The sequence below is a fragment of the Geotrypetes seraphini genome, chromosome 15, assembly GCF_902459505.1.
Source record: "Geotrypetes seraphini chromosome 15, aGeoSer1.1, whole genome shotgun sequence".
NCBI classification, from domain to species: Eukaryota; Metazoa; Chordata; class Amphibia; order Gymnophiona; family Dermophiidae; genus Geotrypetes; species Geotrypetes seraphini.
The window spans coordinates 39,681,986-39,732,555 of NC_047098.1; the positions used below are offsets into that span (position 1 = coordinate 39,681,986).

At 44.3% G+C, this 50,570-nt stretch overlaps 1 protein-coding gene across 1 annotated transcript; it reads right to left on the bottom strand.

The window, feature by feature from the left end:
* Window positions 1-22,859: 22,859 nt before the first annotated feature.
* LOC117349250 (multidrug and toxin extrusion protein 2-like) lies at window positions 22,860-45,692 on the bottom strand. Its single transcript, XM_033922463.1, has 10 exons — window positions 45,673-45,692; window positions 43,637-43,750; window positions 43,476-43,543; window positions 38,168-38,276; window positions 35,963-36,038; window positions 34,039-34,108; window positions 29,860-29,992; window positions 28,450-28,544; window positions 25,922-26,015; window positions 22,860-23,020 (listed from the first exon to the last, which is right to left on the bottom strand). Exons 2-10 carry the CDS (start codon window positions 43,689-43,691, stop codon window positions 22,860-22,862), a joined length of 861 nt encoding a protein of 286 aa, XP_033778354.1. The 5' UTR covers window positions 43,692-43,750; window positions 45,673-45,692.
* Between the last annotated feature and the right edge of the window lie 4,878 nt (window positions 45,693-50,570).

Genomic DNA, 50,570 nt, shown 5'->3' on the forward strand with positions numbered 1-50,570 from the left:
TCAAACTGTTACAGACTGTGTTTCTGCTCTAAGAAACCAGATTGCAATATATAGAAAGTGGTTCTGAGAACATTTCACTTTCAAACCTAAAATCTCTTCAGATCGGCTCCAAACGTTTACAGACTGTTTCTGCTCTAAGAAACAAGATTGCATTACATAGAAAGTGGTTCTGAGAACATTTCTTTCAAAACTAGAAAAGATTCTGATAGACCTCAAACTGTTACAGACTGTGTTTCTGCTCTAAGAAACAAGATTGCATTACATAGAAAGTTGTTCTGAGAATATTTCACTTTCAAACCTAAAATCTCTTCACATCGGCTCCAAAATTTTACAGACTGTTTCTGCTCTAATTAAGGAGATTGCATTACATAGAAAGTGATTCTGAGAATATTTCACTTTCAAACCTAAAATCTCTTCAGATCGGCTCCAAAATTTTAAAGACTGTTTCTGCTCTAATTAAGGAGATTGCATTACATAGAAAGTGGTTCTCAGAACATTTCACTTTCAAAACTAAAATCTCTTCAGATCGGCTCCATACTTTTACAGACTGTGTTTCTGCTAAGAAACAAGATTGCATTACATAGAAAGTGGTTCTCAAAACATTGCACTTTCAAACCTAAAATCTCTTCAGATCGGCTCCAAAATTTTACAGACTGTTTCTGCTCTAATAAAGGAGATTGCATTACATAGAAAGTGGTTCTCAGAACATTTCACTTTCAAACCTAAAATCTCTTCAGATCGGCTCCAAAATTTTACAGACTGTTTCTGCTCTAATAAAGGAGATTGCATTACATAGAAAGTGGTTCTGAGAACATTTAACTTTCAAACCTAAAATCTCTTCAGTTCGGCTCCAAAATTTTACAGACTGTTTCTGCTCTAATATAGGAGATTGCATTACATAGAAAGTGGTTCTCAAAACATTGCACTTTCAAACCTAAAATCTCTTCAGATCGGCTCCAAAATTTTAAAGACTGTTTCTGCTCTAATAAAGGAGACTGCATTACATAGAAAGTGGTTCTCAGAACATTTCACTTTCAAACCAAAAATCTCTTCTGATAGACCTCAAACTGTTACAGACTGTTTCTGCTCTAAGAAACAAGATTGCATTTCATAGAAAGTGGTTCTCAGAACATTTCACTTTCAAACCTAAAATCTCTTCAGTTCGGCTCCTAAATTTTACAGACTGTTTCTGCTCTAATAAAGGAGACTGCATTACATAGAAAGTGGTTCTCAGAACATTTCTTTCAAAACTAGAAAAGATTCTGATAGACCTCAAACTGTTACAGACTGTGTTTTTTGCTCTAAGAAACCAGATTGAATTACATAGAACGTGGTTCTCAGAACATTTCACTTTCAAACCTAAAATCTCTTCAGATCGGCTCCAAACTTTTATACATTGTGTTTTTGCTCTAAGAAACCAGATTGAATTACATAGAAAGTGGTTCGGACAACATTTCACTTTCAAACCATAAATCTCTTCTGATAAGACCTCAAACTGTTACAGACTGTGTTTCTGCTCTAAGAACCCAGATTGCATTACATAGAAAGTGGTAATGAGAAAATTTCACTTTCAAACCTAAAATCTCTAACAGCGGGACCTGGAGTGACCCGCCTCTCTATACTCTTTACCCCCTTTCCCACATTCCTTTCACCTATCTCAATAAGACAAGACACTTTGTTGGTACAACCTGGCCGCAGCCCTGTTTATTGAATATTAAACATATTCATATAACCTTTTAACATAAATGAGCATATATAAATAACAGCCATAAATAACACATTAACAACAACCCATAACAATGGTATCACCATTGTGACCTTGATCCCGAGCTACCATTGGATGTAATTGGCCCCCGACCCCGCCATCTAAGCAAGGGTCCGAGGGGTGGCATGTCCCACACATGCCCCATTATCCAGGGTCATCCGACCTACCAGGCACAGCTCCCAGCCGGCCCACCGCTCATCCCTTGATGAGCCCATTAACCAGTAGCTCGGGATACCCCCCCCCAAAACAAAATTTAACAGGAACAGAGCTGTGGCTAGGAGCCCAACACTCGCTCACAACAGGAGGCGAAGTCGTCTAACAGCAAATCACTGCCTATCTCCGACAAGTGCACCCGATCCCTGTAGAACAGCCCCGAGCAAGACACATCCACCCAATCGTGTCTTATCTGAATACCCCCCCACGCCTCGACCCATCGACCCACTTGTCGATTAACTTTAGCTAGTCCTCTAGTCCACCGCCGAGACGCCAACCGGCTCGGCCGAGGAATGATATCCGACCAACCAGCCGCGCCTCCGGGAACCAACCCTGAGCCACCCCCAAATCCCCAATGACTGGAGGCGGGCCAACGGCGCGCAGCCGTTCGGCGCGCGGCGAAGGCGAGCGGCAAAGGCGCTCGCCTTAGCGAGAGCGCCTTTGCGAAGAGCCTTAAGAAGGGCCTCATCTTAACCAATCACACTCTTCCTCCTTTCTTCTCACACCCATACACTTTCTTACACTCTCAGCCGGATAGTTAATCCTTACTCAAATCTCTCAGCCCTTATATATATATATATAAAAAAAAAAAAAAAAAAAAAAACCCTTCTGACATTCTAATATCTCTATCTTCAACCTTCTCAATACATATTCTCTGACATCTCATCCTTTCTCTTTACAGAACTACACGAGGTACCAAAGCTACCATCAAGATTGACACTCCAGCATCCAGAGGGACCCAGGGGACGGTCGAGGTCTGTACACAGATGGCAGAGGGCAACATGGTTCAGAGGGCAGAGGTCTCAGTGCAGACCGAGACCTTCCCCACCCTCTCAATGAGCACTACAGTCTCTACGCAGACAGAAGAGCTGGGAACACTAGGCAATGATATCTTGCAGGAACTACTGAGCCTCAGAGAGGAGGTAGCGCGCCTGAGGAGCATAAAGGATGACGAGGCCTTCATCGACGACGCCATCCTGGAACTGTCACACATCACAGGGAGAACCCACGACAGGTCCATCCTCGACACACCCAAACACACAGCACTGAGCACAACGAGTGGAGTCCAGGAGATGATTAGAGATGCTGGCCCCTGGCAACTGGTAACCTCCTCTACGGGCAAGCGAAACAAACCCACCTCATTCTCACTCTCTTCTCCTTCTTTTTCTCTTCAACAGGATAATCGTCCATCAATACCACAGTTAACTCTACAAAATAGATATCAGATCTTACAGGACGAAAGCACCGAGGAAATAGCAGAAGAGACTCATGAAGATACCCAGCCGACAACATCTAATCAAGAGCACATAGACCGGCCCCCTCGGAAGGATCGAAGAGTGGTAGTTATTGGTGACTCCATGCTAAGGGGCACCGAGGGACCGATTTGCAGGCCTAATTTGCAGGCACGAGAGGTCTGCTGTCTCCCTGGAGCCAGGATCCAGGATATTACCACTAACCTAGACAAAATTTTAAAACCTAATGATCATTTTCCCATGTTTCTCATTCATGTAGGCACTAACGACACTGCTAGGAATACCACAGAGAACATCCCCAGAGATTTTGGAGCGCTGGGAAAGAAGTTGAAGCAGATAGGAGCCCAAGTGGTCTTTTCATCAATCCTTCCAGTGAGAGACAAAGGCAGAGCCAGAGAAGAGCGTATTCGAAGAACTAACGAATGGCTACGAGAGTGGTGCATAGAAATGAACTTTGGATTCCTTAACCACGGCGAGACACTACAGGGACTACAAGGACCAGACGGACTCCACCTAACCAGAAGAGGTAGAAACGTATTTGGACATCGACTGGCCCTACTACTCCATAGGGCTTTAAACTAGGTAAGTTGGGGGAGGGTACATACTTATATCCCAGAGCAGTAAGAAATCACCCTGAGGAGGCAAATCGCACTCATACTACCAAGTCTAAGGTAAGTACCAATGATACCCACAATAGATCAGGGAGAAATATCACTGAGTTTTCGGGAGCCACACTGTCAAATAAGGAAAACTCTTCACAGATATGGAGGGCTATGTATGTTAATGCACACAGCTTGGGCAATAAGATTCTAGAATTAGAGACTGAAATAGCAAACGCCGATCTTGACGTGATAGCGATATCTGAAACCTGGTTCACGGAATCGCATGGATGGGATATGATTATACCAGGGTACAACATACTTCGATGCGACCGAGTGGGTAAATTGGGAGGAGGAGTAGCATTATACACTAAGGAAAATATCAAAACCACCAAGTCTAGACGAGTCTAGATGGTGGAGATCTCAAAATCCTGCCAGTGTTTCTGAGCTGCCACCAGCTGCAGAGCTTGAAGAGCCGGACTGGAGGAAAAGATTTTCAGTTGGCAGGGCTTTGGGAAACCAATCAACTTAGGTACAGGCAGTCCCTGAGTTACAGATGACTGACTTGTATGACTCGTACTTAAGAACGTGGTTGCAGCTTCATTTGAATTCACTGAGCAGTATTTCCAGTGGCATAGACTCCTACGCTTTAGCAGAATAGGAATGATGCATGGCCACATTATGAACAATGTGTGGTTGGACATGCTGTACCTTAGAGGGAACACCAGTACCAGACAGTTGGCCCTTTTGTCAGCTGGGAGCAGAGGTAAGCAGCAAGAAATTTAAAATCTACAATTTCTGAGTTACATACAAATCCGTCTTAAGAACAACTTTAAAAACGTAACCCAGAGACTGCCTGTATTTATATTTGGCATTTGGAAAGAGGCATGGTAGGAAGAAAATTTAGTGCCCACACACTTTGGGTTCAGGGCCATTCTCACTCCCCCACCTATCTCTTACCTCACTTTGAACTATACACCCCCACAAGGACAACCAGAAATCGCAACCTCTTTGCCTATCTGAAGATTACTGATTGCAAATACAGGACCTTTCTGGACAGAACTTTTAAGTTTCAAGCTGGCTAGTTTCAAGCCAGGTCGACATACGGCGTTTTTCGGAAAGAAATTAAGACTGCTCTGTTAAATAGATTTATTTCCTAGTCAGACAACTTTTTAAAAACTATTACTCAATATGTTGATACTGCGTATTCTCACTAATTGTATTCACTGACTGTTCAGTGACATCTTCACCATTTGTATTTTGAAATTCGCTGGCTATCCAGCCCCCTTCACTGTAACATGTTAATATTATATTTCTTACTAATTTGTACTCTGTAATCACTGACTGCTCAGTGACATCCTCCCTATTTGTACGCTGTAATTCGCTGATTGCACATCTCTCTTCACTGTGAACCGCCTAGAAGTCGCAAGATAGTCGCAGTATAGAAAAAATAAAGTTATTATTATTATTAGTTCCCACAGCCTACAGATTTCAACACTGGTGGCTTCCTCACTGTTTTGGTTTTCTCTGTTTACATAGGTTTGCTTACTCTTCCTTAAAACAAATCTATGGATAGACAGACAAGCGGACTGACCCTCAGTATGAGGTGCCATTGCTTGTCGTGAAACATATCTAACAAGGGATTGTAAGCAGTCGTCAATGGTTCAATCTTTTTCAGATCTAATGTTTGTGCATTTGTCACTATTCAAATATTTGCAAAATCAAGCACTATTCATGAGTGAATTTATTAAGCCAGAAGGGGTCTGCTGTATTAGATTTCAGGCACACTTTTGACACCGTCACGCATACAAGGATTAAAAATAAACTGAGGTAGTGCACTAAGTTGGAAACTGGTCCAGCGATAGACAATAAGAGGGTAGATGCAAAGAAAATTCACTTGGAGGAAAGAAGGGTACTATGGTAGCGCCTGTGGTAGGCTTACCTTGGCAGTTTGGAAACTGTCAAATGCTTGAAGGGCCTCTTCAGTTCTTTTATTTATTTATTCACATCTGATCTCATCCAATCATACAAGGCAGAGATATAAACAAACCACAAACACACACAAACACCTTGTTTCACAATTTTTTATATTTTCTCCCTTTCTACAGTTCTCTCTATCCTCTTTATTCCTGTATTAATTCTAATCATTTCTATAGTGCTAAAAGAGACATAGAATGCTGTACACCAAGGGGTGTCCAACTTTTTGGCTTCCCTGGGCTGCACTGGAAGAAAGAAATTTGTCTGGGGCTGCAAAAACACTAGCTGATGAGGTCGAGGTCCCAAATTTGCAATCACTAATATAGAAGATGTATGTATCTAATAATAAGCCTTCATTGAAGCAGTAATACTTACCTTGACCGAGCGATCCTCCACGTGCACCGCTGACCGTAAGCCTGGTTCTCCCATTCATGTCTATAACAGCTACAGTGAGCCTCTTCAGAGATGAGCCTCATCAGAGCGGAGATGCTGAAGCAGTTGTCAGCATTGCACATGAAGAATCGCTTAGTCAGGGTAAGTATTACTGCTTTTTTTGTTGTTGTTCCTCTCCACGGTGTCCCTTTTTTTTGGGGGGGGGGTAATTCTTTACTTTAAACACACACATAAATAGGGTACAAAAAATAGTGCAACAGTGCGCTCAACACATGTACCCCCAAAACAACAAAAACATCATAGGCAACAGTGTGTGGCATATTGAGAACCCCTCACCCAAAACACCCCCACTCCCCCACCCTGTCCCTCCCTATACCACCCTGTCCCCCCACAGAGATATCCCCAAACCATCAGAAGTACCATCCCCCTACCTACAGAAAAAGAAGAAAGAAGCCTAAAAACAAGAATAGAAGCGTAAAGAGAAGCCAGGGCTCCCGCAACCCCCAGCTCCCCTCAATGTAGATGCAAACTAAGGGACAGATGCAGCACTTCCCTCCACTTCTATAAACCTACCCCATATGTCCTCAAATTGTTGCCATCGCCCTGTGAGCAAAGCAGAGAGCCTATATTTCTCACAAACCCATCCCAATTTGTCCATCATCGGCAAGGAGGGCACTGTTGGACTCTTCCCTTTAAAATTGTTTTTGATATTTTTTACTTTTTTTTTTTTAGTAATATCTCCTTTAAAAATAGATACATAATTGGCCTTTTCTCTGACATTGGCATGTACTGAGGAAGCTTACCATCACATAGTCTGGCATCATGTCGTGCAAGGACTTGAATGCTAGCATCAGGACCTTGAAGCCACAATATTTGGCTACAGGCAAATGAACCAATGATAGAGCCTGAGAGACAGGGTCACGGGCATGGAGGTTTTTTAGAAGTCTGATTGCCACATTTTGTACACACTGGAGACGTTGTATGCTCTTTGCCGTGAGACTGTTGATTAGGGTGCAGGAGAGGACTAAGGCATATGAGTAGTTGGGTGAAGTCAGACTCAGAAAAGTAGTTCCTTATTTTCCAGAGTTGTTGCAGGTAGATGAGGAAGATGCCACCTATGAGACAGGTTGGAGTCAAGAAGTATTCCTAAACTGCGCGCTTGGTCTTTTGCAGTTATGGTAGTCAAGTCCCAGTGTAGCGAGGGATGGGCATGGTTGCAGTGTTCTTTGCGGATCCAAAGGAGTTCCATTTTGGAGGTTGTAATTTGTTGACGGACTTTTTGATTTCCGAGAGGCAGTTTAGGAGTTTCACGATCTGGACATCACAGTTTTCTCCTAGCAGTAGGATTCATCTGCGAAGGGGTGAATCCTGCAAACAATGTGTACAGTGCTGCATATGTCTAGTAGTGCTATAGAAATGATAAGTAGTAGTAGTACTGTCCTCCTCTGAGCCCATAGATGGGAGAGGGAGATTATGGTGGTAGGCGGGGCCAGATTAAGGCCAACTGATGCTCTAAGCACAGCCCAACAATGGAGCCCCTTGGTCATTCCATTGCTGAACTGACAAGACATTAAGACTCAAAATGTGCTGAGAAATTTCATTATTGTGCAAAGCAAAATATCACCAAGGATGGGAAGGCACAATGGCACAATGCAGCAAAGCAAAATATCAGATATATTTAATAATGATTAAAAAATCTGAAAATCATGTTGGTTAATGTGTGTGGCAGAGGGTAAAGAGCAGTAAAATGTAACCTTTTTAAATAAGTGTTGTAATACCCTGTCCCAATGCCATGTATTAACATCTTTAAACAACCAAGGAAAACATCAGCTGATTGTCATGTTTGTTAAAAAGGAATGAGGGATACCAGTGACAGTGCACTACAGCGAGCCGAGACTATTACATACATGTAAAGTAGAAACGAAGATCTGGAAGGAGGGAAGCTGAACTGCCCATGACCATAGCATGAAGAGGCTCCAAGGCTTGCTCAGCAGCTATGTCCAGCAACTGTGGGAATTGCAGGTGGCCCCTCTCTGGGATGATGTGAAAGAGACCTTTTCCTTCATGGGATCTTTGGTAAGGGGGAGAGATAGCCATGTGTTTTGGTAGCTCTCTGCGCTAAAAACTGCTAAAGCAGTTTAATAGAAGAGGGGGTAAATGTATAGCCCTTGAAGGAGACTGCTCCAACTTTGTTGGCTGGGCTGAGAACTTTTCAGTGGCCCCTCGTAAAGTCTGAAAGTCCAAAGATATCAAAACAGTGTATGTTCAGGGTCAGTGGGTATGATATTCCCGGCCATCTAAAATAGCACATAGGCTGCTATCCCCTGCTGAATATCAGCAGATAGCTGGCAATCTCATGCAGAATATCCAGCTTAGCCTGTTACCTCCAGTATCCAGTGGTTCCAAAGCCCCCCTTCACCCATAAAAATGCAAGGAGGTTGCTGGTGTAGCAGTGATTTTCTACCACTGTCCACGGCCTCCTTAGTGTTGTTCCTTTGCCGCGGTCTGCCTCACCCTCAACGCAACTTCCTGTTTCTGCTTAGAAGGACCGAGGTGGCTGCGGGTAGTGTTAGTGTCACTGACACGCCGGCAACCTCCTTGCATTTTTACAGGTGGGGAAGACATTCAAGCCCATGGGGTCTCCCTGGAGCAGCTAATTTTTTTAAAATGAAGGGAAGGATAGTGGGTGGGGGAGGGTGGGTGGGTGGGGGAGTGGACCAAGGGATGGTGAAGAAGAAGGGAGAGAATGCTAGATAGGAGAGCATTTGGTGGATGGAGAAACTGGGGGAGAGACAGGGGGGAGAGGAAGTTGGGAGGGCACATGGATGGAAGGGAGGGTGAGAGAAAGGGAGGAATGGTGCACATGAACTTCCCTACATGAGCAGCATATATTGATTCACTATTTTTGTTCAGTTTCTTTCATAAGCTCTTTTGAGCAGGGACCGTCTGTGTGCATCTAGTAGGTGTGGATGGAGAGGACGAGAAGAGAAGCGAGGGAAGAGATGATGCATATAGATGGAATGGAAAAGTAGATAGATTTGAGAAAGAAACAGAAAATGCATAAGGCCTTTAAAACCGAGTTAAGAGCAAAGATAGAGGGAAAAAGATGATCAAAAAATAAAATCACCAGATAAAGCTTGAAAAATTGTTTTTATTTTCAATTTAGTGATTAAAATATGTCAAATTTTGAAAATTTATATATATCATATCTGTTGGGTTTATCTTTTGGACTGTTCAGGAAGAAATGCATTTCTATTTCTCTTGTGTTGTACTATATGCAGAGTCTGGCATCTTAGGGTTTCATTTTAGTTTATGGATCTGTATTTTTAAAGGGTTTATTCTTTTTTTCTGCAAGTGTGACTGTCAAAGTCCCAGATATTTGTCAGCTCTTTTGTACTCAAAAGGCCCCAGCTTAAAAATTAGTGAAGACCACTAGCTTAAACCATAAAATTCTGCCTGCTACTGGCCCTACTTCTGAACTACTAGTGTTGCCATGATAACCCATTCCAGTGCATCCTGTGCTGTATTACTGGGTGGCAAGTCAAATGCGTGCAAGATAAAAGCGCGCGGACAATTGCGCCAAGACAATTGAGCGCAAGACAATTGAGCACAGCCACAATTGTGGCACTCAATTGTGTCACGCTCAGTTGTCTTGCGCTCAATTTTCTTCGCGCAATTGTCCACGCGCTTTTGTCTTGCGCGCATTTGACTATGAACCGCTGGCTGGACAGCCAACCTAGCTTCTGAATCTTTAAAGTACCCATTTGTTCCATGAAGACCCAACAGAACCCCAAGGCTGGCTCCTGTCTTGTATGGCTTCTGTCCAAACATGTAAAAATAGGATTTGCACAGCATAAAGTGGGAAGGGCTACCCTAGGAGATAACGTTCCATAATGGTCCTGGGAACATAAATCTTTGTACTGGCATGCACCTTATAGCCTGTAAGAGTTGAACTTATGAAGTATGTATAAGTCCCTGTATACACCACCATTAAATCCAATAATTATTTTTTGCTCCTTCCACGGTTGTTTATAAACCACACAACCTCAATGAAAACCATTGTTCACATTTACTCCTCTCTCTACTGCCCCCTCCCTACCTTCCCCCCTCCTCACCTCTAACGCCCCTTTTCATGCTGGATGATTAGAGGGTATGAGATGCCATTCAAGCTATGGGGTAATCCTAAGTAAGCCCCCACACATGCACAAAACCACCTCAGGCCCTACTCCAATCTCTACTCTAGTTAGTCCAAGGACTAGAGTGCAGAACAGAAGCGGCACAGGTCGAGGTGAGTGCTAATTTCAAGTCTTCTACTAAATCTAGTCCAAATATGAACTTTCTTTCTGTACTGAACATATAAGGCCCAGGTCCACCAAAATTTAGCCACCTCGCTTGCTCTAGATGGTGGAGATCCCAAAATCCTGCCAGTTGAAGACCAGCAGTGTTTCTGAGCTGCCACCAGCTGCAGAGCTTGAAGAGTATTGGCTGCCGGACTGGAGGAAAAGATTTTCAGTTGGCAGGGCTTTGGGAAACCAATCAACTTAGGTACAGGCAGTCCCTGAGTTACAGATGACTGACTTGTATGACTCGTACTTAAGAACGTGGTTGCGGCTTCATTTGAATCCACTGCCCATCCTCACTCCCCCATCAGTTGTCTAGTAAGCCATTGGATACAATACAAAAATCTGTGATGCACATATCCCAAAGCTAACATATTCAACCAGTGGCATACCTAGCATATATGACACCCAGAGATGATTATTTTTTAACATCCCGCCACTCTATAAAGAACATGATTTTGGGTAATAATCCACAAGTCGCACATGAGTGTACCTAGGAAAAGGCAGCATTTTACACACTGCAGCGAGCACTAGAACATCAATAATACACCCAAGCCAGATTAGAACAGATCAACCTTGCACAATCAATGCTAATAAAAAAACATGTCTTTCATACACACAGAACACAGAAACACCCTCGCCCAATATGGAATAAGAAATCACAAACTAAAAATAGAAATATATAGACAAAAGTTAAACTGAACCACCAAAAAGCCAGACTCTGCATACAATGCAACACCATAGAAACAGTGATTCATGCACCCTAATATTGTACAAAATATAAAGACAGCAGATGTATATTTAAGAAAAGAGAAATAACAAATCACATTACAAATTAACAAATAAAAATAAAACAAAAAATGGAAAATAAGATAATACCATTTTATTGGACTAATACATTTTTCAATTAGCTTTCAGAGGTCCAAATCTCTTTCCTTAGGTCAGTAAAGTATACTGCTGTTACAGTATCCTGTCCTGACCTGAACAAGGGGGATTTGGTCTCTGAAAGCTAGTCAAAATTGCATTAAAATTAGTCCAATAAAAGGATCACCTCATTTCTGTTTCTGTTTATAATCGTTTAACAAAGCTACAATAGTACATCCATTTTTAGCAGTGTTCCCCCTGCTGTTCTCTTCATTTTCTTGGCCTCTCCTCTTCAGCAGGCAGGATCTGGGTTCTCTACCTGTCACACTGCTCATGGAACTTTCTCTAGCCTTCACTTCAGTGAGTGGTGCCTATTAGGGTTCCACACCTGCCCCAGTGCTCTGATCTTTTTATCGGCCTCTCCTTCACTTCAGCAGGTGGGGCCCATGCCCCTGCTACTGTGGCACACAACCACCACCAACCTTAGTGGGTATACCTAAAAAAAAAAGTGAGAAAATTAAGAATAGTGCAAAACACGGCCGTCCGCTTAATATTCGGACTAAAGAAAAGCGATCACATTAGATCAGATTTATTTCCTAGTCAGACAACTTTTTAAAAAACTATTAATATGTTGATACTGCGTATTCTCACTAATTGTATTCAGTGACTTCTTCACCATTTGTATTCTGAAATTCGCTGGCTATCCAGCCCCCTTCACTGTAACATGTTAATATTATATTTCTTACTAATTTGTACTCTGTAATCACTGACTGCTCAGTGACATCCTCCCTATTTGTACGCTGTAATTCGCTGATTGCACATCTCTCTTCACTGTGAACCGCCTAGAAGTCGCAAGATTATGGCAGTATAGAAAAAATAAAGATTATTATTATTAGTTCCCACAGCCTACAGATTTCAACACTGGTGGCTTCCTCACTGTTTTGGTTTTCTCTGTTTACATAGGTTTGCTTACTCTTCCTTAAAACAAATCTATGGATAGACAGACAAGCGGACTGACCCTCAGTATGTGGTGCCATTGCTTGCCGTGAAACATATCTAACAAGGGATTGTAAGCAGTAGCACCAGTCGTCAAAGGTTCAATCTTTTTCAGATCTAATGTTTGAGAATTTGTCACTATTCAAATATTTGCAAAATCAAGCACTATTCATGAGTGAATTTATTAAGCCAGAAGGGGTTCTGAACTGAAGGCTAGAGAAAGTTGCATGAGCAGTGTGACAGGTAGAGAACCCAGGTCCTGCCTGCTGAAGAGGAGAGGCCAAGAAAATGAAGAGAACAGCAGGGGGAACACTGCTAAAAATGGATGTAGCTGTGTTAAACGTTTATAAACAGAAACAGAAATGAGGTGATCCTTTTATTGGACTAATTTTAATGCAATTTTGACTAGCTTTCAGAGATCAAATCCCCCTTGTTCAGGTCAGGACAGGATACTGTAACAGCAGTATACTTTACTGACCTAAGGAAAGAGATTTGGACCTCTGAAAGCTAATTGAAAAATGTATTAGTCCAATAAAATGTTATTATCTTATTTTCCATTTTTTGTTTTATTTTTATTTGTTAATTTGTAATGTGATTTGTTATTTCTCTTTTCTCAAATATACATCTGCTGTCTTTATATTTTGTACAATATTAGGGTGCATGAATCACTGTTTCTGTGGTGTTGCATTGTATGCAGAGTCTGGCTTCTTGGTGGTTCAGTTTAACTTTTGTCTATATATTTCTATTTTTAGTTTGTGATTTCTTATTCCATATTGGGCGAGGGTGTTTCTGTGTTCTGTGTGTATGAAAGATATGTTTTTTTGTTAGCATTGATTGTGCAAGGTTGATCTGTTCTAATCTGGCTTGGGTTTGTTTTACATTGGGTGCATTATTGATGTTCTAGTGCTCGCTGCAGTGTGTAAGATGCTGCCTTTTCCTAGGTACACTCATGTGCGACTTGTGGATTATTACCCAAAATCATGTTCTTTATAGAGTGGCGGGATGTTAAAAAATAATCATCTCTGGGTGTCATATATGCTAGGTATGCCACTGGTTGAATATGTTAGCTTTGGGATATGTGCATCACAGATTTTTGTATTGTGTCCAATGGCTTACCAGACAACTGATGGGGGAGTGAGGATGGGCAGTGGCCCTGAACCCAAAGTGTGTGGGCACTAAATTTTCTTCCTACCATGCCTCCTTTCCAAATGCCAAATATAAATACAGGCAGTCTCTGGGTTACGTTTTTAAAGTTGTTCTTAAGACGGATTTGTATGTAACTCAGAAATTGTAGATTTTAAATTTCTTGCTGCTTACCTCTGCTCCCAGCTGACAAAAGGGCCAACTGTCTGGTACTGGTGTTCCCTCTTAAGGTACAGCATGTCCAACCACACATTGTTCATAATGTAGCCATGCATCATTCCTAATCTGCTAAAGCGTAGGAGTCTATGCTCAGTGAATTCAAATGAAGCCGCAACCACGTTCTTAAGTACGAGTCATACAAGTAACTCAGGGACTGTCTGTATCTAAATTGATTGGTTTCCCAAAGCCCTGCCAACTGAAAATCTTTTCCTCCAGTCCGGCAGCCAATACTCTTGAGCTCTGCAGCTGGTGGCAGCTCAGAAACACTGCTGGTCTTCAACTGGCAGGATTTTGGGATCTCCACCATCTAGAGCAAGAGAGGTGGCTAAATTTTGGTGGACCTGGGCCTTATGTGTTCAGTACAGAAAGAAAGTGCATATTTGGACTAGATTTAGTAGAAGACTTGAAATTAGCACTCACCTCGACCTGTGCCGCTTCTGTTCTGCACTCTAGTCCTTGGACTAACTAGAGTAGAGATTGGAGTAGGGCCTGAGGTGGTTTTGTGCATGTGTGGGGACTTACTTAGGATTACCCCATAGCATACCCTCAAATCATCCAGCATGAAAAGGGGCGTTAGAGGTGGGGGGGGAAAGGTAGGGAGGGGGAAATAGAGAGAGGAGTAAATGTGAACAATGTTTTTCATTGAGGTTGTGTGGTTTATAAACAACTGTGGAAGGAGTAAAAAATTATTATTGGATTTAATGGTGGTGTATACAGGGACTTATACATACTTCATAAGTTCAACTCTTACAGGCTATAAGGTGCATGCCAGTACAAAGATTTATGTTCCCAGGACCATTATGGAACGTTATCTCCTAGGGTAGCCCTTCCCACTTTATGCTGTGCAAATCCTATTTTTACATGTTTGGACAGAAGCCATACAAGACAGGAGCCAGCCTTGGGGTTCTGTTGGGTCTTCATGGAACAAATGGGTACTTTAAAGATTCAGAAGCTAGGTTGGCTGTCCAGCCAGCGGTTCATAGTCAAATGCGCGCAAGACAAAAGCGCGTGGACAATTGCGCGAAGAAAATTGAGCGCAAGACAACTGAGCGTGACACAATTGAGTGCCACAATTGTGGCTGTGCTCAATTGTCTTGCGCTCAATTGTCTTGGCGCAATTGTCCGCGCGCTTTTATCTTGCACGCATTTGACTTGCCACCCAGTAATACAGCACAGGATGCACTGGAATGGGTTATCATGGCAACACTAGTAGTTCAGAAGTAGGGCCAGTAGCAGGCAGAATTTTATGGTTTAAGCTCCAGGAACCTATCCAAACCCTTCTTGAACCCCTGTACAGAGTTCTGGCCTATCACTTCCTCCGGAAGCGCGTTCCATGTGTCCACCACCCTCTGCGTAAAAAAGAACTTTCTAGCATTTGTTCTAAACCTGTCCCCTTTCAATTTCTCTGAGTGACCCCTAGTGCTTGTGGCTCCCCTCAGTTTGAAGAATCTGTCCTTATTTACTCTCTCTATGCCCTTAAGGATTTTGAAGGTTTCTATCATGTCCCCTCTAAGTCTCCTCTTCTCCAGGGAGAACAGCCCCAGCATTTTTAACCTGTCAGCGTATGGAAAATTTTCCATACCTTTTATCAGCTTAGTCGCCCTCCTCTGCACTCCCTCGAGTACCGCCATGTCCTTCTTGAGGTACGGCGACCAGTATTGAACACAGTACTCCAGGTGCGGGCGCACCATTGCGCGATACAGCGGCATGATGACTTCCTTCGTCCGGGTTGTGATACCCTTTTTGATGATGCCCAGCATTCTGTTTGTTTTCTTTGAGGCTGTCGCACATTGCGCCGATGGTTTCAGTGATGAGTCGACCATCACCCCCAAGTCCCTTTCCAGGTTACTCACCCCTAGCAGTGTTCCCCCCATTTTGTAGTTGAACATCGGGTTCTTTTTCCCTACATGCATGACCTTGCATTTCTCCACGTTAAAACTCATTTGCCACTTTTTTGCCCAGTCTTCCAGTCTCGTTAGGTCCTTTTGTAGGTCTTCACAGTCTTCCGTGTTTCTAACCCTGCTGCAGAGTTTGGTGTCATCAGCAAATTTGATAACCTCACATTTTGTCCCCGTTTCCAGATCGTTAATAAATATATTGAATAGTAGAGGTCCCAGCACTGACCCCTGCGGAACTCCGCTCGTGACCCATTGCCAATCTGAGTATTGGCCCTTGACTCCAACCCTCTGTTTCCTGCCCGCTAGCCAGTGTTTGATCCAACGGTAGATATCCCCTTGCACCCCGTGGTTCCACAGTTTTTTAAGTAGCCGTTCATGTGGTACCTTGTCGAAGGCTTTTTGGAAGTCAAGGTAAATGATGTCTATGGATTCACCCTTATCCATCTGACTGTTTATTCCCTCAAAGAAGTACAGCAAGTTCGTGAGGCATGACCTTCCCTTGCAGAAGCCATGCTGGCTCGCCTTCAGTTGTCCATTGTTTTCTATGTGTTCGCAGATTGTGTCCTTTACCATTGCTTCCAGCATCTTTCCAGGAACCGAGGTCAAGCTCACAGGCCTGTAGTTTCCCGGGTCACCCCTTGATCCCTTCTTAAAGATGGGCGTGACATTTGCTATTTTCCAGTCCTCTGGGATCTCCCCAGTTTTTAGGGAGAGGTTACATATTTGGCGAAGTGTCTCTGCTATTTCGTTTCTCAGTTCTTTTAGTACCCTTGGGTGGATGCCGTCCGGGCCTGGTGATTTGTCGCTCTTTAGTCTGTCTATCTGTCTCAGGACATCCTCTTTGCTTACCTCTAGTTGTACCAGCCTTTCGTCGTGTTCTCCGTTTATAATCACCTCGGGTTCTGGGATATTGGATGTGTCCTCTCTGGTGAAGACTGACGAGAAGAATTTGTTTAACCTTTCAGCTATCTCTTTTTCCTCCTTTATCGCTCCTTTCCTGTCTCCGTCGTCCAGTGGTCCCACTTCCTCTCTGGCTGGTTGTTTCCCTTTCACATACCTGAAGAAGGGTTTGAAGTTTCTTGCTTCTCCTGCCAGTCTTTCCTCATATTCTCTCTTTGCCTTCCTGACCTCTCGATGACATTCTTTCTGGTGTCTTTTCTGCTCTTCCTTGTTTTCTTTTGTTGGATCCTTTTTCCATTTCTTGAAGAATGATTTCTTGTCACTTATCGCCTTTTTAACTGCAGATGTTATCCATGCTGGGTTTCTAGTTCGATTTTTTTTGCACCCTTTCCTAAACCTTGGGACGCACAGGTCTTGTGCCTCGAGCACTGTGCCTTTAAGCAGTGTCCAGGCTTCCTTTACGGTCTTCACCTTCCCTGAGTTGCTGTTGAGCTTTTTTCCTACCATTTTCCTCATGTCCTTGTAGTTTCCCTTTCTGAAGTTGAGTGCTGTCGTTTTGGTTCTTTTCACCTTTGATGTTCCCATGTTTAATTTGTACAAGAGAAATAGAAATGCATTTCTTCCTGAACAGTTCAAAAGATAAACCCAACAGATATGGTATTTATAAATTTTCAAAATTTGACATATTTTAATCACTAAATTGAAAATAAAAACAATTTTTCAAGCTTTATCTGGTGATTTTATTTTTTGATCATCTTGTTCCCTCTATCTTTGCTCTTAACTCGGTTTCCAAGGCCTTATGCATTTTCTGTTTCTTTCTCAAATCTATCTACTTTTCCATTCCATGCATCATCTCTTCCCTCGCTTCTCTTCTCGTCCTCTCCATCCACACCTACTAGATGCACACAGCGCTATATACATTAAACACACAGACGGTCCCTGCTCAAAAGAGCTTATGAAAGAAACTGAACAAAAATCAATATATGCTGCTCATGTAGGGAAGTTCATGTGCACCACCCTCCCTTCCATCCACGTGCCCTCCCAACTTCCTCTCCCCCCTGTCTCTCCCCCAGTTTCTCCATCCACCAAATGCTCTCCTATCCAGCATTCTCTCCCTTCTTCTTCACCATCCCTTGGTCCACTATATACCCTCCCCCACCCTCTATCCTTCCCTTCATTTTAAAAAATTAGCTGCTCCAGGGAGACCCCATGGGCTTGAATGTCTTCCCCACCTGTAAAAATGCAAGGAGGTTGCCGGCGTGTCAGTGACACTAACACTACCCGCAGCCACCTCAGTCCTTCTAAGCAGAAACAGGAAGTTGCGTTGAGGGTGAGGCAGACCGCGGCAAAGGAACAACACTAAGGAGGCCGTGGACAGTGCTAGAGAATCACTGCTACACCAGCAACCTCCTTGCATTTTTATGGGTGAAGGGGGGCTTTGGAACCACTGGATACTGGAGGTAACAGGCTAAGCTGGATATTCTGCATGAGATTGCCAGCTATCTGCTGATATTCAGCAGGGGATAGCAGCCTATGTGCTATTTTAGCGATCATTCCTAAAAAGGAGCCTGGTAAATATCATTTGATCCATAATTTATCCAGGCCTGTGGGGCACTCTGTGAACGAAGGCATTCCTCGCGACCTCTGTTCGGTTCGATATGCTTCTTTTGACAGTGCGTTACAGTTGGTGCGCATTGCAGGCCGTGGAGCCTTGTTAGCCAAAGTTGACATTGAATCGGCCTTCCGGTTGCTACCGGTTCATCCGTCCTCCTATCCTTTACTGGGGTTTCGGTTTGAAGGTGCATTTTATTTTGATAAGTGTCTGCCGATGGGTTGCTCGATATCCTGTGCCTTTTTCGAGTTATTTAGTTCGTTCCTCCATTGGGTTACTGTGCGGCGAGCGGGGAAGGTGTCGGTAGTTCACTATTTAGATGATTTTCTTTTCGTGGGGGGGGCAGGTTCGGATGATTGTGAACTGCTAAAGTCTACGTTTGAGCGCCTAGCTTGGGGTGCCATTAGCTACGTTTACGTGCTAAAGTCTACGTTTGGGGTGCCATTAGCTGCTGATAAATCTGAGGGGCCTACTTCCTCTCTCACCTTTTTGGGCATTGAGATCGACTCGCTGTCCATGGTGACTCGGCTTCCTCAGTGCAAGGTACGTCAGTTGCTGTCTTTGATCACCTTGGTACGGGGTACTCGAAAGCCTACTCTGCGGGTTGTTCAGTTTTTGTTGGGGTCCCTTAATTTTGCTTGTCGGGTCCTGCCAATGGGACGGGCCTTTTCCCGTCGTTTGGCGGCGGCGACGTCGGGTGTTTGTGATCGTCGTCACTTCGTTCGTATTACAGCCGGGATCCGGGCGGATTTGCAGATGTGGTCGTTGTTCCTCACTCATTTTAATGGGTCTCTCCCGATCCAGTTCCCGGACGTTTCCAGCTTAGATCTAGACCTGCAATCTGATGCGGCCGGTGGTGTGGGTTTCGGTCTTTATTGTCAAGGAGACTGGTGCGCTGCGGCGTGGCCGGAGAGTTGGCGACGGGCTGGTGTTACCCGCAATGTGACCTTGCTGGAGCTTTTCCCCTTGTTAGTGGCGTGCGACTTATGGCCGGAGAAGTTGCGGAATAGGCGAGTCGTTTTCTGGTGTGACAACATGGGTGTGGTTGAAGTTGTGAATCGGCAGGCTGCTAGATGTTTGCAGGTGAATGCTGTGATGCGAGAACTTGTTCTGCGTTGTTTACGCCTTAACTTATATATTAGGGCTCGTCACGTACCAGGTGTTCAGAACAGGCTTGCTGACGCTCTCTCTCGTTTTCAATTCTTGCAGTTTCGAGAGCTGGCTCCTGCAGCGAAGGCGGATGGGTTGCCGATGCCGGAGCGTTTGTGGAACCTGGTGGTGAGCGGATCTGGCGAATGTTGCAGCAGTCGGTAGCTCCTTCCACTTGGACCCGGTACAATCGGGGTTTCTCGACCGTGTTCGGATTCCTGCGCGCTCGGGGTTGGGTCCCAGGCCCCGTATCTGAGGTTTTGCTGGCTGACTTCTTGGCCGGTTCTCATCTTGAGGGCTATTCCCGTAGTGCGGCGGCTGGCCACTTAGCGGGCTTTGCTTTCTTTTGTAGGGCCTTTGGTTGGTCATGCCCTGCGTCAGGTTTTTTGTCCCGCCGGATGCTGGCGGCCTGGGGCAGGGTGGCTCCGTGGCTGCCCGACTCCCGGCTGCCGGTCACGCATGCCTTGCTATCCCGTCTTATTGAGGTATTGCCGGTAGTGGCGAGTTCAGCCTTTGAAGCCTGTTTGTTCCGTGCTGCCTTTTCCTTGGCCTTTTCGGAGCCTTGCGGGTGGGGGAGTTGCTAGTTCACCCGGCGGACGGCTTGGGTTCGAGGGGTCTCCTGTTTAGCCAAGTTCGGGTTGATCAGAGTTCGGAGCGCCTCTTCATCGCCCGTTCTAAGTCGGACCAGCTGGGCAGGGGACGCATGGTGGTTCTACACCATGTGGTGGGTTGCGCTTCGTGCCCCGTCCTATCCCTGGCTGCCTATATGGCGGTTCGTCCTCATTTAGATCTGGCCTTGTTGATCCATGTGGATGGGGCTCGGCTCACGCGTTATCAATTTTTGGCGGTCTTGCGGTGGGCTCTGAGTCGGTGTGGTGAGGAGCCGGTGCGCTCCTTCCTCATTGGTGCGTCTACTAGTGCTTTTGAAGCGGGTGTGCCTGCTGTGGCTATTCAACAGCTTGGCTGTTGGTCGTCCGCGGCCTATCGTGGTTACATTCGTCCATCGGGTTCTGGACTGACAGGTTCCCAGCTGGGGGGACTGAGTTGATAGGTGGTGTTGGGGGGTGCTTGCATTGGGGTGGGTTGCACTGGTTCACTGCATGGCTTTCTGTTACTAACCCCTGGGTTTACGGGGACATGTGCTGTGCGTGACTGCTGAGTTTTGCCTTGCAGATGCTGTTCAGCGGGTACTGTCGGTTTGGATCATTGGGCACTCCTTCGTCCATTGGGCGGGGGAGCGTGCGGTGATCAGACCGTGCGGTCAGCACTTGGGCCTTCGTCGGTGGGGTCAGCGAGGCATGCGTTGGCATCAGCTGCTGCCTCTTCTAGATGACCTTCGACATCGTGCTCGGCGTCCGGATCTGTTGCTGCTTCATCTTGGGGGCAACGATGTTGACTCGTTTAGTGGGAAATGTTTAATTGACACTGTAATTGATGATCTCGGGGTGATTCGGGGTTGGTTTCCTGCTGCTCGGATTGTTTGGTCCGACATTATACCGCGCCCTAAGCGGTTGGTGTCGCGTAGGTGGACCAGAGGGCTCATCAAGGTTAATCGTCAGATCGGTCGGTGGGTGGAATCTAGAGGGGGATTGCAGATTAGGCACTCTTGGGTTGATGTCTCTTGTTCTGGGTTGTTTTACAGGGATAGAGTGCATCTTTCAGACATTGGGTGGGATCTATTGTTAGACGATTTTGCTTCTTGTTGTGAACGAGTGCTGGGCCTCTAACCGCAGCTCTGTTCATTGTTGGGGGGGCCTGTAACGAGTTTCAGGCCTGTGGCGGTATCCCGAGCTACTGGCGGCTGGTCTCATCATGGTAGGCCGGCTGGGAGCCGTGCCGGTGGGTCGGATGACCCTGGACAATGGGGCATGTGGGGACATGCCACCCCTCGGACCCTTGCTTAGACGGCAGGGTCGGGGGCCATTTTCATCTATGTCGGTAGCTCGGGATCAGGGGTCACAATGGTGGGTTCCATTGTGGCGGTTTAATTAGATAAAATGTTAGTTAAGGATGTTTATATATGTTGTTTACTATATGTAAATTGTATTTAAATATGTTTTACAATAAACAGGGCTGCGGCCAGGTTTATCCACTCAGGTCTATGTGTCTTATTGGTGAGGGGGTTGGATTGGTATTTAAGGTTGGAAAGGTATGCATTGGGGAAGCGGGCCGCTCCAGCTTCCGCTGTTATAAAAAGCCTGAGAGCCTGTCTCGACGGGCGGCTCTTACGCGGAGCTGGGTGGCCCACGTTGCCGTCCGTCGGGAAGATAGATAGGAGTAGGTGGGTAGGCAGGCAAAATTTTTAAAGAAGGGAGGAGGTCTTTCCCACCATGGGACGGACCTCCTATAGGTCAAATTGGGGCCGCAGGGTTGGGTGGGGGGGTATATAAGCTGGATGCTCGGAGGACCGTAACGGTTTCCGGTCCTCCGAGGCAGCTTTCCCGCCCTCCCGCCCGTTAGTTCTGTGTGAGGTAGTGTGGGGTTTTTGGTTGGCGGTATCCCGAGCTACTGGCGGCTGGTCTCATCATGGGATGAGTGGTAGGCCGGCTGGGAGCCGTGCCGGTGGGTCGGATGACCCTGGACAATGGGGCATGTGGGGACATGCCACCCCTCGGACCCTTGCTTAGACGGCAGGGTCGGGGGCCATTTTCATCTATGTCGGTAGCTCGGGATCAGGGGTCACAATGGTGGGTTCCATTGTGGCGGTTTAATTAGATAAAATGTTAGTTAAGGATGTTTATATATTTTGTTTACTATATGTAAATTGTATTTAAATATGTTTTACAATAAACAGGGCTGCAGCCAGGTTTATCCACTCAGGTCTATGTGTCTTATTGGTGAGGGGGTTGGATTGGTATTTAAGGTTGGAAAGGTATGCATTGGGGAAGCGGGCCGCTCCAGCTTCCGCTGTTAGAAGTGATGCTACCTTTGGAGCATCACTTCAGATGGACTTGAATGGGCCCCACCCTAGATAATTACTGCTTTGGTACTTCCTACACATTTGAGCTGAAATGGGGGGAAAAAAAAATTGAAAATAATTTGTCCTTCACAAATTATTCCTCCTGCTGTGTAAAAATTATTGGTATTAGGGTATTAAGCAAAAAATGATGCTGCTGTTTTGAACTTTTAACTATCTTAAGCTAGGAACTGCTGAGAGAGTTCCTTCACACCAGAGAATTACAGGGCTGTTGTACACCACAGTGCCTTTTACTTCCAGGTCAGTACTTGAAATCCTGCTCCAGGCATAGCAAAATCATCTGTAGGTTCGACTGGATGTTTGTTCCCTGATTGGGTGATAGACCTTCTTCGTCACCTAAATATTTATGACAAGCTTTATCTAATCTATTTTTTTTTCTTCTCAGTCAATTTTCCTGCTATGCTAGGAAAAACTTTTCATTCCTGTTCCATCTTGTTAAAATTTCCTTTTTTTTTTTAACTTTATTGTGCTGGGAAAAAACACAGCAAATGCAACTGACATGAAAATCCTTACAGAATAATGCACAAATAACAATGTCCTTTTTATTAATAGTATTTTTATCTAAGAAACAAAAATTCGGATTAGAACAGCTGCTATCAATATAGCAATAGCTGCGCCAAGGGCTGCCCCACGGCGAACGAGGAGGTCCTTTGTTAACACGACTCTTCCAGTAGGTGAAGATGTTGCTGCACTGGTTGTCTGCTCTGGATCTGTGATATCTCCTATTTGAAAATTACCACAGATTGACATACATGCAAACAATTAATGTATGGCAGCATTTTTTTAAGATTGCAAACTAACATTTCTTTTATGGTTCAGCATCAATTTTTTTCTGCTGCTTTGGACTTCCAGCTCATTTAGAACTAGCATCATGGACTTGGATTCCAGTGTCTGGAAATGTATTTTCCTAGATTAGTTTATTTCTATCCAGTGACTTCTATCCAGTCATGAACCTAAATCCAGCTACTACAGTGTATCGCAAACTGTGCTGTGGTGAGATTCCGGGTGTGCCACGAGAGGCACATTCTGTAGGCGAGTCAGCCGGCACCAGCGCTTCTCCTCCTTGCCGGCGCCTCTCCGCACGTCCCCACCGGTTAAGTAATTTCAGGGTTAACAAGCTTAAGGCCCCATCTGGAGAACCTTCACACATGCGCGGATGCCACTGCCTATGTTCCAGCCACTGGCCTGCCCTCTGGCACTTATGCAGTTAGGCGTACCTTTATAGAGTAGCACTTAGTGTACTTAGAGGCCAGTGGCAGTTGGGCACTGTTTATACAATATACTTAGTGCCAGGATTTGTGGCGAAGTTTTAATCATGGGGATTTACCCCAGCTGAAACTACTGCTACTATTATTTCTAGAGCGCTACCAGACATACACAGCGTTGTACAGAGTCATAATGGAGACAGACCCTACTCAAAAGAGCTTACAATCTAAACAGACAAACAGGATGACAAGGTAGAGGATATAGTTAGGGGGGATGGTTAATCTGCTAAAACCTGCTTCTTTTTCCTTTATATAATATTACCAAAACCCGACCCTTCCTCTCTGAGCACACTACTAAAACCCTTATCCACCCTCATCACCTCACGCTTAGAATACTGCAACTGCTCTCAGGCCTTCCGCTTAGAATACTGCAACTGCAACTGCTCTCAGGCCTTCCGCTTAGCCATCTCACTCCCTTCCAATCCATCCAGAATTCAGCTGCATGACTTATATTCTGGGAGAACTGCTCTACTCACGTTACTCCTCTCCTAAAGTCGCTTCATTGGCTTCCCATGTTTCCGAATACAATTCAAATTCCTCTTATTGACCTACAAATGCTACTGACCTACTCAGCTGCCCTATCTCTCTTCACTTATCTCCCCCTATGTTTCCCCCCCCCATGAACTCCGCTCAGCTGGAAAGTCCCTCCTATCTGTGCCTTCTCTTCAACTGCCAACTTCAGACTCCGTCCCTTCTGCCTTGCTGCACAATATGCTCAGAACAAGATGCCTGAATCCCTATGGTGGGCTTCATCTCGAGCATTGTTCAAGGCCCAGTTAAAAGCCCACCTCTTTGAGACTGCTTTTGAGTCTTAACTCCTCTCACCTTGGGTTCTGCATCCCCAACCCTATATGTCCAAGTTAGATTGTAAGCTCTTCTAAGCAGGGACCATCTATAAATGTTAAAACGTACAGTGCGTGAGACAAGAAGTGAAATTGTCCTATGCAGACTGGTGGACTCAAACGTATGATAGAAATATCCTTTATTTCATCCAGAACCAACTCAATGACTCAATATGTACATGTTTCGGCCAGAACGGCCTGCCTCAGGAATCTTAAAAGTCATGTAGTAGATATGAATAAATTGGACCAGTAACATTCGTCCATGTTCCAGCATTTACTTCAGAGTTTCTGTATCATTGTTTTAGCCATCTATGATTCTGCAATCATGATTTGAATGTAAGTTCCATTGTGGTCCAATTTATTCACATCTACTACGTGACTTTTAAGACTCCTGAGGCAGGCTATTCTGGCGAAACATGTCGAGTCATTGAGTTGGTTTTGGATGAAATAAAGGACATTTCTATGTATGCATGTATGCAATGTATGCATTTGAGTCCACCAGTCTGCATAGGACAATTCCACTTCTTGTCTCACAATCTTTTGTTTGTGGTTTTGACTCTCCTGTTTTATACCAAAATGTACAGCGCTGCATACACCTTTCAGCGTTATATAAGTGATTAGTAGTGGGCAGTTGGGTGTAAGGTTATGGTTGAAGGCTATATCAAAAAGGTGGATTTTCAGTCTGCTTTTAACCCTTTATTTGGCATTGTTGCTCAGAAGTAGCGTGTTTTCCATGGCTCTTATGGGAGATCTATCTCCAGATGCCTGTTTACTTGGCACTGTTGCTTTCATTATACAAGTTACATAAAGCAACTGTTTCACCATCTTCCAGTTAAAGAGTTAAACAAGGTGAGGGACGAACTCAGGTAGTTTGTTCCAGGCAGACAAGATGAACGAAACAAAGTCTGGAATTGGCATTGGAGGAGAAGGACACAGATAAAAGCAACTTATCTGAGGAATGGAGTTCTTGGGGATGTGTAGTAAGGAGAGATAAGAGATACTGAGGGGCTGGTGTAGTTTCCCCCTCCTAACTTAGGTGCGATCAGGAATATTCTGTTATAGTACGTGCAAATCACTAAAATACCCATGACCACATTCTCTTTTCGGATGCATGTTTTAGAATTTACATGCACTTTATAGAATGCGCCTAAAAAGAGGTGCCTGTAAATTCTAATTATTACTAATTAGTTCCACTGATTGTTGCTGCCCAGTTACTGGAGCTGATTGACTTGCTATCCAATTAAGTTGATTGCTCAAAGGCAACTCAAGAGAGCCTTGTAGAGAAGCTGGGGGCACTTGCATGTAAAGTCTGATTTTTTTTTTTTAATTACACCTGTTCATAGAATTTTTCACAATTGGATATAAAATGTTAATCCCTCTGCTGTCTGCCTCACAAGCTATACTTCCCCTTTTCAGTTCATACAGTCATGTACTTGTTGCTCATGCGCATTAATAGAGCTGTGTTAAGTGCCACAAGAACTTGTTTCCCAAAGGTCAAGTACCATTGTGGTATTACCTAATGGATGACCTGTATAACTGCTTTTCTTCTTAGCACTTGAATCCAGGTTCAAATTATGACCCTTTCGGTTCAGTCCAGTCCTTAGCTGAGCCTGAAGATTAATATAAGGAAATGCAAGAGGGTGAAGGATTTGCCAAAACTCATAGGAAAGAATAACTTAATTTACAGTAACCCAAATATATCTCAATCTCTCTGTCCCCACGAGTTCTGTTCCTGTCCCATTCCTGTAAGCTCTGCCTTAACCACAGAAGCTTCTGCCTTAACCGCAGAGGCTTCTGCAGATGAGGTCAGAGCTTGTAGGAATGGGGCAGGGACAGGGATATTGAGATCTCACAGGGATAGGGAAAATTTGTCCCCATGTCATACTCCAGCTGACTTGCCAGAGGCACATCCTGTAGGGCCAGAGGTTCTCAACATGCGGTACGGTGCCAACACTGCATGTCTAGCAACTTCCTGCTGCTGTTGCGTATCTCCCAGAACTCCTGCCTTCCTCGTCTTTTCTCCCCACCCCCGGACCAGCAGCGGCAGCTCAGTGTGTATTTAACTTTGCCACATAGGTGCCGCTAGCATTAGTTTAGCTCTGGGCCTTTGCTAAGCCAGTCCACTTCAATGATGCAACTTCCTCTTTCATCAGAGGCGGCCAAGCCTAGTAAAGGGCCTGAGGCTGCCTGACAGAACAACATCTAAACTAATGCTAGCGGTAGCTGTGTGGGGAAGTTAAAAGCACAGTGAGTTGCCGCTAGAGAGAGGAGAGATACTACTGGACAGGGGAAGAGGGAAAGGGAAGGGAAGATAGGTACTGCTGGACATGGGGAGAGGGAGAGGTGCTGCTGGACAGGGGAAAGGGAAGGGAGAGGAGGTGCTGCTAGACCTGGCAGAAGGGAGGGTGAGATGGTCCATGGGGATAGAGCATGTTGGGTTGGAGGGAGGGAAGGAGGGATGTCACTCAAGAGAGAAAGCGTGCAGGAGGCAGAAAGTGTTGGACTCATGGAGAGGATGAGATGGATGGGGAGGACAGAAAGGAGGGAAGGAGAAATGTCACACTCAGGGGAAGGGGGAGAGGACAGAGAGTGAAAAGTTGGATTCATGGAGAGAAGTTGGTTGGGGGAGGGATGGAGGACAGGAGGAGAAGCAGCATGCAGGAGGAAAAGAGAAAAAAAATGTTGGACTGGTGGAAAGGAGGGAGAAATGTTGGACTGGGAGGGAGCCAGAAAGGAGAAAGGGAAGGGAGATGGATTGCAGCGGGCAGAAAGGAGGAAGGGAGAGAGAAATGTTACACTGGGGGGTGAACAATGAGTAAAGGAAGGGAGAGATACCAGACCAGGGAATGGAAGGGAAGAAGAGAGTCTGGTAGCGCTATAGAAATAATAATAGTAGTAGTAGTAGAAGTAGTAGTAGTAGTAGTAGTAGTAGTAGTAGTAGTAGTAGTAGTAGTAGTAGTAGAAGAGAGAGATGCCAGATTATCAGAAGGAGAGGAGAGAGATGCCAGACTGGGAAGGTGGGAAAGGAAGGAGAGAGATGTCAGAGCATGGAAATGGGGAGGGAAGGACATAGAGATAGGAAGGGAAGGTAAGACATGGAAAAGTATATTTTGAGAAGAAGAGCAAAAAAAAATTGAAAAACTGAATGTTAAGTTAATGCCAAAGAAGGATGCAAGGCAAAAAGAGAAAAACAATAAGGAGAGAAAAAACAATAAGGAGAGAAAAACAGTCAGTGGATAAGAAGATACTGAAAACATAATTAAAAGCTCAGAAAAATAAAGTCACCAGACAACAAAGGTAGGGAAAATGATTTTATTTTCAATATAGTGATTGAAATGTGTCAGTTTTCAGAATTTATATCTGCTGTGTATATTGTGTATATATGAAAAATGAATGGAAAAAAAATTGCATTACAATTAGTAAAGGGGGTGGGATCTGGGGTGGAGCTTGGGAGGTCTGTGGTTGGGGTACTCAGTGGATATTTGTTAGACTTAGGGGTACTTAGCTTGAAGTAGTTGAGAAACATTGCTGTAGGCAATCAGCTGGTGCCAGTGCCTCTCCTTCTCTCCGGCCCTCTTCCCTGCTGGCGTCTCAGAAACCGTCTGGAGGGTCTCTGCACATGCGCGGATGTTGACACTTCCTGGAGCCTCGAGCCTTGGCTAGTACTTTTAGTGTGCCCTGGCTCAAGAAAGTTTGAGAGACACTGCTCTAGGGCAAAGCTTCTTAGTTGTGGAAGTGTTTGTCAGAAGTTGTAAAGTAATTTTGACTAACCCCCTCTTTTACAAAGCCATGCTAGCAGCTGGCACATGACAAAAGCCTCAAAGCCCTTTAAATCCTTATGGGTTTTGGGGCAGTTACCACAGTGGCAGCCACTACTGTGGCTTTGTAAAAGGGTGGGGGAGGGGGTAAGTTTGGCCACAATCCAATAACAAATGAATTTAGGAGCAAACATCATCCAAGTTAATGTATCTACTGAAAGCTCTTTGTTCCACTGTGAAAGCAGATTTCTAGTACATATTCAAGCATAAATAACAGCTATGTTACCTCTTCCATGGCCTTGTCCCAATCTAATCTTAGAATTACAACCAGAAGGTTGATGAACTGAAGGAGGATAGACACCAATATTCCCAGCCACAGACCTAGAAAGGAAATTACAAACTCAGCATCACCTGAACTCTACAGCTCTTTGACTAGGAGGCTTGTTGCTATCTTACAGACCAACTGATTGGTTTAGAGCAGGGGTGTCAAAGTCCCTTCTCGAGGGCCGCAATCCAGTCAGGTTTTCAGGATTTCCCCAATGAATATGCATGCAATCTATTAGCACACAATGAAAGCAGCGCATGCAAATAGATCTCATGCATATTCATTGGGGAAATCCTGAAAACCTGAATGGATTGCAGCCCTCGAGGAGGGACTTTGACACTCCTGGTTTAGAGTATACATTTGAGGACAACAGCCTACTTCATTAGATAAAAGGAAATGGATCTAAGGGGTCAGATTTACCAAATCTTTGTTCCCATTGTCTCTCCAAGCGAGTAGGGGAGGGAGAACTTATAAAGTATTCATTTCTTAAGTTCTTGGTGCTGATTGTGCAGTAAATTGTCCGTAGACATAACAGAAATTATCAGGATGGATACACAACCTCGTCTGTTCATAATAATTATAATATCTTAGACAAAAACAGACAAAATATTAAAAATTCACAGGTAGAAAAAGCATCACAATCACTTTTTAGTATAAACTTTCAAATTACTGATATATGTGATCGATGAGCAGTCCTACAATGCAATATTGTGTTACAGAAACAGTAACATGGTAGTGCTATTGACAAAGCATGCTTCATGGTAGTGCTATTGACAAAAAATGATATAAACACAAACTGATGCTGCTCCTATGAGTTCCTATGCTCCTAGAGTTCCTATGAGCGTCGGGAGCCACTCGAGCCATTCAGCGCGGCTCTCTGTGCTAAAAACTGCTAGCACAGTTTAAAAGAAGAGGGGGTTAGTCTAAACCCCATATTTATTTATTTCTTTATTCAATTTTCTATACCATTCTCAACCCCATATTATTTTTATTACTTTTTAAGTCTTTTTACATCTTTTAAGTGATTAAATACTGAACTTCCAAGGCCTAGGGAGGAGCAGTAAAGACTCATAAGTGGAAGAGAAAGAGAAACCCACAGTTGGTAGTGTGTTCTTTCGAGCAGTGGTTATCTTTTCTTACACTTTTACCCACCTCCTCTTAAGTGCTTTGAGTAATGTAACTATTTTTTTCAATATATTTTTTCTTTAAAAGTGGCACTAGATCTAAAACCCTCCTTCTGTGGAAGCCCTCTGACCCCTATAAAGTGCAATCTGCTAGTCTTGTGGCATCCCTAAGTTTCACTGTCAGACTTTCTGGAAAAGTATTCATTTGGGCTAAAGGCATGCTGGAAGCTAGATGAAAATCTTGTACCTAAAGATCCAAGCTTCGCTGGAAACATCAGTGAGATTTCTAGCGGTAGTCCAATGACGCAGTAGCCCACACCATTTATAATGGCACCCACCAGCTGTTTTCCTGTTGCCCTTAGGACTCCAGAAGCAGTGAACTGCAAAGACATGTAGCAAAGACCTGCTCACTTGGGTTACATTCACTGTGCTATTTGATAGGATGTTGTTTATTTTTTGTTCTTATTTTCCTATTTCAAAATGAATGTCATTAATACTGTGCACTATTTGCACAGAGTGCACACTTTTCTTTAAGATAGTGAACATGCACAAATGGATAAAGCATTAGGCATGTGGGAACCTTCATGCATGTGTGTGCATGCGCGCACTATTTTATATATACAGTGGTACACCACTGTAAGGGATGGAGGGGGGCACTGGCACAAGTGCCAGAGTGAAGAGAGCACAAGTGTGGAGTGAAGGTGGGTGGGAAGGAGCGGTGGGAGGGAGAGGAGGGGCACCTCCTATCCTTGCTATGCCACTGTATATATCTAGCCTAAAATAAATCGGTGCTATTATGGCACTAACCATGATTCTATAAAAGTTAGGCATACTGTATAGAATCACACTTAGCACCGCTAAGGCGGTGTTAGACAACATCCTAACATTTATGCCAGGGTTCTCTTGGCCTAGATGCCTGTGCCTTAGTGGTGAAGTAAGGAGGGGGGGCAGTCCGCCCTGGGCGCCATCTAGGTGGGGGTGCTGGTACCTGCCCTCCTCTCAGCCCCCCTGCTGTGCACATGCATCCATTCCCTTGTACCTCTTTGATTTTCCCAGCGCGAGCAGCATCACGAACTTGGTGTTAGCTCTCTCTGACATCACTTCCAGGTCCCAAGCCTAGAAAGTGACATCGGAGAGAGAGCAGACATGACGCAGGCAGCAAGTTTGTAAATGCTGTTTGTACTGAGAAAATTAAAGAGATATGGGAGAAGGGAAGGGGGCACCCGCATGGCAGGAGGGGTCGGGAAGGAGCGAGAGGGTGCCACTCACCCTCGCTGTGCCACTGGTTGTATGCACATTGGCACATATTCTATAATTGTGTGCCTAACACCCACAATCTGTCCCCTAACCACAACCACTTTTAGATAGGTGCTTTGGACAAGGAGCTTAACTTTTATAGAATATGTACGTGATATGGAAACCACATACTTGTATGCGGTATGTAAATTTTTAAATAAATAACTAAAATAAGTTGTGCTCCTAGCTTTCAATTAATATCAATTATTGGCACCAAACTGGACTATTAATCAATTAAGTTAGATGCCTTCATTGGCTAGGTCCGTCAATGTAGGCACCTAATTTTAAATGGATTTTATAGAATTTATGCTTAGGTGCATATAATGCACATTATTAAAAACATTCATTCTGAAATGGCAAAATAAGAACAGCCCATCCCTAGTACAGAATGCTAGGAATGATAAAGAAGGAGATCATGAACAGATCAGAGAAGGTTATCATGCCAGCTGAGGTGTGCCCTCAGCTGGAGTTCTGCATCCAGCACTGGTCACTGTACATGAAGATGGACATGGTACTACTCAAAAGGGTCCAGAGAAAAGCGACTAAAATGGTTAAAGGGCTAAAGGAGTTGTCGTACAGTGAGAGATTGGAGAAACTGGGCCTCTTCACCCTTGAAAAGAGGAGACTGAGAGGGGATATGATTGAAACATTCAAGATACTGAAGGGAATAGACTTTGTAGATAAAGACAGATTGTTCACCCTCTCCAAGGGCACTCTCGTTCGAGAGGGCACTCTCTAAAGTTAAAAGGGGATAGATTCTGTACAAATGTAAGGAAGTTCTTCTTCACCCAGAGAGTGGTAGAAAACTGGAACGCTCTTCCGGAGTCTGTTATAGAGGAAAACACCCTCTAGGGATTCAAGACAAGGTTAGACCAGTTCCTGCTAAACTGGAACGTACGCAGGTGAGGCTGGACTCATTTAGGGCACTGGTCTTTGACCTAAGGGCCGCCGCGTGGTCTGACCCAGCAGCGGCAATTCTTATGTTCTTATCCCTTATTAGGAAGGTAAATAAGAACAGCCCATCCTTATTAGGAAGGTGTGTTCACCAATAATCAGCTATACCATACAGGATGGAGATTTGCTCCTTTATCTGTGCTTTTGTTGGGTAAAGAGAGGATATGTCCTAAGAGGGGAATCTTTCTACTTAGGGTCTTTTACTCCAGAGAACACTCTCTTTACTACTAGTAACTTATTAAGTGCTGAGACATTAGACACGAACCCTGGTCAGCTTTCTTCTAAGTGCTGATCACTGCTGGCTAATATTCAGTACTGGTTCATAACTGGGCACTGGCACTGAATATTGGGCCATAATTCCAGATGGCCAGGCCATCCAGAGCTTATGCCTCCTTGCCATCCCCCTTTCCCCAGCCCATGACAACAAATTCCTCCTCCCCCCCAATCCACCTAACTACTCTTAAGTGTCGCCCCCCAGCACGAGCCTTGACCTGTCCACTTTTTACTTGGACGGTCTAAAGGAATATTCATCAACACTCTGGTTAAGTGCTGCTGAATATCTCTTCTTAGGTGGCTGAAGCGATTTAAACAGGCAGGAGAGCTTCCTGTCCACTTAAATTGCTCAAAATATCTGTCCTTAAGGGTCAGGGTCTATAAAATCCGACTAAAGTTAGGCACCTACATTAGTGAGCCAGGCCGCTGTAGTCACTTAACTTGAGTAATAGGATCGATTAAACTTAATTGGATATTAGATGCCTAGTCCAAATTGCCTACCAGAAAGTGAGAGTCCCTGTCCCTGTGGAATCTATCTACATCGTCGGCCCATCCCCCCCACAAGTTTTGTCCCTGTGCTTGCCCCATCCCTGCAAGCTCTGTCCTCATCTGCACAACACTTTAAGTGGCAGATGAGGACAGAGTTTGCAGGGATGGGACAGGGACAGAACTTGTGGGGACGGGTCAGGGATGGAGATAGATCCCATGGGATGGGGACACATTTGTCCCCATGTCATTTTCTAGTGGTGGATTGTAGGCATGTTTTACAGGTAGGCACCTGCTTTTGACTTAAGCACCGTTAGGCATCTAACATAGGTACAGGCATTTAGGCGAAAAAACCCTGGGATAAATAGGATGATTAGTGCCAGAGGCATAGTAAGGGGGTGGGGCGGTTTGCCCCGGGCACCATCTTACTAAGGGTGTGGCACCCCTCATCCTCTCCGCCTCTTGCTCCTCTTTTTGCCACACAGGTGCCCCTTGCCTTCCCCCGTTCCTTTTTTGCTTACCTGGTGCGAGGTTGCTGCATCGGTGGTCTCTCATGTCACTTTCTGGACCCGCGCCTCTGAAGTGATGTCAAAGGGTGAGCCAACATCGATGTGGACATGCTACTCATGTCGGAGAAGTTAAAAAGGGAAGAGGGTGTGCGTGGCGGTGGGGTATGCCACCCACCTTTATTGCACCACTGCCTTGATCATAAGACCATTTAGGTGGCACTAAGCTTGAATCTATAGAGTTTTCCTGTAGTAGAATCACACTTCATTATTTATTTCTATACCACTTATAGCCCATGTGGTTTACATTCAGGTAACTCAAGCATTTTTCCCTATCTGTCCTGGTGGGCTCACACTTTAACGTACCGGGGCAATGAGGGATTAAGTGACTTGCCCAGGGTCACAAGGAGCAGCATGGGATTTGAACCCACAACCTCAGGATGCTGAGGCTGTAACTCTAACCATTGTGTCACACTCTCCCCTACAGTAGTTGGTGCCATATATAGAATCTCTCCGTTAAGGAGCAAATTCCCATAAAAAGCCTGTTATTCAGTGGCCCTCCAGCCAGGAGCAGCTGTGACCCTGTTAAGCCCCATTCCCAGATTTTCAGTGGCATTTACCTAGCTAGCACCACTGAAAACTGGGTCAGACCCAGGGACAGTGTGTGAGCAGAAAGACAGGTTAGTGGTTCTCCTAACTTTATCCAGATATGTCTAAATAGCGCCAATACCCAGATGCCAGTGACCACATCATAGTCGGTGTCGGTATCTGGAAACTGCCCAGTTCCGGGTATAAAAAATCCCCATGGCAGCTGCCATCATTGGTTGAACTTTGATCCGATAGTATTTTTCAATGAAGTGAATATACATGTGTGTGCATATGGATGTACATTATCTTTAATGAAAACTCACAGTAAATGCATCAAACAGGTGTGCGGCAGCAAATACTGGCAGGAGTGTGGATACCAAGGTAATAATCTTTCTGTGGGAGGGAAAATAGAAGTCAGTAAGCAGTAGGGTGTGCAGGCGGTATATTTCATTTGCTTTAGTTTCTTTTGTTCTGTACAGGATTTTTCATTTTGTTTAAATGTTATCAGCAAAAGAAAACACAAGCATCCACTTGTTAAAGTAAACAGGCAAGAAAACAATTAGCATCTATACATCAAATCAGGCATTCCCCACCTCCACATTGCAAAACAACCATTCCCCCATTTTTGTTAGCATTGGAATACACCGTATGAGTTAGAGAGTTGTGCGGGGACAGAAATCCCACCCGTCCCCGCCAAAGTCCCACGGAGGAATCCCCTCCGTCCCCAACCGTCCCCGCGAGGAATCCCCTCCGTCACCACCCATTTAATTATGCTACTGAATTAAAGGCTCTGGTAGAAACCCATTTACAAATAAGCAAAAAGACTTTATTAATTTGGAAATATTAATTGGGAAGAATACATACTTTGTAAACGGGTTTCTACCAGAGCCTCTAATGTTTATAAATTTTTATCAACACAACTAATATACTACTTTATTCTAAAGCAAAAAAAAAGAAATAGAATTTTTTTCCTACCTTTGTTGTCTAGTTTCTGCTTTCCTCATGTTCTCATTCAATTCCTTCCATTCACTATCTCTCTTCTCTCTGCGTCTTCCATTTGCTCTGTTATTGTGCCTCTCCCTTTCTCCCCCTTCCAAATTGGTCTGGCACCCATCTTCTTCCCTCCGCTACCCCATAGTCTGGCATCTCTGTCTTCTTCCCTGCCAGCGTCTTCTCCCCACTCTCTCTTCCCCATTTCCTTTCAGCGTCCTTCACCCCCCCCCATCTTCCCTATGTCCTGTCAGCGTCCTTCTCCCCCCTCTCTCTTCCCCATGTGCTTTCAGTGTCCTTCTCCCCCCTCTGTCTTCCCCATGTGCTTTCAGTGTCCTTCTCCCCCCTCTGTCTTCCCCATGTGCTTTCAGCGTCCTTCTCCCCCTCATCTTCCCCATGTCCTGTCAGCGTTCTTCTCCCCCCTCTGTCTTCCCCATGTCCTTTCAGCATCCTTGTCCCCCTCTGTCTTCCCCAGTGCTTTCAGCGTTCTTCTCCCCCCTCAGTTTTACCTTAAGCGTCTTTTCCTCTCCACTCCACCTTTCCTCCCTTTCTCCCTCCCTGGGGGGGAGGGCGGTCCGCCCCAGGTGCAGCCATAGGGGGGGTGGTGCACAGCTGGCCAGGTCCCCTTACCTTTGTGGCGCTTCCTCGCCCGACTGACAACAGAACAGGCCCGGTCCGACAAACCTCCCTGCCCTGTAGCCGCAAATCTAAATTACCTTCTTACAGCAGCTGGAGTATTGAAGCTGCTGTAAGAAATTATTTAGATTCGCGGCTACAGGGCAGGGAGGTTTGTCGGACCTGGCCTGTTGTAGGTCGGTCGGAGGAAGCGCCACAAAGGTAAGGGGACCTGGCCAGCTATGCACCCCTCCCCCTTATGGCTGCACCCGGGGCGGACCGCCCTCCCCCCTTGGTACGCCACTGCCGATCGCAGCACACAGCCGATCGGAACGGAAGTCTTCCCGATGTCAACGCTGACGTCGAAGGGAGGGAGGGCTTTGCTTAAGGACGTCAGCGCTGACATCGTGGAAGACTTCCATTCCGATCGGCTGTGTGCTGCGGCAGGGTAGGTATGGAGAAGACGAGCCTTGCATCCAACCCCGCAGGAACCCCGCAACCCTAGGGGGCATCCCCACAGGATCCTAGCGACCCAAAGGGGGAACCCGCGGGATCCCCGTCATCCCCGTTCCCATGCAGCTCTCTAGTATGAGTGCTGCCTTTAGCCAAATCTAGTGCCTTAATCAGCCACTAACTGCTTACGTGTCATTGGTGAAAACAGCTCCCAGTACATTCTTCAATGCCACAGCAAATATAGATGTGAGCAGGGCAAAGAACCCTGAAAGATAGATATGAGACACTTCAGAACAGCTCGCACATGCTGTGTTTAACACCTGTTTTGTGGTAGTGTGCTTAATGTTAGATAGAAACATAGACGGCAGATAAAGGCCAAATGGTAAATCTAGTCTGCCCATCCACAGTAACCATTATCTCTTTCTCTCTCTGAGAGATCCCATGTGCCCTCTCGAAAGAGACTGTTTCCACCACCTCTTCCGGGAGACTGTTCCACGCATCTACCACCCTTTCTTCACATTTCCTTTTCGCAGGTTCATCTGTGAAGCAGAGATTAAGGGTTTTATCCTGGGTTCCACTGCTCAGATCCAAACCTACTTTATCATCAGGTCTCGCCCTGATGGGATACTGATACTTAACGCAATCAATTAATCTCCACGCTGCTGTATTAAAAGATGTGGAGCAAAATATCAAAATGAAAGTCCATCTCACGTGTATTTTAGAAAAGGATACAGTCTGTTCTAAAATACATGTTAGACGTAAGTTCATGTGCTGGAAATATCCCTAATGAACATCCTTTTTACAAACTGGAAAGTTTAAGTTATGAACAGGGAAAACAAGCCTAGGAATATCTTATAGAATAGCCATACAAATGTCCAGAGCAGAGGGGTAGTCCAATGCAGTGCTGTAGAGAGGGTAGGAGGTGCCTGGGACGGTGGCACCCCCTGCACCTCCTCTCTGCTCCCCTCGTGTCTTCTGTGCCAACCACTCTGTTCCTTCTGTGCCCTCCCTTCCCACCCCCATACCTTTATAAATCTTTGCCAGCACAAGCAGCTTCTCTGGCCTGCTCACACTGGCTTTCCTTCTGATGTCACGTCCTGGACCCATGACCCGGATGTGATTTCAGTGGTAGCCAGGCTGGTGCAAGCAGCAGACTAGAGTAGTTTCTCCCGCTGGTGAAGATTTTAAAGAGGTACGGGGGATGGGTCGGAGAGGGGGTGGAAAGGTTCCTGTGCCCCAACCAAGATGGTACCTGGGGCGGTCCGCTTCCCTGCCCCCACCCCTTACTATGCCACTGGTTCAATGGTTAGAGCAGTAGGCTATGACTCTGGGATCTTGGTTCAAATTTCACTGTTTGTAAATTTGTTTTTTTAATGGTGAACAGAAAAATACCTATTGTTTCTGAATATATGTCATTTCAATAACCTTCAGGCTTGCAGATATCTTATATATTCAGGTACAATAGACATTTTTCTGTCCAAGGAAAGCTCACAATTTAAAATAAATAAAAGAACAGCAGTGGGATTTCAACCTGCATCCTACTGCACTAACCATAGGCTAGATTCACAAAGCAAACCGATCATGTACCGATCGGTTTGTGACCCATTTATGAGCAAATTTCCCTCCGGCCTGATTCACTTACCTCTCCTGCGATCCGCTTCAAATCTGTGCATGCAAATGAGGTGAAACTCATGCAAAGTAGGCAGGGACGCGATTCACAACACAATCAATCTGATCTGACTGGGCTAGCCAATCAACTGAAGAAGCGACTGCTGGGGACCAGTCGAAAACATATTTCCGACTGGAAGCCCTGCTTTCTGCCCTGCAATCTGTCTTGCCTGCTTGCCCCACATGCCACCCTGCTCTGCCCCGATCTTCCCCCCGAATGCCGCCCTGCTCGATCTTCCCTGATCTTCCCCCTGAATTCCTCCCTGCTCGATCTTCCCCCTGAATGCCGCCCTGCTCTGCCCCGATCTTCCTGCTGAAAGCCACCCTGCTCGATCTTTCCCCCCAAATGCTGCCCTGCTCTGCCCCAATCTTCCCCAAATCTCTTCTGCCCTTCCCCGGCCTATGAGCCTGTGGTTTTAACCCACAGGTTTAAAGTGGGTTAAAACTACGGGCTCCCAGGGCTAAAAACAATAAAAAAGTTAAAGTTTAAAAAAACAAACAAATAACCCAGCCCTGTCTTGGATGGGCATGCGTAGACCATCTACAGATGGTCTGCACGTGCGCGCAAATCGCACAACAGCGATTTAATTTTTTGTTGGTTTTGCAAATTTATAATTTCAATTATAATGTGCCGCAAAAAAAACATTTGCTCCGTTTAGTGTGCCGGATCTAAAAAAGTTTGAGAGACACTGCCATAGATTCTTCTCTTATTGAACAGTTACACACCTGTGCAAGAGAAAACAATGGATGTAGATCTCTTAGCCTGTGCAACATTTCTTGCACCAAGAGCGATACCGACCCGGATATTGGCTGTTACAGCAAGTGCACTGGGCAGCTGTAATACAAAGCAGATTTACTGTGGCATCCACCAAACATTGTGAAGACTTTGGAGAAAAGCAATAATTTATCTGTTTAGATATGAGAATGTGTTTTGATTCATTGGATGAAATTAGAGGATGTGCTATATATTTTGGGGTAAATTTTAAATAGTGCAGTGTGGGAATTCGCTTATCAGCCTGCTTAAACCTACCTGATTTTCAAACTCAAAATAACCACATAGCAATAATGTGGCATGGTTCTGTCAATGTGCTTCTGTGCAGGTTCTTCACTTCATATGATAATTTAAGAACATAAGATTTGCCTCCGCTGGGTCTGACCAGAGGTCCATCGCACCCAGCAGTCCGCTCCCACGGCAGCCCATCAGGTCCATGACCTGTAAGTGATCCTTTATATCCTTCAATCCCTTTTATCCTTCCTTATCTATATCCTTCTAACTGTACCCTTCTTTATCCTATATCTTCCCTATCTATATCCGTCAATAACTTTTTCTTTCAATAATTTATCCAATTTCTCTTTGAAACCCTGTAAAGTACTCTGTCCTATCACGCCCTCCGGAAGCGCATTCCAGGTATCCACCACCCTCTGAGTGAAGAAGTACCTCCTAGCATTGGTTCTAAACCTGTCCCCTTTTAGTTTCTCCGAGTGACCTTGTAGTTCCCCTTAGGCTGAAGAATCTGTCCCTCTCCACATTCTCAATGCCCTTCATGATCTTATATGTCTCTATTATGTCTCCTCTGAGTCTCCGCTTCTCCAGGGAGAAGAGCCCCAGTTTCTCTAGCCTGTCTGCATATGAAAGGTTTTCCTGTCTGCATATGAAAGGTTATCTCTGGACCCTCTCAAGTATCACCATATCCTTCTTCAGGTACGGCGACCAGTAATGGACACAGTACTCCAGATGCGGGCGCACCATCGCTTGATACAGCGGCAGGATAACTTCCTTCGTTCTGGTTGTAATACCCTTCTTGATGATACCCAACATTCTGTTTGCTTTCCTTGAGGCCGCTGCGCATTGTGCTGTTGGCTTCATTGTAGTGTCCACCAGCACTCCCAGGTCCTTTTCAAGGTTACTTTCCCCCAGTACCAACCCCCCCATTTTGTAGCTGAACCTCGGGTTCTTTTTCCCTACATACATGACCTTGCATTTCTCCACATTGAAGTTCATCTGCCATTTATTTGCCCACTCCTCCAGCTTGTTCAGATCCCTTTGTAATTCTTCGCATTCCTCTACTGTTCTAACCCTGCTACAGAGTTTGGTGTCATCCGCAAATTTTATAACTTCACACTTTGTCCCTGTTTCTAGGTCGTTAATAAATACATTGAACAGCAGCGATCCGAGTACTGACCCCTGCGGGACACCGCTCGCGACATCTCTCCCGTCTGAGTAGTGGCCCTTCACTCCCACCCTCTGCTTCCTGCCCGCCAACCAGTGCCTAACCCATCTGTGTACATCGCCTTTCACCCTGTGGTTCCACAGCTTCCTAAGCAGCAACCTGCAGCAACCTTTCAATAGAACCAAAAAACAGCCTCATTTGGAAAATGCTCACCACAATGTAAAAATGTTTCTTTTAAAATATTTTTATTTTTTTATATATATGAGAGTTTCAGTATGCAGGAACTCAGAATCACTGAGAAACCCCCACGATGTCTCTAGGAACTTTGCTGACATGCAAATAAAGTCCAGAGTTCGTGCTACATCTCCAACTGTCTTTAGTTTAACTTTTTTTCAATTATTTTACATGTATATTGTATAAATGAAATCTTTAATATTATGATAAAACTTCTTATCAAATGCCAGAGAATGGAAAGGACTGATAACCTTAAAAAACTTGACACAGTTTTTATAAATATTGTTGAGGATTTAGCTCATTGAATTGTGATCACCCCTGAGGAAGATGAAACATAGAGCACTCTCTGTCGGGTGCTGTTGGGACGGCATCCAACATTCAGCAAAAGGGATTTTATTTGCAAGTCAGCAAAATTCCTAGAGAATTTGTGGGGTTTTCCCCATGATTCTGGGTTCCTGCATACTAAAACTCTTATATATATACATATATATATATATATATATATATATATATATATATATATATATATATATATATAACAAAAATAAATATATATATATAAAAAAAGCGTTTTTACATTGTTGTGGGCATTTTCCAAACAAGATTCTTTTTTGGTTCTATTATTAGGGAATACCTCCTTTGTTTTCCCTTCTGAGTTTTGTATCATCCCTTAAAAGCCATAACAAAAAGCCGTTTTCTTGTAGGGTGGTCAAGAGAGTGCCTTCTGGATTGGGGGGTATTTGTACACTTTGCCTTCTATGGCATGCTTATGCTATGCCTGAAGTGGTGGACCCTTGAGATTGGAACGTTCCTGACAGGTTGGTACCCTTGTCAAAGGCTCTTTGGAAGTCAAGATAAATGATGTCTATGGGATCTCCTCTGTCCATCTATCTGTTTATCTCTTCAAAGAAGTGCAGTAAGTTTGTTTGACTCGATCTTCCTTTGCAGAAGCCGTGCTGGGTTGTTTTCAGTAGCCTTTTCTGTTTATGTGTTCACTGATGCTGTTTTTTATCAGTGCTTCCACCATCTTGCCCGGAACCGAAGTCAGACTTACCGGTCTGTAGTTTCCCAGGTCCCCTCTCGATCCCTTTTTGAAGATAGGTGTAACATTTGCTACTCTCCAGTCCTCCGGGATCTCCCCTGTTTCAAGGATAGGTTGCAAACTCGTTGGAGTGTTTCTGCTATTTCGTTTTTCAGTTCTTTTAATACCCTTGGGTGGATTCCATCCGGGCCCAGGGATTTGTCTGTTTTCAATCTATCTACCTGCTGGAGGACATCCTCGAGGCATAACTCTATTGTCGATAGTTTTTCTTCTTGGTCTCCATTGAAGATTTTCTTAGATTCCGGTACGTTGGTTGTGTCTTCTCTTCTAATTTGAATTGCATGTGAGAGTTAAGAACATTAGAATAGCCTTACTGGGTCAGACCAGTGATCAATCAAGCCCAGTAGCCCTCTCTCAGAATGGCCAATCCAGGTTCCTAGTACTTGGCCAAAACCCAAGGAGTAGCAATATTCCATGCTACCAATCCAGGGCAAGCAGTAGCTTCCCCCATATCTTTCTCAATAACAGACTATGGACTTTTCCTCCAAAAAATTGTCTAAACCTTTCTTAAAACCAGCTACGCTATCCGCTCTTACCACATCTTCTGGCAATGCGTTCCAGAGCTTAACTATTCTCTGAATGAAAAAAAAATTTCCTCTTATTGGTGTTAAAAGTAATTCTCTGTAACTTCATCAAGTCTGTAATTTTTGACAGAGTGAAAAATTGATCCACTTGTTAAAAGGTAGAGGAGAATCATAGGTGTAGTTCTAAGGGATATAGGAAGGGATATAGGAACCCCCATATGCTTCAGGTTCCTTCCCCACCACTAATATGAACTTCCTTCTCTTTCTCTTTCTCTCACCTTCCTCATAACCAACCACTAATGGTAAAAAACAAGTGGAGAGATTTCCTTATAACAACAACAACAACAAATTAATTATTTTTATATTGCTATCAGGTGCATGAGCTTACAATCTAATTACAGTTCATCTTGTGGTAATTTAGGTATCAGTTATAAAAGTGCTCAATGAATCATTTTTTTCTGGTATTATTTGAAATGTTTATGTTGTAACTACTTTAATATGTACTTTCATGTTTGGTCTTTGGCCGGCAGCATGGAATGTTGCTACTCTGGGTTTTTTCCAGGCGTCGGAACTGGGGAAGCCACAGGGGCCATAGCCTCCCCCAAAATTTGGTAGCCGCCCACCCTCCCAGGTCTCTGCGTTCTACCTTAAATCTTTGGGTAGCCGCACCACAGCGTCAATGAGCAGGCATACCCCGGAACCCTTCATTCTACTTCCAGGGACAGGCCTGCTCCTTGACGGCACACAGCAGCTGCCTGAAGATTTAAAACTATAGCATTGGGAGGAGGTGGATGGGCGAATTAGGAGAGATGCTACATGATTTTGCTGTGGCCAGGAGCTCCTGAGCCTCCCCAAACAGGACAGTGTTCCACTGCTCATGACCGTGAGGACGGGCTACTGGGCTTGATGGGCTATTGGTCTGACCCAGTAAGGCTATTCTTATGTTCTTATAAATATCTGTTCTATGTTAAACTGTTGAATGCAATATTTAATACAAAGATTTAAATATAAAAGTACTTGCACGGTGATAAACTTGCACTGAAGACCCTCATGCTCATGCAGATTTATGAATATTCATAGTAGCTATCCTGAAAACCCTTCAGTAGAGGAGGCTGTACACACTGAGAAGTAGGATTGCCTTCTAATGGCTCCTGTTTTCCTTTTGTCATAATTTCAGGTCTCAGGTTATCCTGCTTGTAGTTACACTTTGGCAGCTCTTCATCATAACCACAGCTGCTTTTCCAGCTCAATATTTGCAGCTGCAACATTTGGGCTCAACTTTCAAAGGGTCTACTGCAGAGCTAAAGGGGCTGTACTTTGAACCAAAGTTATTGGAAGTAATTTAGGCTAGTTTAGGAGTAGCCTTATGATTCGAGGAGCAAGCTGAGAAGTTTAGGGAAATCTTTGTTCAAATTCCACTGAGGCTTCTTAAGATCTTTGGCAAATCACTTAGGGGTCCTTTAACTAAGGTACACTAATGGATGTAGCGTGTGCTAATGATCAGCGCATGCTAAATGTTGCACAGCCCAGCTCGTATCTATAGACTGCATGGCACTTCATGCACATTAATTTGTTAGTGTGTGCTAAATCTGTTAGCATGCCTTAGCAAAAGGACCCCTTAGCCTTGAGTACAAACTTAAACTGTAAACGCTCCAGGAACAATGAAATTCCCACTATACCTGAATACAGGTGGCCTTGAGCTACAACTGACAAAGGCAAGAGCTGAATCCAAAATCTCTTTCCTTTCTCATATTTCCTCAACCACTTTTCTTTCCTAAGCTCTAGCCGGAGAATTGATTCCCTTAGGTTGGAATGCATTGTTAAAGCTGCCATTTTGTTCATTCAGTTTCAACGATAAGAGCAATCCTTGTGGAATCTTTGCCACAAAAAGCTGAGGAACACGTCTGTGCCATGTTTATGGTAGAGTTAAGAAAGACCTATACTGCATACATGGACAACAAAGACATTTCAGCGACCCAGCAGAAGATGATTTTGCCACTTACCAAGAATGCCAGCATGTAGATTTGGTAAAGTACAGCTTGTGCTCCCAGTTCAACCAGCCCCAGCCAACCTGAAGCAATAATGCATCAAAAATGTCAGAATTAAAAGGAAAATCGGCAATAGCGCCAATGATTTCACTGCAGCTTTAGTAGAAACAACCAACCTGTCAGGAACGTTCCAATCTCAAGGGTCCACCACTTCAGGCATAGCATAAGCATGCCATAGAAGGCAAAGTGTACAAATACCCCCCAATCCAGAAGGCACTCTCTTGACCACCCTACAAGAAAACGGCTTTTTGTTATGGCTTTTAAGGGATGATACAAAACTCAGAAGGGAAAACAAAGGAGGTATTCCCTAATAATAGAACCAAAAAAGAATCTTGTTTGGAAAATGCCCACAACAATGTAAAAACGCTTTTTATATATATATATATATATATATATATATATATATTTATTTTTGTTATATATATATGAGTTTTAGTATGCAGGAACCCAGAATCATGGGGAAATCCCTACAAATTCTCTAGGAATTTTGCTGACTTGCAAATAAAATCCCTTTTGCTGAATGTTGGATGCAGTCCCAACAGCACCCGACAGAGAGTGCTCTATGTTTCATCTTCCTCAGGGGTGATCACAATTCAATGAGCTAAATCCTCAACAATATTTATAAAAACTGTGTCAAGTTTTTTAAGGTTATCAGTCCTTTCCATTCTCTGGCATTTGATAAGAAGTTTTATCATAATATTAAAGATTTCATTTATACAGTATACATGTAAAATAATTGAAAAAAAGTTAAACTAAAGACAGTTGGAGATGTAGCACGAACTCTGGACTTTATTTGCATGTCAGCAAAGTTCCTAGAGACATCGTGGGGATTTCTCAGTGATTCTGAGTTCCTGCATACTGAAACTCTCATATATATAAAAAAATAAAAATATTTTAAAAGAAACATTTTTACATTGTGGTGAGCATTTTCCAAATGAGGCTGTTTTTTGGTTCTATTGAAAGGTTGCTGCAGGTTGCTGCATGTTGCTGCATCTGCTGTTGACACCTTTGGGTGCCTATTGAGATAAAAAGCTAATGAAATGTTCTTGGATTCATTTCTTTCTAAAAGGCTGTTAATGGTCACTAACTAAAGAGATCTACAATAAGGAAAATATAGCAAAATAGGCTGAAGGCTGTGAGTCTATAAAGATAAAAGTGTATGGTTACAATTTTAATGATATGTTGGATAAGTAAATATTCAATACCTCCCCAGGTGTCAACATGTAACTTCTTCCACCAGATAAACAGAACCAATAGAACAAGCCAACTATATGCAGCTATCACACTGGTCAATGCAACTGCCCTAGGAAAAAAGAGGGAGCTTGTCTTATTTCTGTAAACGGCACCTTCGTCATTTGATAAAGGAGACAACCATCATTCTGCTTGGGTATCTGGCATGTGAATTATCATGATACACTGTTTTCGCTGTCTACAGCTGTGATCAGATGGATGAGGTCACATGACCATGCAAATACTGCCACTAAACATGGTTCAGATAAGCAGGATTCTGACATTGGACTAAGTTCACACTTTTTTCCCCACTCTCAGAAGATGTGGTTTAACCAATCAGTGCTTCTTTATACCTACCACATACCATGTTTTGGCTCCAGTGAGGGCCACTAAGGGCCTCTTTCAGCCTAGCATTAACAGAAACTGCTATCACATGAAAGTCAAGCGCAATGACAAGGAATCACGCAGCAATAGGGCCTTTTCAGGAAGGATGTATTTTAACATACAAAATTATTATGCCTTTTTATTTTTATCGAGCATTGTTTTGGTTACTCCAATCCTACCCCCACTCCCAGTTTACATCCTCTCTTCAATGAGGGGCCGCTGAAAAGTTCTCAGCCCAACCAACAAAGTTGAGGCTATACACTTAGTCCAGCGATTTTCCACTATTTTTTGTTCCATATTTTTCTGACAGAACAAAAAAAGACTAAGTGTAGAGAGCTCGATGGAGAATGCCTCAACTATGTTGGTTGGGCTGAGAACTTTTCAGCAGCCCCTTGTATTACAGGCAGTGTAACTGCCCTCTGTTGGCTGAGAGCCTACAGAAGTGTCTGTTAATCCCAGTTTTCTACCATCTTCACCCTTGTATGCACTACTGTTCTTAGCCAGTTCCCCCCTCCCCCCCAATTCAGATTATACTTACACTGTTCCCAGCTTCAGCACATACACACACACGGCACCGAGAGCTGCATTCAGGATGTTTATAGCAAACCCACAAACAATTTGAGGTAAAACTATGTTCTGAGAAAAAAAAGCAGAAAAATATTTAGGTTCTTGAAATGCTGACTTGATTGATATGATTAAGAACTAGTTTCCTCCATTTTCTAGCTTAGGAATGATTGGGGAAGAGAGAGGAAACATGGAAAGAGTTTGTGAGGTGATGCTGAAAAGCACAACAAATAAGAAGAAACTACAATCCCATTGCACAACAGGCAGCGGCGATTAGCAGCAGGGAGGTAAGGACAGCGGACCGGGGTTTTTTTAAATCAGGCCTGGAGGGAGGCTTTTTTTTGTGCAGCAGGGAGGGAGGTAGGTAGGCAGGCTGGCTTCGGGAGTGGGGGTGGGACAAAGTCTGGAAGGCAGTGAGGGGGACACAGGAAGGAGGCAGTGGGGGCTCTAAGGACATAGAAAGGGGCACTAAGGACATGGGAAGGAGGCACTGGGGGCACTAAGGACATAGGAAGGAGGGAGGGAATAGAAAGGGACAATTGTTGTGCCTGAGTGCAGAAAGAAAGAAATGAAAGCAAGAATGCACAGTCAGAAGGAAACGCAACCAGAGACTCATGAAATCACCAGACAGCAAAGGTAGGAAAAATGATTTTATTTTCAATTTAGTGATCAAAATGTGTCAGTTTTGAGAATTCATATCTGCTGTCTATATTTTGCACTATATTTGTCTATTTTTCTATAGTTACTGAGGTGACATTGCATATTTTAAAATCATCTGCCTTAACATCTTTGAACCCCCGCAAATATAAATGATAATTAACATTTTCTCTGCCTATAGTGTGCTTTGTAGTTTTTTTAATTTTATGGTTACCATTATGAATTAATAAGATACTAGCTGATGCCCCGGTATTTAATTATAGCAATAACACTGTAAATGGATTTAAATAAAGATACTTTATAGTGGTGAATGAAATAATTTTGTTACAGCTTTATAAAAAGTAAAATATTCAAAGTATAATGTGAAATATTTGACAAAATGAATACAATTCAACTAACACAAAAATTGATTATAAACAACATTTTTAGTTTCACCTCCAGGAGCAAGAACATATACATTCTTGGGTGAACCCACCCTTCCCACGTGTGCAGGTGGGCCGCGAGACCCCCAGAACATATCACTCCCGGTAGTGAGGGATCTGCATACCAATTTTCGTTCAAATCGGTCCCACAGCTTTTTACATTTTTTCCATTGACATGAATGGGTGAAATCTGATTTTCAGTTTGTAGCTCCGCCCACGTGTGCATGTGGGCCGCAAGACCCCCAGAACATATCACCCCAGGTAGTGAGGGATCTGCATACCAAGTTTCGTTCAAATCAGTCAAGCCGTTTGTGAATTACTGTGAGAATGGCAGCTTTTTACATTTTTTCCATTGACTTGAATGAGTGAAATCTGATTTTCTGTTTGTAGCTCCGCCCACGTGTGCATGTGGGCCGCAAGACCCCCAGAACATATCACCCCCGGTAGTGAGGGATCTGCATACCAATTTTCGTTCAAATCGGTCCCACAGCGTTTTACATTTTTTCCATTGACATGAATGGGTGAAATCCGATTTTCTGTTTGTAGCTCCGCCCACATGTGCAGGTGGGCCGCGAGACCCCCAGAACATATCACCCCAGGTAGTGAGGGATCAGCATACCAAGTTTAGTTCAAATCGGTCCCACAGCTTTTTACATTTTTCCCATTGACTTGAATGGGTGAAATCTGAAGTTATGTTTGTAGCTCCGCCCACGTGTGCAGTTGGGCCGCGAGACCCCCAGAACATATCATCCCGGGTAGTGAGGGATCCGCATACCAAGTTTCGTTCAAATCGGGCAAGCCGGTTTTGCGGAGGCAGTTTTTACATTTTTTCCATTGACATGAATGGGTGAAATCTGATTTTCTGTTTGTAGCTCCGCCCAGGTGTGCAGGTTGGCCACGATACCCCCAGAACATATCACCCCAGGTAGTGAGGGATCTGCATACCAAGTTTCGTTCAAATCGGGCAAGCCGTTTTAGCGTTGGCAGCTGTTTTACATTTTTTCCATTGACATGAATGGGTGAAATCTTATTTTATGTTTGTAGCTCCGCCCACATGTGCAGGTGGGCCGTGAGACCCCCAGAACATATCACCCCAGGTAGTGAGGGATCTGCATACCAAGTTTCGTTCAAATCGGGCAAGCCGTTTTTGCGTTGGCAGCTGTTTTACATTTTTTCCATTGACATGATTGGGTGAAATCTGATTTTATGTTTGTAGCTCCGCCCACATGTGCAGGTGGGCCGTGAGACCCCCAGAACATATCACCCCAGGTAGTGAGGGATCGGCATACCAAGTTTCGTTCAAATCGGGCAAGCCGTTTTTGCGTTGGCAGCTCTTTACATTTTTTCCATTGACATGAATGGGTGTAGCTCCGCCCACGTGTGCAGGTGGGCCGCGAGACCCCCAGAACATATCATCCCGGGTAGTGAGGGATCTGCATACCAAGTTTCGTTCAAATCGGTCAAGCCGTTTTTGCGTGATCGCGGCACATACATACATACATCCGATTTTATATATATAGATTATGGGCTCCTTTTATGAAGATGTGCTTAACGCGTGGAATAGCAAGCGCTAAATTGTCGCATGCGCTAGTCGCTACCTCCTCCTTTTGAGCAGGCGGTAGAGTTATGGCTAGCGTGCGCTATAGCGCACACTAATCCGGTGCGTGCGATAAAACCGCTAGCGCACCTTCGTAAAAGGAGCCCTATGTGTACATGAAAATGAATGGAAGAAATTGGGGGCGGGAATGGGGGGCGGGGCTAGGGCGGGATTGGAGGCAGGACAGACAATTAACAGATGTCCCCTTCTGATGAAAAAAATAAATGGTCACGTTACCCATAGCCCATACCTGGTTTCGTAAATATTTTCCCAGTAGCTGGTTTGTAAATATAGCCTGTGAAAATACAATGTGCAGCTTTAAATCTTTCCTACATCAAATCTTCTTCACTTTCAACATAGTATGTACAAACATTGACTTGTGAGGATATCTCATTACAAATTCTCTCAGCTCAGATTCCCTTTTGTATTCCACATGTTGAAGATTTCTCTAGAGCAGTGGATCTCAAACTATGTGCCTCAGCACACTGAGGAGGAAGAGAGGTGCCTGCCAGATGACTTCCCTACACGGTACAGCGCCAGCGCTGCCCGATTCGTTGAAGGCCTGCATATTTCCCCTTCTCTCTAGCGCCCTCTGGCTTCCCCCTGGCCTCCCAGTTTCACCTTTAAAGCTAATTACAGCAGCCTCCAGAGGATCGCCAGTAGGTAAAATGATTTTATTTTCAATATAGTGATTGAAATGTGTCAGTTTTGAGAATTTATATCTGCTCTGTATACTGTGTGTATATGAAAAATAAATGGAAAAAATTGTATTACAATTAGTAAAGGGGATGGGATCTGGGGCAGAGCTTGGGTGGGCTTAGAGAGGTCTGTGGTTGGGGTACTCAGTTGATATTTGTTAGACTTAGGGGGTACTTAGCTTGAAGTAGTTGAGAAACACTGCTGTAGGCAATCAGCTGGTGCCAGTGCCAGTGCCTCTCCTTCTCTCCGTCCCTCTTCCCTGCTGGCATCCCCTACTTGCGTCTCAGGGCCCATCTGGAGGGCCTCTACACATGTGTGGATGTTGATAATAATAATAATAATAATAACTTTATTTTTCTATACCGCCATAATCTTGCGACTTCTAGGCGGTTCACAGTGAAGAATAGCTGTACAATCAGCGATTACAACATACAGATGGAGAAGAGGTCACAGAGCGGCCTGTGATTACATGGTGCAGATTAGTAAGAAGAAAGGTTACAATATAATTTTAGCGTTACAATAGAAATGTTGTGAAACCAGCGAATAGCAGAATACAAATGGAGAAGAAGCCATTGAGCAGTCAGAGAATACGAAGTACAAAGTACCGTCAATGTGGCTGCATCAGGGGCAAAGCAGTTGATGATAGACATGCTAAAAACACCAAAGCTGCAAACACAAATGTACCTTGATCCACCGAAATATGCAGTAAAGCTGGGTCCGTTGAATTCAGGAGCAAGGTGTAATCAACCAAAGAACTAGTGTAATATCATCATATTTTTCTTGTTCCTGTAAGCATCCTAGCTGTGATAGTTTGCATAAGTTGGTATGATAATCCCAAATGCAAGTTAACAAGAATCTAAATGATTTGAAACAACTGAAAACACCCCCCGTGAGAGGGGCCCAGCCACTAACCTTCAAGCCTTGCATTGAAGAATGCTGATGTAGAAGGACTGATGTTGAGATAGACACCAAAGAATGACATGGGATGGTTTCCTGCGGTTATCCACATGTATGGAGACGGGAACAAATTCTATACCCATGCTACTATTTGGGGTTCCGGAATCTTTCTTACTCTTTGAGAATCTGGAATGCTGCTACTATTTGGGATTCCAGAATTTTGCTTACTCTTTGAGAATCTGGAATGTTGCTTCTATTTGGGGTTCTGGAATCTTATAGCTCTTTAAGGAGACTAGAGCGTAGAGGTTTATTGTTTGCTTTTAATATATAATCCATGAGGTTTTTTTTAAAGACATACAGGGACACCTGAGGAAGACAATAGTGTCAAAACATAGACCGTGTTGGATCCAAATGTTCTCAGTGTATTATTTCCCAGATATTTTCATGTGGATTATCAAGTTGATGTGATGTCCACCTGAACAGAGAAGGAAGTCAGCGGCTGGAGAAAACAAAAGTAACAAAGAGGTCAGGCCCTTCCAGTGGCATAGCAAGGGAGAGAGGTGCCCGGGGCACTGGCGCCCAGGGTGGTGGCGCCTCTCC

Bases quoted from the DNA above. Each gene is read 5' to 3' on its own strand.
- LOC117349250 (XM_033922463.1), bottom strand. From the start codon at position 43,691: ATGCTTATGCTATGCCTGAAGTGGTGGACCCTTGAGATTGGAACGTTC. The intron at 38,277-43,475 runs GTAAGTGGCAAA...TTTGTATTACAG, and splicing joins TCTACATGCTGGCATTCTTG to CTGCCCAGTGCACTTGCTGT. The intron at 28,545-29,859 runs GTACAAGATTTT...TTTCCTTTCTAG, and splicing joins AGCGAAGCTTGGATCTTTAG to GTCTGTGGCTGGGAATATTG.